The sequence below is a fragment of the Mus musculus genome, chromosome X, assembly GCF_000001635.26.
Source record: "Mus musculus strain C57BL/6J chromosome X, GRCm38.p6 C57BL/6J".
Taxonomy (NCBI): Eukaryota; Metazoa; Chordata; class Mammalia; order Rodentia; family Muridae; genus Mus; species Mus musculus.
This window is the reverse complement of record NC_000086.7, coordinates 26,516,706-26,588,794: the sequence shown is the minus strand read 5'-3', so window position 1 is coordinate 26,588,794 and position 72,089 is coordinate 26,516,706. Positions and strand designations below refer to the sequence as shown.

General features: G+C 38.0%; 1 protein-coding gene across 1 annotated transcript; it reads left to right on the top strand.

Annotated features, from left to right (window-relative positions):
* The first annotated feature begins 43,229 nt into the window (after window positions 1–43,229).
* On the top strand, window positions 43,230–66,138 carry Slx (Sycp3 like X-linked). Its single transcript, NM_001136476.1, has 9 exons — window positions 43,230–43,366; window positions 44,820–44,942; window positions 50,549–50,615; window positions 51,155–51,189; window positions 54,275–54,400; window positions 54,710–54,773; window positions 63,019–63,100; window positions 65,530–65,628; window positions 65,948–66,138. The coding sequence occupies exons 2-9, from the start codon at window positions 44,846–44,848 to the stop codon at window positions 66,014–66,016; spliced, it is 639 nt and encodes a 212-aa protein (NP_001129948.1). The 5' UTR covers window positions 43,230–43,366; window positions 44,820–44,845; the 3' UTR covers window positions 66,017–66,138.
* The last annotated feature ends 5,951 nt before the right edge of the window (window positions 66,139–72,089 follow it).

Below are 72,089 nucleotides of genomic sequence, written 5' to 3'. Positions count from 1 at the left end.
CAATGAGAAGACCAAACCTATGGATAATAGTAGACGAGAATGAAGATTCTCAACTTAAAGGGCCAGCAAATATCTTCAACAAAGCTATAGAAGAAAACTTCCAATACCTAAAGAAAGAGATTCCCATGAACATACAAGAAGCCTACAGAATTCCAAATAGGCTGAACCAGAAAAGAAATTTCTACTAACACATAATAATCAGAACAACAAATGAACTAAATAAAGATAGAATATTAAAAGCAATAAGGGAAAACACTCAAGTAACATATAAAGGCAGACCTATTAAAATTACACCACACTTATCAGTAGAGACTATGAAAGCCAGCAGATCCTGGACGGATGTTATACAGTACCTAAGAGAGCACAAATGCCAGCCCAGGCTAATATACACCAGCAAAAATCTCAATTACCATAGATGGAGAAACCAAAGTATTCCATGATAAAAACAAATTCACACAATATCTTTCCATGAATCTAGCCCTTCAAAGGATAATAAAGGGAAAACACCAACACAGAGATGGAAAATACACCCGAGAAAAATCAAGAAAGTAATCCTTCAACAAACCTAAAATAAGACAACCACAAGAACAGAATCCCAACTTTAACAAGAAAAATAACAGGAAGCAACAACTACTTTTCTTTAGTTTCTCTTAACATCAATGGACTAAATTCCCCAATAAAAAGACATAGACTAATAGACTGACTACACAAACAGGACCCAACATTTTGCTGCTTGCAGATAACCCACCTCTAGAAGAAAGACAGATTCTATATCAGAGTAAAAGGCTGAAAAACAATTTTCCAAGCAAATGATCTAAAGAAACAAGTGGGAGTAGCCATTCTAATATCAAATAAAATTGACTTCCAACCCAAAGTTATCAAAAAAGACAGGGAGGCGTGTTTCATACTCATAAAGGTAAAATCCTCCAAAAGGAACTATCAGTGAGACTTCAACACCTCACTCTCACCAATGGACAGATCCTAGAAACATAAACTAAACAGAGACTCATGGACACTAACAGAAGTTATGATACACATGGATTTAACAGACATCTACAGAACATTTTATCCTAAAACAAAAGGATATAACTTCTTCTCAGCACCTCATGGTACCTCCTCCAAAATTGACCATATAATGGGTCCCAAAACAGGCCTCAATAGATACAAAAATATTGAAATTATCCCATTCAACCTATCAGATCACCATGGACTAAGGCTGATCTTCAATAACAACATAAATAAGAGTACACCAACATTCATGTGGAGAATAAACAACAATATACTCAATTATATCTTGGTCAAGGAAGAAATAAAGAAAGAGATTAAAGACTTTTTAACATTTAATGAAAATGAAGCCACAACATACCCAAATTTATGGGACACAATGAAAGCAGTCCTAAGAGGAAAATTTACAGCCCTGAGTGCCTCCAAAAAGAAACTAGATTGAGCACACACTAGCAGCCTGAGAACAGACCTAGAAGCTCTAGAACTAAAGGAAGCAAGTCCTCCCAAGAGGAGTAGACAGTAGGAAATAATCAAACTTAGAGCAGAAATCAACCAATTGGAAACAAAAAGATCTATTCAAAGAATCAAGAAAACCGGGAGCTGTTTCTTTGCGAAAATCAACAAGTTAGATAAACCCTTAACCAGACTAAGGTGAGGGCACAGGGACAGTATCCTAATTAACAAAATCAAAAATTAAAAGTGAGATATAACAACAGAACCTGAGGAAATCCAAAACATCATCAGATCCTACTACAAAAGGTTATATTCAACAAAACTAGAAAACCTGGATGAAATGGACAACTTCCCAGACAGATACCAGAGACATAACAACAAAACCTGAAGAAATCCAAAACAACATCAGATCCTACTACAAAAGGCTATATTCAACAAAACTAAAAAACCTGGATGAAATGGATACTTCCCAGACAGATACCAGTTGCCAAAGTTAAATCAGGATCAAATTAAAGACCTGAACAGTCCCATTTTCCCTAAAGAAATAGAAGCACTCATTAATAGTCTCCCAACCAAAAAAAAAAAAAAAAGCCCAGGACCAGATGCATTTAGGTTCTATCAGACCTTCAAAGAAGACATAATTCCAACTGTCCTCATACTAGTCCACAAAATAGAATCAGAAGGTACTCTACCCAATTCATTATATGAAGCCACAAATACTCTAATACCTAAACCACACAAAAATCCATCAAAGAAAGAATTCTTCAGACCAATTTCCCTTACGGATATTGATGAAAAAATTCTCAATAAAATCCTTGAAAACCAAACCCAAGAACACATCAAAACAATCATCCATCAAGACCAAGTAGGCTTCATCCCAGGGATACAGGGATGGTTTAATATTCGGAAAGCTATCAATGTTATCTGAAAAAAATATTCTAACAATTGTTCTTCAATCCCTACTCTGATAGCCTGAAGCAGCTCTTGAAGATTGCAGACAAATGCCTGTTTAGAATTTTCTAATCCCAGTTTCCTCAGTCAACCCCTAGTGGAATCAGCGCCAGGTCAACACTATCACAATTTAGCCCGTATCATATCACACCTACAGCAACAATTTAAAAAATAAACCACTACATAAACAAACTCCAAAACAAAAATCACATGATAATATCATTAGTTGCTGAGAAAGCGTTTGACAAAATCCAACAACCCTTCATGATAAAAGGCATAGAAAGATCAGGAATTGAAGGCCCATACCTAAACAAAATAAAAGCAATATACAGCAAACCAGTAGCCGATATCAAACCAAATGGAGTGAAACTGGAAGTAATCCCACTAAAATCAGGAAATAGAAAAGGCTGCCCTCGTTCTCCCTACCTATTCAATATAGTACTTGAAGTCCTAGCCAGAGCAATACTACAACAAAATGAGATCAAGGGGATAAAAATTGGAAAGAAGTCAAAATATCACTATTTGCAGATGATATGATTGTATATATAAGTGACCCTAAAAATTCCACCAGAGAATTCCTGAACCTGATAAATGGCTTCAGTACAGTAGCTGGATATAAAATTAACTCAAACAAATCAGTGTTCTTTCTCTACTCAAAGGATAAACAGGCTGAGAAAGAAATTAGTGAAACAAAACCCTTCACAATAGTTACAAAAAATACAAAATACATTGGTGTGACTCTAAGGAAGTGAAAGATCTGTATGACAAGAATTTCAAGTCTCTGACGAAAGCAATTGAAGATCTCAGAAGAAGGAAAGATATCCCATGCTCATGGATTGGCAGGATTAAAATAGAAAAATGGCTATCCTGCCAACAGAAATCTACAGATTCAATGCAATTCCCATCAATAATCCAAATCAATTCTTCACTGAGTTAGAAAGGTCAATTTGCATATTCATCTGGATGACAAAAAAACTGAGATAGCAAAAACTATTCTCAAAAATAAAAGAAACTCTGGTTGAATCACCATGCCTGATCTCAAGCTGTACTACAGAGCAATTTTGATAAAAACTGCATGGTACTAGTACAGTGACAGACAGGGAGATCAATGAAATAGAATTGAAGACCCAGCAATGAACTCACACACCTATGGTCACTTGACCTTTGACAAGGGAGCTAAAACCATCCATTGGAAAAAAAGCATTTTCAACAAATGGTGCTGGCACAATGGGAGGTTATCATTTAGAAGAATGCAAATTGATCCATTCTTATCTTCTTGTACAAAGTCCAAGTCTAAGTACATCAAGGAACTCCACATAAAACCAGACTGAATTTTTTAGAGGATAAAGTGGGTAAAAGACTCGAAGTTATAGGCAAAAGGGTACAATTCATGAACAGAACAGCAATGGCTTGTGCAGTAAGATCAAGAATTGACAAATGGGACCTCATAAAATTGCAAAATTTCTTTAAGGCAAAAGACACTGTCAATAAGACAAAAAAGGCCACCAACAGATTGGGAAAGGATTTTTTTAATCCTAAATCTGATAGGAAAATAATATCCAATATATATAAGGAGCTCAAGAAGCTGGACCACAGAAATTCAAGTAACCCCATTAAAAAATGTGGTACAGAGCTAAACAATGAATTCCCAAGTGAGGAATACTGAAGGGCTGAGAAGCACCTGAAAAATGTTCAACATGCTTAATCACCTGGGAAATGCAAATCAAAACAACCGTAAGATTCCACCTCACACCAGTCAGAATGGCTAAGTTTGAAAATTCAGGTGACAGCAGATGCTGGCAAGGATGTGAAGAAAGAGGAACACTCCTCCATTGCTGGTGGCATTGCAACATTGTACAACCACTCTGGAAATCAGTCTGGCGGTTCATCAGAACATTGGACATTATACTACTTGAAGATGCAGCAATACCTCTCCTGGGCATATACCCAGAAGCTGTTCCAATCGGTAAGAAGGACACATGCTCCTCTATGTTCATAGCAGTCTTATTTATAATACCCAAAAGCTGGAAACAACCCAGATGTCCCTCAACAGAGAAATGGATACAGAACTTGTGGTACATTTACACAAGGGAATACTACTCAGCTATTAAAAATAATGGATTTATGAAATTCTTGGGCAAATGGAGGGGTCTGGAGGATATTATCTTAAGTGAGGTAGCCCAATCACAAAAGAAGTCACTTGATATGCACTCACTGATAAGAGGATATTATCCAAGAAACTTAGCATATCCAAGATACAGTTTTCTTTTTTTTTTCTTTTTTTTCCAATTTTTATTAGGTATTTAGCTCATTTACATTTCCAATGCTATACCAAAAGTCCCCCATACCCACCCACCCCCACTGCCCTACCCACCTACTCCCCCTTTTTGGCCCCGGCGTTCCCCTGTACTGGGGCATATAAAGTTTGCAAGTCCAATGGGCCTCTCTTTCCAGTGATGACCGACTAGGCCATCTTTTGATACATATGCAGCTAGAGTCAAGAGCTCTGGGGTACTGGTTAGTTCATAATGTTGTTCCATCTATAGGTTTGCAGATCCCTTTAGCTCCTTGGGTACTTTCTCTAGCTCCTCCATTGGGAGCCCTGTGATCCATCCATTAGCTGACTGTGAGCATCCACTTCTGTGTTTACTAGGCCCCGGCATAGTCTCACAAGACACAGCTACATCTGGGTCCTTTCGATACAATCTTGCTAGTATATGCAATGGTGTCAGCGTTTGGATGCTGATTATGGGGTGGATCCCTGGATATGGCAGTCTCTACATGGTCCATCCTTTCATCTCAGCTCCAAACTTTGTCTTTGTAACTCCTTCCATGGGTGTTTTGTTCCCACTTCTAAGGAGGGGCATAGTGTCCACACTTCAGTCTTCATTCTTCTTGAGTTTCATGTGTTTAGCAAATTGTATCTTATATCTTGGGTATCCTAGGTTTGGGGCTACTATCCACTTATCAGTGAGTACATATTGTGTGAGTTCCTTTGTGAATGTGTTACCTCACTCAGGATGATGCCCTCCAGGTCCATCCATTTGGCTAGGAATTTCATAAATTCATTCTTTTTAATAGCTGAGTAGTACTCCATTGTGTAGATGTACCACATTTTCTGTATCCATTCCTCTGTTGAGGGGCATCTGGGTTCTTTCCAGCTTCTGGCTATTATAAATAAGGCTGCTATGAACATAGTGGAGCATATGTCCTTCTTACCAGTTGGGGCATCTTCTGGATATATGCCCAGGAGAGGTATTGCTGGATCCTACGGTAGTACTATGTCCAATTTTCTGAGGAACCACCAGACTGATTTCCAGAGTGGTTGTACAAGCCTGCAATCCTACCAACAATGGAAGGGTGTTCCTCTTTCTCCACATCCACCTCAGCATCTGCTGTCACCTGAATTTTTGATCTTAGCCATTCTGACTGGTGTGAGGTTGAATCCCAGGGTTGTTTTGATTTGCATTTCCCTGATGATTAAGGATGTTGAACATTTTTTCAGGTGCTTCTCTGCCAATCGGTATTCCTCAGGTGAGAATTCTTTGTTCAGTTCTGAGCCACATTTTTTAATGGGGTTATTTGATTTTCTGAAGTCCACCTTCTTGAGTTCTTTATATATGTTGGATATTAGTCCCCTATCTGATTTAGGATAGGTAAAGATCCTTTCCCAATCTGTTGGTGGTCTTTTTGTCTTATTGACGGTGTCTTTTGCCTTGCAAAAACTTTGGAGTTTCATTAGGTCCCATTTGTCGATTCTTGATCTTACAGCACAAGCCATTGCTGTTCTGTTCAGGAATTTTTCCCCTGTGTCCATATCTTCAAGGCTTTTCCCCACTTTCTCCTCTATAAATTTCAGTGTCTCTGGTTTTATGTGAAGTTCCTTGATCCACTTAGATTTGACCTTAGTACAAGGAGATAAGTATGGATCTATTCGCATTCTTCTACAAGATAACAACCAGTTGTGCCAGCACCAATTGTTGAAAATGCTGTCTTTCTTCCACTGGATGGTTTTAGCTCCCTTGTCGAAGATCAAGTGACCATAGGTGTGTGTGTTCATTTCTGGGTCTTCAATTCTATTCCATTGGTCTACTTGTCTGTCTCTATACCATTACCATGCAGTTTTTATCACAATTGCTCTGTAGTAAAGCTTTAGGTCTGGCATGGTGATTCCACCAGAAGTTCTTTTATCCTTGAGAAGAGTTTTTGCTATCCTAGGTTTTTTGTTATTCCAGACGAATTTGCAAATTGCTCCTTCCAATTCGTTGAAGTATTGAGTTGGAATTTTGATGGGGATTGCATTGAATCTGTAGATTGCTTTTGGCAAGATAGCCATTTTTACAATGTTGATCCTGCCAATCCATGAGCATGGGAGATCTTTCCATCTTCTGAGATCTTCTTTAATTTCTTTCTTCAGAGATTTGAAGTTTTTATCATACAGAGCTTTCACTTCCTTAGTTAGAGTCACACCAAGTTGTTTCATAACTTCTGTTAGTTTCACTGTGTCCCTTTTTAGTTTCTGTTTCCACGATCTGTACATTGAAGAAAGTGGTGTGTTGAAGTCTCCCACTATTATTGTGTGAGGTGCAATGTGTGCTTTGAGCTTTACTAAAGTGTCTTTAATGAATGTGGCTGCCCTTGCATTTGGAGCATAGATATTCAGAATTGAGAGTTCCTCTTGGAGGATTTTACCTTTGATGAGTATGAATTGTCCCTCCTTGTCTTTTTTGATAACTTTGGGTTGGAAGTCGATTTTATCCGATATTAAAATGGCTACTCCAGCTTGTTTCTTCAGTCCATTTGCTTGGAAAATTGTTTTCCAGCCTTTCACTCTGAGGTAGTGTCTGTCTTTTTCCCTGAGATGGGTTTCCTGTAAGCAGCAGAATGTTGGGTCCTGTTTATGTAGCCAGTCTGTTAGTTTATGTCTTTTTATTGGGGAATTGAGTCCATTGATATTAAGAGATATTAAGGAAAAGTACTTGTTGCTTCCTTTTATTTTTGTTGTTAGAGTTGGCATTTTGTTCTTGTGGCTGTCTTCTTTTTGGTTTGTTGAGTGATGACTTTCTTGCTTGTTCTAGGGCATGATTTCTGTCCTTGTATTGCTTCTTTTCTGTTATTATTTTAAGAAGGGCTGGATTCATGGAAAGATAATGTGTGAATTTGGTTTTGTCGTGGAATAGTTTGGTTTCTCCATCTATGGTAATTGAGAGTTTGGCCGGGTATAGTAGCCTGGGCTGGCATTTGTTTTCTCTTAGTGTCTGTATAACATCTGACCAGGCTCTTCTGGCTTTCATAGACTCTGGTGAAAAGTCTGGTGTAATTCTGATAGGCCTTCCTTTATATGTTACTTGACCTTTCTCCCTTACTGCTTTTAATATTCTATCTTTATTTAGTGCATTTGTTGTTCTGATTATTATGTGTCGGGAGGAATTTCTTTTTTGGTCCAGTCTATTTGGAGTTCTGTAGGCTTCTTGTATGATCATGGGCATCTCTTTCTTTATGTTTGGGAAGTTTTCTTCTATTATTATGTTGAAGATATTAGCTGGCCCTTTAAGTTGAAAATCTCATCAATTCCTATTATCCGTAGGTTTGGTCTTCTCATTGTTTCCTGGATTACCTGGATGTTTTGAGTTAGGATCCTTTTGCATTTTGTATTTTCTTTGACTGTTGTGTCGATGTTCTCTATGGAATCTTCTGCACCTGAGATTCTCTCTTACATTTCTTGTATTCTGTTGCTGATGATCGCATCTATGGTTCCAGATCTCTTTCCTAGGGTTTCTAAATCCAGCGTTGCCTCGCTTTGGGTATTCTTTATTGTGTCTACTTCCCTTTTTAGTTCTAGTATGGTTTTGTTCATTTCCATTACCTGTTTGGATGTGTTTTCCTTTTTTTCGTTAATGACTTCTACCTGTTTGGCTGTGTTTTCTTGCTTTTCTTTAAGGGCCTGTAACTCTTTAGCAGTGCTCTCCTGTAATTCTTTAAGTGACTTATGAAAGTCCTTCTTGAAGTCCTCTATCATCATCATGAGAAATGTTTTTAAATCTGTGTCTAGATTTTCGGTTGTGTTGGGGTGCCCAGGACTAGGTGGGGTGGGAGTGCTGCGTTCTGATGATGGTGAGTGTTCTTGATTTCTGTAAGTAGGATTCTTACATTTGCCTTTCGCCATCTGGTAATCTCTGAAGCTAGCTGTTTTAGTTATCACTGTTAAGAGCTTGTTCTTCAGGTGACTCTGTTAGCCTCTATAATCAGACCGGGAGGGTAGCACTCTCCTTAGTTTCAGTTGGCAGAGTATTATCTGCAGGCAAGCTCTCTTCTTGCAGGGAAGGTACCCAGATATCTGGTGTTCGAACCAGACTCCTGGGAGAAGTTGTGTTCCACTCACTAGAGGTCTTAGGATCCCTTGGGGAGTCCTGTGTGGGCCCTTGCGGGTGTTGGGCAAGACTCTGCTGGCAAGGTAGCCTGGGGCTCGAGTGGAGCAGAAGGGGCTTGTGCCCCAGATCAGGCCCGGGCAGCCTGCTTCCCTATGTACCGCAGTCTCAGGTTCCAGGCGATTGGATTGGGGCTGGTGCTGTGTTCCACTCAACAGAGGTCTTAGGATCCCGTGGGGAGTCCTGTGAGGGCCCTTACGCGTGTTGGGCAAGACTCTTCTGGCAAGGTAGACCGGGGCTCGAGTGGAGGGGAAGGGGCTTGTGCCCCAGATCAGGTCCGGGTAGCCTGCTTCCCTATGTACCGCAGTCTCAGGTTCCAGGCGATTGGATTGGGGCAGGCGCTGTGTTCCACTCAACAGAGGTCTTAGGATCCCGTGGGGAGTCCTGTGAGGGCCCTTACGGGTGTTGGGCAAGACTCTTCTGGCAAGGTAGCCCGGGGCTCGAGTGGAGGGGAAGGGGCTTGTGACCCAGATCAGGCCCGGGCAGCCTGCTTCCCTATGTACCGCAGTCTCAGGTTCCAGGCGATTGGATTGGGGCTGGTGCTGTGTTCCACTCACCAGAGGTCTTAGGATCCCGTGGGGAATCCTGTGTGGGCCGTTGCGGGTGTTGGGCGAGACTCTGCTGGCAAGGTAGCCCGGGGCTCAAGTGGAGCAGAAGGCCAAGATACAATTTTCAAAGCACAAGAAAATCAAGAAGCAGGAAGACCAATAGGTGGATACTTCATTTCTCCTTAGAATAGGGAACAAAACACACGTGGAAGGAGTTACAGAGCCAAAGTTTGGAGCTAAGATGAAAGGATGGACCATCTAGAGACTACCCCATCCAGGGATCCATCCTATAATCAGCAACCAAACACAGATACTATTGTACATGCCAGCAAGATTTTGCTGAAAGGACCCTGATATAGCTGTCTCTTGTGAGGATATTCCAGTGCCTGGCAAATACAAAAGTGGATGCTCATAGTCATTTATTGGATAGAACTCAGGGCCCCAATGGAGGAGCTAGAGAATATACCCAAGGAGCTAAATGGGTCTGCAACCCTATAGGTGGAACAAAAATTTAACTAACCAGCTCCCTCAGATCTTCTTTCTCTATCTACATATGTAGCAGAAGATGGCCTAGTCAGCCATCATTGGGAAGAGAGAGGCCCCTTGGTCTTGCAAACTTTATATGCCCCAGTACAGGGGAATGCAGGGCCAAGAAGTGGGAGTGGGTGGGTTGGGGAGCAGTGCACAGGGGAGGGTATAGGAGATTTTCGGGATAGCATTTGAAATGTAAATGAAGAAAATAGCTAATTAAAAATGGAAAAAAATGAAATAAAAACTATTGTCTTGAGTGATGTAACTCAGTCACAAAAGACCATATATGGTATGTACTCACTTATAAGTGAATATTAGTCAAAGAACATAGAATACCCAAGATACAACTCATGGAGCAAATGAAGTTCAAGCAGAAGGAAGACCAGTGTGAATGCTTAAGCCCTACATAGAAAGGGAAACAAAATACTCATGGGAAATAGAGGGTGAAAGGGACTGGTATGTAAGAGAAGAGGGGTAGGTGAAAAAGAGGGAAGAATCATATATCAGAGGAGAAGGAGGAGATGTAATGTGGGTCAGGAACCTGAATAGCAGTGTATAGCAATAGGGGATGGGGAACTGGGTGTAGCAACCAGAAAGTCCCCAATGCCAAAAGCAAGGAACTCACAGGACTCCAACAGGATTACATTAGCCAAAATATACCAGGAAAGGGGAGAGAGAACCTGTAAAGACCATATCCAGAGGTTAGCATGGTTGAGGGATGGGTCCCACACTCAGTTCCAAAATTTTAATTCACAATTACTCCTTTCTATAGGAAATATAGCAAAAAAGAGTGGATCAAAGACTGAAGGAAACGTTATCCAGAGACTACCCTACCTGGGGATCCATCCCAAATGCAGACACCAAACCCAGACACTATAGCTGATTCAAAGAAGTGCTTGCTGACAGGAGCCTGATACAGCTGTCTTCTGAGAGGGTCTTCTACATCCTGACCAATACAGATGTGGATGCTCACAGCCAACCATTGGACTGAGCAAAGGGACGCCAGTGGAGGAGTAAGGGGAAGTACTCAAGAAGCTGAAGGGGCCTTATCTGGCATCAATGGGAGAAGAGGCCCTTGGTCCTGTGAAGGTTTGCTGTCCCAGTGTAGAGGAATGCTAGGGCAGTGAGGCAGGAGTAGATAGGGCAGAGGGGGAGCACCCTAATGGAAGTAGGGTAAAGGGGGTTGGAATAGGGTATTTACAGAGGGAAAACCTGGAAAGGGTATATATATATATATATATATATATATATATATATATATATATATATATATATTGCAATTCAGCATTTGCTTCTGCTCCTGGTCCCCCCCTTCACAGTTCCTCATCACATTCCTCCTCCCCCCTGCCCCTCTTCCAAGAAGATACTCTCACACATATACTGGACCTTCACACTCCATGGGGTCTCAAGTCACTTGAAGATTAGGCACATATTCTCCAAGTAAGGCAATACTAGGCAATCCTATGCTATATGTGTGTCAGGGTACTCCAGCCAGCTCTGGCATGCTGCCTTGCTGGTGGCTCAGTGTCTGGGAGTTTCTAGGCATCCATATTAGTTGATCCTACTGGTATTCCTATGGGGTCACTCTTCCCTTCAGCTTCTTTCATCCTTCCTCTAATTCCACCATTGGGGTCTCGACTTCAGTCCAATTTCTAGGTATAAGTATCTGCATCTGAATCATTCAGCTGCTTTTTGGGCTTCTAGGAGGCCAAACAATGCTAGGCTCCTGTCTGTCAGCACACCATTGCATCAGTAATAATGTCAGTTCTTTGAGCCGGCCCTTGAGAGGAATTCCAAGTTGGGTCTTTACTGGACCACCTTTCCCTTCATCTCTTCTCCATTTTTGTACTGTTACACAGGAACGATTCTGGGTCAGAAATTTTAACTGTGTTTTGGTAACCCCATCCCTCTACCTGAAGCCCTGTCTATCTACTGGAGGTGGACGCTTTTTAAGTTCCCTTTCCCCACTGTTGAGCATATCACTAAGTCCTGAGAGTCTTAACTCCAAGGTCCATGGCACTTTCTAGAGGTCCATGGTACCTCGACCCCACCCTGAAACCTGCATATTTCCACTCATTCTTCTACCACTCTGGACTTCTTTCCTGTCCCACCTAACTGATCCTGTTACCATTTCTGTTCCATCTCCCTACTCACACCCAGGTTGCTCCTTCCCCCTGACTCCTATGATTATTTTCTTCACCCTCAAATGTTACTGAAGTATCCTCACTTGAGCCTTTCTGTTGTTAAATTTCTTAAGTTCAGTAGGTTGTATCATAGGTATCCTGTACTTTTTTGGCTAATATCCACTTACTAGTGAGTATATACTATGAATGTCCTTTTGGGTCTGAGATACTTAACTCATGATGATAATTTCCAGTTCTAACCATTTGCCTGAAAAACTCATGATTTCCTCATTCTTAATAGCTGAATAATATTCCATTATGTAAAGAAACCACATTTTCTGTCTCTACTCTTCTATTGAGGGACATCTGGGTTGTTTCCAGCTATTACACGTAAGGCTACTATGAACTAGTGGAGCACATGGCCCTGTGGAATGGTGGGGCATATTTTGGATATATGCCCAAATTAGTCGAACTGGTTCTTCAGGTAGAACTATTTCCAATTTTCTGAAGAATAGCCAGATTGTTTCCCATAGTGGTTGTACCAACTTGCAATCCCACCAGCAATAAGGGAGTGTTCCTCGGGTTCTACATTCTCACCAGCATATGCTGTCACATGAGCTCTTGTTCTTAGGCATTCTTTTTGGTTTAGGGTGGAATCGCAGGGTTTTTTGATTTGCAGTCCCATATAAATAAGAACTTTGAACATTTCTTTAAGTGCGACTTTGACCCCATTCAGAAATACATCAAGAATATCATCCATGATGATCAAGTAGGCTTCATCCCAGGGATGTGGGGATGGCTCAATATCTGAAAACCAATCCACATAATCCACCATATCAACAAATTGAAAGAAAATATTCACATGATCATCTCATAATATGATGAAAAGGCCTTCAACAAAATTCACCACCACTTCATGTCAAAAGTTTGAGATCGGGGATATAAGGCACATACATAAACATAATCAAAGCAGTATATGGAAAGCCAATGGACAACATAAAATTAAATGTAGAGAAACTTAAAACAGTTCCACTAAATTGGAGACAAGTGAATGCACCCCACTCACTCACTATTTATTTAATATAGTATTAAACTTTCTACCCAGAGCAATAAGTTAACTGATGGAGTTCACAGAGACACAAAGTAGAAAGGAAGAGGTCAATGTATCACTATTTGCAGATAATATTATGGTAAACATAAGCAAGCTGATAAACACCTCCAGCAAAACAGCTGAATATAAAGTTATTTCAAAAATAATACATAGCTTGCCCTCCTTTGATAAATGATAAATGGGCCAACAAATAAATTAGGAAAATACAACTCTTTACAATAGACATGAACAATATAAAATATCTTTGTGTAACTCTAATCAAGCATGTATAAGAACTTCAATGAGAAGAACTTCAATTCTCTGAAGAAAGAAACTGATGAACATATCAGAAATGGAAAGATCTTCAATGATCATGGGGCAGTAGGACTAACATATTGAAAATGATCATCTGACCAAAAGCAATTTATAGATTTAATGCAATCCCTATCAAAATTCTAACACAATTCTTTCCAGACATTGAAAGAACAATTCTAAGATTCATACAGATAAAAAACCCACGATAGCTAAAACAATCTTAACCAATAAAAGAACTTCCAAAGGTACCACCATACCTGTCCTTGATTTATAATACAGAGAAATAATATTAAAAGCTGCATTCTATTACTATAGGAACAAACTGTTGGATCAATTAAATTGAATGGACGATCCTGAGATGGCCCCACAAACCTATGGACATTTGATTTTTGAAAAAGAATAAAAAAGAATACATGGAAAAAGGAGGCATCTTCAACAAATACTGCTGGTCTAACTGGATGTCTGCATGTAGAAGAAAGCAAATAGATCCACATATATCATGCACAAAACTGAAGTCCAAATGGACCAAAGACCTCAACATTAATCAGATACACTAAATCTCATAGAAGAGATAGTAGGAAATAGGTTCAACACATTGGTACAGGAAACAAGTTCCTGAACAGAACACCAACACTTCAGGCTCTAAGATCAAGAACTGATAAATAGGACCTCATGAAACTGGAAAGCTTCTGTAAACCAAAGGACATAGCCCATAGTACAAATCAGCAACCTACACATTATGAAAATTTTTCACTTAACGGACATCCCATAGAGGACTAATGTCCAAAATTTACCAAAAACTCAAGAAGTTAACCTCCAAAAAACCAAATAACCTAGGTGAAAAATTAGGTACAGATAATTCACAGCAGAAGAATCTTAAATGGCCAAGAAGCACTTAAAGAAATGTTCAATGTGCTTTGTCATTAGGGAAATGCAAATCAAACCATCTCTGAGATTCTATCATACTATAGTCATATTGACTATCATCACAAATTCAATTGGTAATACATGTTAGTGAGGATGTGGATCAAGGGGAACATACCTCAATTGCTGGTGGAACTGCAAACTTCTGCATAAACATTGGAAATCAATTTGGTGTTTCTTAGAAAACTGTATATATTCTTTTCAAGTTCTATTCAAGAGCCAGCTATACCACTCCTGTGCATATACCCAAAAGATACTCCACTGTCCCCAAAAGGACACTTGCTCAACCATGCTCATAGCTTTATTCATAATAACCAGAAACTGGAAACAGCCTAGATGTCCCTCAACTGACAAATGGATAAAGAAAATGTGACACATCTACACAGTGGAGTACTATAGAGCTATTAAAAACAAACACATCATGGATTTTGTAGGAAAATAGATGGAATGCAGAATATCATACTGAGCTAGTTAACCCAGACCCCCAAAGGACATGTATGGCATGTAGTCACTTATAAGTTTAAATTAGTCTTAAAAGACAGGATAAAGTTGCTGTACTCCACAGACCCAAGGAAGCTAAACAAGAAGAAAGGACAAAGTGAGGATGCTTGAATATCACTTAAAAAAAAACATGGGCAGCAGATGGGCAAAATTAAGTGAGTGAGCGAAAGAATGGGTAATGACATGGCAGTGTTCAGAATCCAGTGTGAGTAGGGGCAGGGTAGATTTCTAGATGACCGTGAGAATGAAGGGAAAACTGAAACTTGCAGGGGTATAGAGTGTAGGGGTGTGGCATGTTGAGGATGAGACTGAGACCTGGGAAAGGGAAGGTACTCAAATATCAAAGGGGATGATCTTAACTGTAACTTACAATATTGTGCTATGGAATCTGAATGGTCCACCTCTTGTGTCTATGTAGGAACTCCAGTGAAGCTATCGTCACACCAACATATTTTCAAACTTTGGACCTAAAATTTATTCTGTCTATGAGAAATACATTGACAAGGGATAGAAAAAACACTAATGCAATGGCAAAGCAATAACTGCCCAAACTAGAGACCCATCCCATGTGCAACAACCAATCCCTGACAGCATTAATGATACAGTGATAGGACTGCAGACAGAAGCATGTTGACCTCTAGGAGGGTCAACTCAGCAGCTGACTCAGACAGACACAGACACCCACAGCCAAATATTGAATGGAGCTTGGGTCTCTTATGGTAGAGTTGGGCAGAAAATTGAGGGCCCCAAGGGGGATAAGAACTCCAGAGGAATACCAACACAATCAAAAAACTTGGATCACTGAGGCTCTCAAATGCTGAACTAGCAACTAAGGAGCATACACAGGCTGAACCTGGGGCTCACACATATATGTTGCAGAGTGCAGGTCCAACATCAGTATAGATTCCATGGTGTTTATTGCAAGAAAAATCAGTGATATTATCGTAGACTCAGAGGGAAGAAGAGATCATGTCAATAAATTTCTTCTCCAATAGCAGGATGGATCATTGACATCAATAGCGATTCTAGTGTTAAAAAGGGTATTTAATTAATATGATCTGCATTGAGGGCTGCATACATGCATCAAGGAATTCACTATAGTTACATGTGGCAGGTAGGATCTCAATAATACCATTGTACACCATCTTTTTTGCTGGTAAAAGCAGGTATTATTGATATCATTATAGCTTCCAGTTGTAAGTAGGATCACACACATCTCTGAAGTGGAACTCAGAACACTCCACATGAAGTAGGTAGCAGTACTGTCCATGAACTTCAAGATAGATTCTTCTGGCAGTAGGGCTCACAGACATCACCAAGCTCTTGAGAGCAAAAACTGACTAGGGATATCAACATGGTTACCCCAGGCAGCAGGATCAAGTGACATCAAGATATGTTCCTATGCAACTGAGATCAATGATATAATCAATAGGGTCCAAACTGACAGCTAGTATCCCTAATCTTCTTGTGGCTAATGGCAGCCATCATCTGAGATGAACCATGTTGTTTGTTGCCAGGAGGTATCATTGGCATGTACACAGTTTCAGAGGACACATAAGACCATAGACAGTAATGTCCACTCTAGTGGCAGGATAGACCTTTGACATCAAATTGGTTAGAGCTGGCAGTACACATCATATATCTAACATGGTGTCAGATGGCAGAAGTGTGGATTGATGATATCTGTATATATTTTGTTGGCATTTGTAGTAGCTTGTATTAATGTTCCAAGTGGCAGCAGAGAACATGGACATCCTGGATGATCCTGGATGATCCTCGTATCAAGGATTTTGGACATACAACAATGGTATCTTTTCCCACATTATAACAATGAAATCAATATAACATATCTTAGAACACTTCACAACATGACCTCAAGCAGCAGTATTGACCTTAAAGTTCAGAATAGACTCTGGTTCCTACAGGGCTCCTTGATATGAACAATTCCATCAAAAGCATCACAGACGATACATTTAAATATGGATGCTAGTGCCATCATTGTTTATGGACATCAAAATACTTTCTAACAGCACTTTGAATTATTGATATTAATATGGTACTGATTTGCAGAAGGGGTCACTGAAATCAAGGTTGCCTGTGGTAGCACAGATCTTGAAGGAAAAAAACATGGTTACTGTTTCCAGGTGTATCTTTGACATCAGCATAGATTCAGAACCTGGGAATAGTATTAACATAAGCGTCTTCTCCATTGCCAGGATGGATGAATGATACTGTGATCAGTTCTTCTGGTTTCAGTAAAGAGCATATAAATTATTAAAAAAAAACCAGGAGGGGCTATATGCATAAATCATGGACATTTCATAGATTCCTGTGCCCCATAATATCTTGAGAGGTACAATAATCACTGTCGTGATTACTGATGTCAGAAGGCAGTCAGGTAACAGGCATGAAAACCATAACTGATTGTAACACAGTACACTTAAGTAAACATGACATAGGCAACAGTATTTACCAAGAAATTCAAGACAGTGTCTTCTAGCAGTAGGGATAATAGATTTTAGCAAGATCTTCATAGGCAGCACAGTCTATAGATATGAACAGAGTTACATGTAGCACTATGGATGGCTATCATCATAATTTTACTATAGGTAGTTGGGTATCACTGATATCATCATGGTCCAAAGTGGCTGCACAAATCTCTACTATGATGTTTGCTATTAGGGGTAAGAATTATAGATATAGTATGGTGTCTGCTGACAAGTGTATCACTGATATTGAAAAGATTCAATTATGGACATAAATATTTTCTCTGGTGGCAGGAGAGATCAATTACATCAAATCTCTTCTTGCAACAGCAAGGATATTACCCAAAACAAGGTCTACAAAAAGAAAATACATTCATGTATCAGATATATCAGCACAGTTGTCAGCAGCAGGTAAGCTCTCAGACATCAAGCTTATCCCCAATGCCAGCTCAGAACATTCACCTCAATATATAACTTTGTACATCAATATGAACCTTGGAATTCAGTCTGTTCTCATGCAGCAAAACAGATCATTGACATCAATAGGGTCTTCCAAGGAATAGAAACTATGGATACCATCATGTTTCCTGTGTTCTGCATATAGCAGTGACAGCAACATAGGTTCAGGTTATAAGTCACATCAGAGGCTTGAAAAAAGTTTCCAATAGGAAAACACAATACTAACCTCATTGGGATCTTTGGCAGAAGTTCTGACCATGCTTTTCATAATTGATGCTTTTGTCCACAGTGATCATAGACATTACCAAGATCTTCAGAATCAGCACATGTGGCTACAAATGGTACAATGGAAGAGTAAAATCGACATATTTATCTTAGCAAATAGGACAATTAGTATTACAATCTGGTCCAAACTGTCAGTAGGTATCATTAACATCCTGGTTGCCTCTGGCATCAAAGTTCTTGGATATACCATGGCGTCTATTAGCAGGAAGAATCAGAACATCGTGATTGTTTCAGAGAGCAGGGAGAACCATGAACAGAAATCACATCTATAGTGTCAGAATGGAGCATTGACTTCAAAATTATCACAGCTAAGAGCATATATATATATCTCATAAATGACATTCACACAGGTGAGAGAAGCATGAATCACTGACATCAGTATAGATTCCAATGACAGTTGGAATCATTCATATTAATGTGACCCTAAATGGGAGAAAGGATCAATGAAAAAATTGTTGCTTGTGGTATCAAAGAGTATAGACAGATCCATTTGTCTTCCAAAGATGTATATATTAGTGAACGCATGGTCCAGAGCAGGGGCTACATGCATACATCAGGGATATCAACAGAATTTCCTGTGGCCAATAGGATCTCAGATATCAATGTGATCTCCAGTGCACCTCAGATCCTGTATCTCAATATGATAACCAGTGTCAGTATGGACCATAAAATATGGAATTACCTTAAACAGCAGCAGAGATCGTCCTTATGATCAGGGTTTCCATCAATTTCAGTAATTGAAACAATGGAATCCATCATGATTGCTGGTCAAAACATTCATTACCCACATCAGCATAGTTTCAGGTTTCAAGTACCATCCCAGGTGTCAAAAGTATCTCCAGTAGCAGCACACTGCACTTAACTCATTATGACATTAGGCAGCAATATTGATCATGAACTTTACAATAGACTCTTTGACTAAAGGATCATAGACAGTACAGAATTCAAAGTCAGACTCTTCAAAGTCAAGACTGTCTATGAATCTCAACATGTTTACCAGATGCTTTATCGATAAGTAATGTCAATACTTTTAACTTGGCATTTGGGAAGTTGGGATCTCTGATGTCATTACCTGTTCCAAAGAGGCAGTAACAATCCCTCAGGACCTGGTTGCCAGTGGCAGCTTAGAACTGGTATATAGCACCTCGTTTGTTGTCAGGAAGTATCAAGGCCATCAAAATATTTAAGAGGACATGAATGACTATGTACATAATCCTCTTCTCTGATGACAGGATGGATCTTTGACATAAAAATTGTTGCAGCTGAAAGCATACGTCTCATAAATAACAGCAGAAAAATTTGGATAGGTGATATCAGTAGAGATTCTATAGGCAGTTGGAGACGCTCATATTTATGTTGCCTCATAAGTTAGCAGAGATTACTGTGATCACAGCTGCTTGAGGCCTGAAATGTCATGAATATAAAAATGGTATCTTTTGTCACTATGTGTCCTCAGTGTAACAGAATATGAAACTGAACATGACATGGAGAAACAGTAAGACCTAAATTTTCACCTTATGTTCAGATGGTCTCAGAGATCCTGGACATTAACAGTCTCATCAGAAGCATCATGGACTGTGGGTTTAAACAAGGCCACTGAAGGCAGCATAATGGATATCATCATATTTTCTGTAGGCACTTTGAATGAGTGACATTAACATAGTTCTCAGTGGTATCAGGGATCACTAATGACAAGGTGGCCAATGACAGCATGTAACGAAGGCCATACCATGGAATCTATTGCCATTTATATGTCAATGGCATTAGCATAGATTAAAAGGGAAGAAAAATTATGATCATACACCTCTTATCAGGTGGCACTATTTATCTTGACAGCGCAATTCCAGGGGCAGTAACAACCATGTATATTACATGGTTGATAGCAGGCAGGAAGATCAACAGAATTTCTTATGGAAGATAGAATCTCAGACATCAATCTGATCTACTGTGTCACCTCAGAACACTTACCTCAACATGACCTCTACCATCAACATGAACATTGTAAGTCAGCAGGTTCTCAAACAATAGGAGAGATTATGGCCATCAACGGGTATTTCATCAGCAATAGAAAAAAGTTATTCCATCATTATTGCTTGTCACAGCATGCAGCAGTCACATCAAGGTATTTTCAGGTTTCAGTTAGGATTACAGGCATCAAACTAGTCTTCAGTAACAGCGATCAGTACTTACCTCGTTATGAACTTAGGCAGCAATACTTACAATGGACTTTACAACAGATTCTTATGGTTGATTTATCATAGACATCATGTAGCTTTTCGATGACCACACAGACTATGGGTGTCAAAATAGTTACCAGTGACAGCATGAATTAGTAACGTCAATATATTTTTCTTGGTAGTCAGGATCACAGATGTCATCAATATTGTCCAGAGTGGGAGTAGAAAACACGCCTAATCTGTTTGTCTATGGCAGCAGGGATCTCTGATATAACATAGTATCCATTGCCAGTAAGTACAAGGGACATAAAAATACTTTCAGAGTGTTTCATGTAAACAAATCTCTTTTCCAATTGCCAGGTGCATTGTTACTTCAAATTGCTTATGGATGGCAAGATACTTCTGAGATTTTATACAGAAGAATAGATAACAGTCATCAGTAGTAATTCCATTTTCAGTTAATGAAAGTCATAATTTGGGCAGAAGAGTCATCAGGGATCACTGACATATTTTCTGCTAGAGGCCTGAAGTATCATGGACATACAGTGGTATCTGATGCCACTACACACACACACACACACACACACACACACACACACACACACACATATATATATATATGTCTCATCATAACATACCTCAGAACATGTAACTCCACATGACCTAAGATAGCATTTTTGACTGAACTTCATTGAAGATTCTGATGGTCTCAGGGATTTTTCACATTTACAATCCCTTCAGGAGCAACACAGACAATGGATTTCAACATGGCTACTAGAGGCAGGATGCATGATTCACATCATCCACATTTCTGTGGCACCTGTGAATTAGTGAAGTCAACATGGTTCCAGTGTCAACTAGGATCACTGACAATAATTTTGCCATTGCCAACAATATTCTCAGACAATACCATGGGGTCTGTTGCCAGGTATATATTAGTGACATCAGCATTGATTCAGAGGGCATAAAAAAATTAGGGTCATAAAACGCTTTTCCAGGAACAAGATAGATCACTGACATCACTATCTCTTTTGGTGGTAGTAAGAATATTGTACATTTCATGGATGATAGCAGGTGCTCCATGAAAGTATCAGTGACATCAACAAAATTACCTGTGGCAGGTTGGATCGCAGGCGTCAATCTGATCTCCAGTGCTACATAAGAGCACTTACCTCAACATGACACCAAGTGTCAGTATGAATTTTGGAATTCAGTATGTTCTCTAGAAAAAGCACAGATCATAGACATCACCAAGGTTTCCAAAATCAATAAGAATTGAGTTCATCATGATTTCTGGTTGCAGAATACAACACTGACCTCAACATAGCTTCAGGTTGCAAATATGTTCAGTGGCATCAAACATGTGTCCAGTAGCAGCACACAGCACTTATATCATTATGACCTTAGGCACCAGTACTGACAATGAACTTCACAACACATTATTCTTGTTGAGTTATCACAGACATCATGACATCTTCAAAGACACTGACTGAGGATCTCAACATGGTTACCAGTGGCAGCATGGATGAGTGACATCAATTTCCCAATTCCCTTGGCCAGTTTCCCTAGCATTTGGGATCACTGATATCAATTTGTTCCAAAGTGTTAGTAGTGATCACTCACTGCCTTGTTGCCTGTGTGAGTAGGAATCAGAAATATACCATTGTATCAGTTTCCAGGGATATCAAGAGAGTTTCAAATGTAGATATGAACATGTAAAAAACTCCCCTAGTGGCACTTTGAATCATGATATCAAAATGTTTACAGGTAGCAGGATACTTGACATAAATTTGACAGAAGCATTGATAACAGACATCAACAATGATTCCATTGGCAGTAGGAGACAGTGATATTAATGTGGTCCCATAAGGCAGAAGGTATCACTGCCATGGCTGCTGGATGCTTGAAGTATATGTAACAAGCAACAGTGTCCATTGCCACACTATATGTGACCTCCACATAATATATCTCTGAACATGTAATTCAACATGATGTGACACAGCAGAATTTATCTAAAATTTCACCTAAGTCTCTGCTAGCCTCAGGGATCGTTGACATTAACAATAATTCAAGAAGCATCATGGACTTTGGGTTTAAACATGGCTACTTGAGGCAGAATGGATGATTGATATCACCATAGTTTCTACAGGAACTATGTAATAGTGATATTAACATGGTAACCAGGGACAGCAGGGATCACTGGCAACCAGGTTGCAAATGGTAGCATGGACCTAGGGCAATCCCATGGGGTGTGTAGACAGTTATATATTAATGATATCAACATCAAATCACAGAGCAGAATAAATCATTGTCATAATTGCCTCATTTAGTTGCAGGATAAATCACTGATATCCACATTATTTAGGTGGCAGTAAGGATCTTGCACATTACTTAGTCAACATCATGCAATGTATTCATGTATCAGTTACATCATCAGAATTTGTAGTGGCTGTTAGGATCTTAGATATCAATCTGATCTCCATTACTGAAAACACTTACCTCAATATAACCTATCATTTCACTATGGGCCTTTGAATTCATCAGGTTCTCAAGAAACAACACAGATCATAGCCATCACCAGGGTCTCAATTAGCAACAGGAATAAAAGACCCCATCATGATTGCTGGTCATAGCTGCATCACTGACTTCAAAATAGCTTCAGGTTTCCAGCATGATCACAAGTATCAATATTTATCACATGTTAGATATTGTGAACTACACATATACATGAGAAATACCAACTGATGATCCTGTTGCAGGTAGGTTTCCAGATTTTAATCTGATCTCCAGAACCAGATAAGAATACTTCCCTCAAAATAAACTTGGGCTTTATTATGGACCTTGAGGTTCATTATATTTTCAAGCAGTATGACAGATCATAGCCACCACTAGGGTTTCCATTAGCAATGGGAATAAAAGCAAACTTGGACTCCATCAAAATTGCTGATCACAGCATACATCACTGGCATCAACATAGTTTTTTTTTTTTTTTTTTTTTTTACACGTAGAATCATAATAATGAAAATACGATACATGTTTCACAACAGGAGCTACATGAATGCATCAGAGACATCAACAGAACTTCCTGTAGTGAGTAGGATCTCAGACATCAAATTTCTTTTTAGTGTCAGATAACCACACTTACCTGAATATGGCATTGTGTATCAGCATTTACCTTGGCATTCAGCAGTTTCTCCAGAAACAACACTGCTCATAACCATTACCAGGATCTCAATTAGTAATAGGATCTTCATGTAATAGATTCCATTATGCTTGCTTATCACAGGAAACAGCAATGATATCAGCATATCTTCAGCATTCAGATGTGATCACTGACATCAAAGGGAACTTCAATAACAGTACACAGCTCTTTTGTCATTATAAACTTAGGCAGCAGTACTGACAGTGATGTTCACAATAGACATTTATGATTGGGGCATCTCAGATGTCATGGACCTCTTCAAAGGTAACACTTGTTGCTACACCATTCCTGCTACAAACTCTGACTATAAAGCTCAAGATGGTTACCAGTGACAACATGGATTAATGACTGTATGGCCTTTGGGGTCTCTGGTGTCATTAATTAGTCTATAGTGGGAGCCAGATTCACTTTGCTTTGAGGTCTCTGATGTCATAAATTAGTCTAAAGTGGGAGTAAGATTCACCCCTGACCTGGATGCCTATGACAACAGGCATCTGGCATAAAAAAGTGAAGTCTGTTGCCAAGAAGAATCACGGACATCAAGGTAATTCAAGAGGCAGGATGCATAGTGAAATCAAAATTATTATCAATGGTAAGAATCTTCGCACAAATTGAGCAGAAAAATGTATAACATACATCTGTAATAATTCCAATGACTGTTGGACACCCTCATATCAATATTGTCCCAAATGGCATCAGGTATTAATGGCATGAATGCTGGAGGCCTGAAGTAACATGAACATATACCGGTGTCTGGTACCACAATTGATATGTTTTCAACATAACATATGCCAGAATATGTAATTCAACATGAAAATAGGCAACACTATTGAACTTGAACTTCACATTATTCTGATGGTCTCAGGGACCCTTAGCATTAACAATACCTCCAGAAGCAATGTAGGTTATATGTTTCAAGAAAGCTACTGGTGGCCTTGCTGGTCCACTCCAGCACCGGGGTTCCTTGCCCACAGAGTCTCCGGACACCTGCAAGGACCCCCACAGGATCCCACATGGGATCTTAAGACCTCTGGTGAGTGGAACACACCATCTACTCCAATCCAATCACACGGGACCTGAGACTGCCTTAATTAGGGAAGCAGAAAAACCAGCCTGATCAGGGTCACAATTCCCTTCCAGTCCATACCAGCACCAGGGTACCTTGCTCACAGAGTCTCCGGACACCCGCAAGGACCCCCACAGGATCCCCCACGGGATCTTAAGACCTCTGGTGAGTGGAACACAGTGTCTGCTCCAATTTAATCGTGCGGGATCAGAGACTGCCTTAATTAGGGAATCAGAAAAGCCGGCAAATCAGGGTCCCAAGCCCCTTCTGGTCCACACCAGCACTGGGGTTCCTTGTGTGCAGAGTATCTGGAGACCCCCAAGGACCACACAGGACCCTCCATGGGATCTTAAGACCTTTGGTGAGTAGTACACAAATTCTGTCAGGAGGCAGGTTCGAACACCACATACCTGGGCACCTTCGCTGCAAGAAGAGAGCTTGCCTGCAGAGAATACTCTAACCACTGAAACTAAGGAGAGAGCTAGCCTTCCAGGTCTGCTAATAGAGGCTAACAGAGTCACCTGAGGAACAAACTCTACCCAGAGACAACTAAAACAGCTAGCCTCAGAGGTTACCAGATGATGAAAGGCAAAAGTAAGAATCCTACTAACAGAAATCAAGACCACTCACCATCATCAGAAAGCAGCAATCCCACCCCACCTAGTCCTGGGCACCCCAACACAACCAAAAAGCTAGACCCAGATTTAAAAGAGTATCTCATGATGATGGTAGAGGACATCAAGAAGGACTTTAACAACTAACTTAAAGAAATACAGGAGAGCATTGCTAAAGAGTTACAAGTCTTTAAGGAAAAACAGGAAAACACAAACAAACAGGAAGAAGTCCTTATAGAAAAACAGGAAAACACATCCAAAAAGGTGAGAGAAATGAACAAAACCATACTAGACCTGAAAAGGGAGGTAGACACAATAAAGAAAACCCAAAGTGAAGCAGCATTGGAGATAGAAATCCTAGGAAAGAAATCTGAAACCACAGATGTGAGAATCAGCAACAGAATACAAGAGATAGAAGAGAGAATCTCAGGTGCAGAAGATTCCTTACAGAACATCGGCACAACAATCAAAGAAAATAAAAAATGCAAAAGGATCCTAACTCAAAACATCTAGGAAATACAGGACAAAATGAGAAGACCAAACCTATGAATAACAGGATTTGATGAGAATGAAGAATTTCAACTAAAAGGGCCAGAAAATATCTTCAACAAAATAGTAGAAGAAAACTTCCCAAACCTAAAGAAAGAGATACCCATGATCATACAAGAAGCCTACAGAACTCCAAATAAACGGGACCAGAAAAGAAATTCCTCATGACACATAATAATCAGAACAACAAATGCACTAAATAAAGATAGAATATTAAAAGTAGTAAGGGAGAAAGGTCAAGTAACATATAAAGTCAGGCCTATCAGAATTACACCAGACTTTTCACCAGAGTCTATGAAAGCCAGAAGAGCCTGGTCAGATGTTATACAGACACTAAGAGAACACAAATGCCAGCCCAGGCTACTATACCCGGCCAAACTCTCAATTACCATAGATGGAGAAACCAAACTATTCCACGACAAAACCAAATTCACACATTATCTTTCCATGAATCCAGCCCTTCTAAGAATAATAACAGAAAACCACCACAACAACAACAAAATACATGGACAGAAATCACACCCTAGAAAAAGCAAGAAATTAATCCCTCAACAAACCAAAAAGAAGACTGCCACAAGAACAGAATGTCAACTCTAACAACAAAAATAAAAGGAAGCAACAAGTACTTTTCCTTAATATCTCTTAATATCAATGGACTCAATTCCCCAATAAAAAGACATAGACTAACAGACTGGCTACACAAAGAGGACCCAACATTCTGCTGCTTGCATGAAACCCATCTCAGGGAAAAAGACAGACACTACCTCAGAGTGAAAGGCTGGAAAACAATTTCCCAAGCAAATGGCCTGAAGAAACAAACTGGAGTAGCCATTTCGGTATCAAATAAAATCAACTTCCAACCCAAAGTTATCAAAAAAGACAAGGAGGGGCACTTCATACTCATCAAAGGTAAAATCCTCCAAGAGGAACTCTCAATTTTGAATATCTACACTCCAAATGCAAGGGCAGCCACATTCATTAAAGACACTTTAGTAAAGCTCAAAGCACACATTGCACCTCACACTGTAATAATGGGAGACTTCAACACACCACTTTCATCAATGGACAGATCATGGAAACAGAAACTAAAAAGGGACTCAGAGAAAGTAACAGAAGTTATGAAACTAATGGACTTGACAGATATCTACGCAACATTTTATTCTAAAACAAAAGGATATAACTTCTTCTCAGCACCTCACGGGACCTTCTCCAAAATTGACAATTGTCACTGATGAGTGACAACAATATATTTCCCTTGGCAGTTGGGATCAGGTCCAAAGTGGCAGTAAGGTCCAAAGCAAGGGTCACTCATGACCTTGGTGCCTATGGCAGCATTTATCTGGGTATACCATCTTGTCTTTGCCAGGAAATATCATGCACATTCAGACATTTTCAGATACCTAGTTGGACCTTGTAGAGAAACCTCTTCTCTAGTGGTAGGATGCATCATGACATCAAAATGGTTAGGCTGGGAGTACAATTCATCTAAAATAGACAGGAACATGGATAATTGATGTAAGTAAATTTCCATTGATATTCAGATACACTCATATTATTATGGTCCCACATGGGAGCAGGGATAACTGACATCATACCTGCTGGAAACCTGAAGTCTAATGGATATACAATGGTGATAGTTGCCACTATATATGTTACTCAAAATAACATCTCAGACCCCAAAAATAAAAATATTCTGAGAAAACTGTATTGTTAAATTCTCTGTGGAAGTTGCTGGCCTCAGGGATCCTTGACATTAACAATCTCCCCAGAATCATCATGTACTATGGGTTTAAACAGGGCTTCTGGATGATGATTGACATCAACATAGTTTCTGTAGGCACTTTGGATTACTGTTATTAACATGGCTCTCAGTAGCACAGTGATCACTGACAAAGTGGTTGCCAATGAAATCGTTCCATGGTATCTGTTGCCAGGTATACAACACTATGTTTAATATCGATTAAGAGTGCAGAAGATATTATGGCCATGCACATCCAGTGGCAGGAAAGTTTTTTTTTTGTTTGTTTTTTGTTTTTTGTTTTTTGTGTTTTGTTTTTGTTTTTGTTTTTGTTTTGTTTTTGTTTTTGTTTTTGTTTTTGTTTTGTTTTCTTTCTTTTTTGACATCTCTGGCTCTTTTGGTAGTAGTATAGATCTTATAAATTACATGGTTAACTATGGGCCAACATGAATGTATTAGAGTCTTCAACAGAATTTCCTATAGAATGTTTGATCTCAAACATCAATTGGATTGCAAGTGCTAGCTCAGAATACTTACCTCAATATCACCTTGAGAATCAGGATGGACTGTCAAATTCACCAGATCGCACCAACACAGATCACCACCATAAATTAGGTCTCCATCATCAATAGGAATACATTCCCTCATGATTGCCATTCCTATCATGCCACTCTGACATTAATATAGCTTCAGGTTTCAGGTAGTAACATAGACATCACAGTACATTTCATTTTAAACATCTGGGGCTATATCCATTTATCAGTAAACATAAAGAGAATTTCCTATATCAGGTATTATCTCAGACATCAGTCTGATCTTCAGTGCCATCTAGGAAAATTTACCTCAATATGAATTCAAACATCAGTAAGGACTTTGGAATTTATCAGATTCTCAAGCAGCAACACAGATCATAGCCATCATCAGCATCTCCATCAGCAATAGATATAATGGATTCCTGCCCAATTTCTGTTCACAAAATACATCACTGACATCAGTATAGCTGCTTCTCACAGGTAGGACCACAAACATCAAAATATATTGTTTGCTTGAAATTGAGGGTGAAATTGATAAATCAAGAACATCAACAGGATTCCTTATGATATGTAGAATCTCAGCCACTGATCTGTTATCCAGTGCTAGCTCAGAATACTTACCTCATAATGATCTTGGGTATCAGTATGGACCATGGAATTCAGCAGTTTCTCCAGAAGCAGTACAGATCATAGTCATCACCATGATCTCCATCAGAAATATTAAAAATAGACTCTATCTTGTTACTGGTGACAGCATCCCGCTGGTAAGACCATGACTGAAACCTCTTGTCTAGTGAAAGAATGAAAATGGACATAAAAATGTTTATAAATGGCAGAACACTTATCATGAATGTGGCAGAATTATACATAATTGACATCAGTAATTATTCTAATGCAGTACAAGACTGTCATATTAATTTGGTCCCATAATGCAGCAGGGATCACTGACATGATTGCTGCTAAAGGCCTAAAGTATCTTGGCCATACATTGTCTGTTGCCAGTATATATGTGACCTCGACAAAACATATCTCAGAACATTTAACTCAACATGACCTGAGGGAACAGTACTGACTGTGAAGTTCACTGTAAATTCTGATGGTTTCTGGGATCCTTGACATTAACAATATCTTCAGAAGCAACATGAAATGTGGGTTTCAATATGGCTACTGATGGCAGCATGAATAATTGTGATTGTCATAATTTCTGGAGACACTTTGGAGAGTCGGGTTCTAATGAGAAAAATTAATGTAGAAGGAATAGGGAAGAAGGTAAGATAAACTAAGGATATCTGCAAAAGTCATAAGAAATCTCACTACTAACTTCATAAAAACCTATACCTCAAATAAGCTATAAGTAAATGAGCATGTACATTTTAATTAGAACTTTACAGTTTCAATTGACTTATTAAACCAATGTATGCAATTGTTTATGTATCTTTTATTTCAAATTATATAACATTTTCTATTTATATATGTTTTGCTTCAAATAATAAAATTAGTTTCATATTACTGCTAAATATTACCCAAATATGCATGATGCATTTTGATGTGGGGATTTATTGATACTGTATACATATAGGTAAAAATAATAACAGTAGGTTCTCCCCTATGTCCTATCACACCCTGAGCTATTGCTTTTTGATCAATTTTGAATTAATGAGCATGGTTCCTCTCCTGTGTAGTGAGCCTTGAATCTAATAAGAAGCCTAATATCTATTGACTAAAGTTACTTAATTTTCTTATTCTTAGGTCAAGGGTGTTTAGGTTCCACTCCCTGTTTTATCCTTTCTATTCCTTCCATATCCCTGCAGGAGTAAATGTCTCCTTCATATTTTATGTGTTCTTTCTGTTAAACCCAAGTATTTGTTACTTTCCAGCTGCTATGATAAAATAACATGACCAAGGCACCTTACAGAAGGAATAGATTTTGACCATAAACTTTCAGATAGAAAAGACTTCATGATGGTAGGATTGTATGTCAGCAAGTGTCAGGAATAGAATGAGGAGGAAACACTGAGCCCTCTTCTTTAACAAGCACAAAGAATGGGACTAAATTGGAAATCCAGCAGTGTTAAGTATTCTCAACGCCTGCTTCCAGTTACACACTTCTTCAGGCATCACCATAAATAACTGCACCTTCGCAAATACCAGCACCAAAGTAGGATGAAGTATTCAAATGCCTAAGCCTATAGGAGACATTTCTCATTTAACCCACTATATTGAGGTTCTGCTGTCATTAGGTGCATGCTTCATATCCCCCCCCGAAAAAAGCTAAATTCTATCTCCCAATAGTGAACAAAAAAATAAAAAAGTGGTTAAAATTCCTTAGCCAGCAGTGGGATATTCTAAAGATCTCACCCCTAGATGCTGGACTTTGTCTGGCTTGATGTTGAATTTGTCTTCTACATATAATTTTAGTCACTATCATTTCACGTGTACAAATGCCTTATTGTTTCTGGAAAACAGACTTTCTTTGTAGTCATTCACTACATTTGGTTCTTGCAATCTTTCAACTATCTTCTCCATGGTGACCTCTGAACCTTGAGAGAAGAAGATAGTGTTGTGATTTAAGTAAGAAATGTTTCCCATAATCTTTAGAATTTATACAATTGGTCCCAAATGGTTAGTGTTGCTTGCAGGTTTAGATTAGGGGTTAGGAAGGAGTACATTATTACATGCTGAATATCAGGGCAATTATCATCTCAGTACCACGAATGAATTCTCTCTGCTTTCTGCTTTCAGTTCATGATGTGAGCTCTCACTATCCTGATCTAACATGTATAAGCAAATGGACATAAGAAGCAACTTGGTTTATCCATTCTAGTATCAGAGAGAGAGAGAGAGAGAGAGAGAGAGAGAGAGAGAGAGAGAGAGAGAGAGAGAGAGAGAGATTTCAAACCAAAATTAATTGATGCAAACACAAAAAGTCACTTCATATTCATCAAAAAAATGTTTCACCAATGTAATCTTTTAATTTTTAGCATCTATGCCATAAATTCAAGGGTACTGGCATTTGTAAACAAAATGAACAGCATTAAAGCTTAAATTATACAAATTCTTATCAGACTGCTAAAGGACTGATAATGCCAATACTACTGGAATCCATTCACAAAATATAAACAGACAGAATATTTCCAAGTTTATTTTATGAGTCAACATTTATCCTGACACCTAAACCACACAAATATTTAACAAAGAAAGTATATCACAGAACAATTTCCCTCATGAACATTAATGCAAATATACTCATAATAAAATATTCACAAAACAAAAAGACATTATATCACACACCACGATAAGGTACATCTCCTCCCAAAGATGCAGAGGTGGTTCAACATACAACAATCAGAAATGTAATCCATCATATAAAATACTGAAACTGTCATGGTTCCCTGTGAAGCAGAAAAGATTCTGTAAGGCAGAGAAAAACACCGAGTGCCAAAACAGTAACCCACAGAATGGGAAAATATTTTCATCAAGCCCAAATCTGACTGAGAGCTAATGTATAAGAAACTCAAGGAACCAGATATTAAGAAACCTAATAATACAATTAAAAATGGGTTACCTTATCTAAAATGAGAATTCTCAAGAGGATATCAAGTGGCCAAGAAACACTTAAAAATTCTCAATGTCTATAGCCGTCAGGAAAATGCAATTTAGAACTACATTGTGATTCCATCTTACACCTATCAGAATGCCTAAGTTCAAACCACAAGGAATAGCAGATGGTGGCAATCAGTTGGAACAAGGGGAATATGTCTCTATTGCTGATGGAAGAGCAAACTAGTACAGCCACTATGAAAATCAACATAATGGTTCCTCAGACTATTGGAAATTGTTTTGTCTCAAGATCCAGATATACCTATTTTGAGCATACACCCAGAATACTCTCCATATTACCACAAGGACACTTCCTTAATCATCTTCATTGCAGCTATACTCATAGTGGCCAGAAATTGTAAACAACCTAGATGTCCCTCAACTGAATAGTAACTAAAGAAAAAGTGGTGAATATACACAATGGAATACTATTCTGTGAGGAAAAAAAAAAGATACCATCCTTAAATTTGAAGACAAATGGATGGAACTAGAAAAAAATTATACTGAATGAGGTAACCCAGACACAGGAAAACACACATGGAATGTACTCATTTATATTTGAACATTCGTTTTTCTTTAAAGGAAAATAATACTACAATCCTCAGATACAGCGAGCCTAAACAAAACATGAAGAGCTCAAGGAGGGGGAACTTATGGATCTGCTTAGGAAGGGAAACAAATTTTGTAGGTAGATTTGAGTCAGGTGCGGATGAAAACAGGAGGAATGAGTGAGTGCATGAGAAAGATGGAGGAACAGAGTACTAGGAGAGAAACTGATAAAAATACAAGAAAAATGAACACCATTGAAATCATTTGACAGTAATGAAAAATGAAATGTCATTAAGGTACTTTGAAAACCAAAGGATACTTAATACTACTCTTACACTAATAAGCACTGATGGGAAAACAATTGAAGTAATATTTATCTAAATTTAATTTTTAATAAAGATATGTATCTTAAGGTAGCAGGTTCCATGAATATATAATAAAGCTTATATTGGTAAACCCAAACCAACATAACATATATTATTATATTCAACATGTACATTTAAACCACGAAAAGAACTTTTGTTTGGGTTGACCATAACATAAGGAACAGTATTAAAGGATTGCCAGCAATAGGAAGATTGAGGACAACTGCTTTAAATGGTAGAAATAAGCTACCAGATGCAAGGTAATAACAAGTGAGTTTATAGTAATAGTCCTCTGAAAATACTACAGGCCTTGATAGAATTGTCAAGATATGATTACATATTTCCTAATAAACAGACTTGTTTTATCTAGTTGAAGTAAGACTACACACACTAACATTTTCTGTACCTTGCCTTTTGTCTTGTTGACAGTGTCCTTTGCTTTAAAGAAATTTTGCTGTTCCATGAGGTCCCATTTATGGATTGTTGGTCTTAGAGTCTCAGCTATTGGTGTGTTATATTCAGGAAATTTCTCACTATGCCAATGTATTCGAGTTTATTTTCCACTTTCTCTTCTATTAAATTCAGTGTATCTGGTTTCATGTTGAGGTCCTTGATCCACTTGAATGTAAGCTTTGTGCATGGTGATAAATATGAATCAGTTTGCATTCTTCTACAGGCAGACTTCCAGTTAGACAAGCACCATTTGTTGATGCCTTATTTTTTTCCACTGTATGGTTAGCTTTTTTTGTCAAAGATCAAGTGTCCATAGGTGTATGTGTTTATTCCTGGGTTTTCATTTTTTATCTCATTGATCAACCTGTCTGTCTCTGTACCAACTCCATGTGGGTTATTATTATTATTATTATTATTATTATTATTATTATTATTAATTTTGCTTAAGTGATTCTTCTAGATATTCTTTTATTGTTCAGAATTGTTTTGGCTATTCTGGGATTTTTGTTTTCCCATATGAAGTTGAAAATTGTTCTTTCCATGTCTGTGAGGAATTATATTGGAATAGTGATGGAAATTGTATCGAGTCTATACATTTTCAACCTAAAATTGTTCCTATATAAAAGAAATGCAGGGGGAAATGGAGTAATAACTAAAGGAATGGCAGACCAGTGACCAGCCCAACTTGGGATCTATCCCATGGGCAGGTACCAAACCCTGACAGTATTACTGATGCTCTGTTTTACTTTCAGAGAGGAGTCTAGCAAAAATGTCCTCTGAGATGCTATACCAACAACTGAATGAGACAGATGTAGATGCATATATCCAACTACTAGACTGAGGTGAGAGACATGTATGGAAGAGTTAGGGGGAGGAATGAAGGGACTGAAGGGGTTGGCAACATGGAAGACCAACAGTGTCAACTAATGTGTACCACTGGGAGCTCCCAAAGACTAGGTCACCAATCAAAGAGCAAATAAGTCTGGTCTGAGGCCACCAATATGTATGTAGCAGTGGACTGCCTTGACTGGCGTTAGTGGGAGAGGTTCTGCTTAATCCTGTAAAGAGTTGCTGACCCAGGGGAGGGGGATGCCCATGGCGATACCCATCTCAGAGGCAAAGTGAGAGGGAATAAGGTGAAGAACTGCGCAAGGGGGTGAAGGAGCAGGACAATATTTGAGATGTAAATAAAACAATGATAATGGTATTAATAATAATATGCTCTTTAAATAAAGATGAAAAATAACATTTTTCTGACTTCACTGGATCTCAGAACAAAGGAAAAAAAGGACCAATTAAAAAAGAATAAGAAAATATTATGGAAACATAGAAAGACAGACTATGTGTGAAGGAGAACTTGGTTGGCACAGCTGGAGACATTGAAGTCTCAGTATATTTCTACTGTGTCATACTTGATCATTTCTGGGGGAATCTAATCTTCACCTTTATCCAACAGAGTCCTTTGAAAATATAAAAACTATGCTTTTTTTAATAATAGTAATCACATAACATATATGCACAGTGTGTGTATAAATAGAACCAGTTGATGTGAAATAATGATTATTAATTTTTAGGCAGATAAGGTAACAAAAGACCAAACAGTTAAAATAGTGTGTTCCTGGTGACATAAAAGCCTGAGTATCATTGGCCTTAGGAGGATTGCATCATAATTCATTGTGACTGGTGCAAAAGCTAGAAGGGCAATTGGGGTTGTTATAAAATTAAAATAGAAGATAAAAAAATAGTAGGGGATAAAGACGGAGTATCCAAATACCACTCATGCATTTTGCTTACTGAGAGATTAGGCCATGATTGATAGAGGTCACACATGGAATGTCAATCTTCTCCAATTGTTAAAAAGCAACACAGAAAGACATAGGAATCAGTGGACTACTCATTGATAACTTGTGAGTTTGGAGATTTGATGGAATTCACTTTGGGAGTTGAATGTGTAGTGTGTACATGCTAAGTGTATAGTTCCATGAGAGAGAAAAACAAATAATGCAAGAATAAAGCCAAAGCTCCTGAACAACAAACTATATTAACTATTCTGCTTCTAAATAACTAACAAAATACACAGGCTGGATCTAGGCCTCTCAGCTTAAGGGTAGTAGATGTACAGCTTGTTCTTCATGCGGGTCCTGAAGAACTAGAGTGGGGATTATCTCAAAAGAAACAATTTGAAAATTCATTGGGAGTAACAAAAAACCTAGGATAGCGAAAACTATTCTCAACAATAAAAGAACTTCTGGTGGAACCACATTCCCTGACCTCAAGTTGTATTACAGAGCAATTGTAATTAAAAAAAACAAACAAACAAACAAAAAAAACTACATGGTATTGGTACAGAGACAGGAATGTAGATCAGTGGAATGGGATTGAGAACCAGAAATGAATCAACACACATATGGTCTCTTGTTCTTTGACAAGGGAGCTAAAAATAATCCAGTAGAAAAAAGTCAGCATTTTCAACAGATGGTGCTGTTTCAAGTAGAAGTTAGCTTGTAGAAAAGTGCAAATTGATCCATTCTTGCCTCCTCCTACAAAGCTCAATTCCAAATGGATCAAGGACCTCCTCATAAAACCAGATATATTGAAACTAATAGAAAAGTAAGTGGGGAAGAGTCTTGGGCACATGGGCACAGGGGACAATTTCCTGAACAACAAGAGTTAACAAATGGGACCTCATAAAATTGCAAAGCTTCTGTAAGGCAAAGGACACTGTCAATAGGACAAAATGGAAACCAAAAGAATGGGAAAAATTTTTAACAATCCTACATCAACTAGAAACCTAAAATCCAATATATACAAAGAACTCAAGAAGTTAGATGCCAGAGAAAAAATGACCCTATTAAAAATGGGGTACAGAGCTAAACAAAGAATTCTCACCTAGGGAATATCTAGTGGCTGAGAAGCACCTAAAGAAATGTTCAAAATCCTTAGTCATCAAGGAAATGGAAATCAAAACAACCCTGATATTCCACCTCACACCATTCAGAATGGCTAAGATCAAAAACTCATGAGACAGCAGATGCTGGCAAGGATGTGGAAAAAGAGGAATACTCCTCCATTGTTGGTGGGGCTGCAAGCTGGTACAACCACTCTGGGAATCATTTTGGTGGTTCCTCAGAAAATTGGACACAGTACTACCTAAGGACCCAGCTATACCACTCCTAGGCATGAAGCCAGAAGATGTTCCAAGTTGTAATAAGGTCACATGCTCCACTATGTTCATAGCTGTCTTATTTATAATAGCCAGAAACTGGAAAGAACCCAGATGTCCTTCAACACAGGAGTGGATAAAGAAAATGTGGTATATTTATATAATAGAGTACTACTCAACTATTAAAAATTAATGTATTAAATTCTTAGGCAAATGGATGTATCTGGAGGATAACATCTTGAGGGAGGTAACCCAATAACAAAACACATGATATACACTAACTGATGAGTAGATATTAGCCCAGAATTTCGGAATGCCCATGAAAAAATTCACAGACCACATAGGTGTAGATGAGAATGAAGAATTTCAACTTAAAGGTCCAGGAAATATCATCAAAAATATATAAGAAAACTTCCCATACCTTAAGAAAGAGATGGCCATGACCATACAAGAAGCATACAAAACACCAAATAGACTAGACCAGAATAGAAATTCCTCCTGACACATAATAATCAGAACAACAAATGAACTAAATAAAGAAAGAATATCAAAAGCAGTAAGGGGAAAAGCTCAAGTAACATATACAGGCAGAACTATTAGAATTACTCCAGACTTCTCACCAGAGACTGTGAGAGCCAGAAGATCATGGATAGATGTTATACAGACACAAAGAGAACACAAATTTTAGCCTAGGCTACTGTACCCAGCAAAACAATCAATTACCATAGATGGATTAACCCAAGTATTCCATGACAAAAACAATTTCACACAATATCTTTCCACGAATCTAGTCCTTCAAAGGATAATAATGGGAAAACACCAACACAAAGATGGGAACTACATCCTAGAAAAAGCAAGAAAGTAATCCTTTAACAAACCTAAAAGAAGACAGCTGCAAGAACAAAATCGCAACTTTAACAACAATAATAACGGGAAGCAACAATTACTCTTCTTTAATTTCTCTTAGCATCAATGGACTCACTTCCCCAATAAAGGACACAGACTAATAGACTGGCTACAAAAACAGGACCCAACATTTTGCTGCTTGCAGTAAACCCACCTCAGGGACAAAGACAGACAGTAATTCAGTTCAAAAGGCTGGAAAATAATTTTCTAAACAAATGGTCCCAAGAAACAAGATGGAGTAGCCATTCTAATATGGAATAATATTGACTTCCAACCCAAAGTTATCAAAAAAGACAAGGTGGTGGGAATCATACTCATAAAAGATAAAATCTACCAAGATGAAATCTCAATTTTAAACTTCTATGCTCCAAATGCAAAGGCATCCACATTCATAAAAGAAATTTTAGTAAAGCTCAAAACACACATTGCACTGCACACTATAATAGTGGAAGACTTCAACAACCCTCTCTCATCAATGGGCAGATTCTGGAAACAAAACCTAAACAGACACACAATAAAAGTAACAGAAATTATGAAACAAATGGATTTAGTTGATATCTATAGAACATTGTATCCTAAACCAAAAGGATATCCCTTCTTCTCAGCACCTCATGATGCCTTCTCCAAAATTGACCATATAATCAGTCACAAAACATGCATCAACAAATATAAAAATATTGAAATAATCCCATGCATCCTATCAGATCACCACAGACTAAGGCTGATCTTCAATAAAAATATAAATAATAGAAAACCCACATACACGTGGAAGGTGAGCAACAACCTACTCTATGATAACTCTGTCAAGTAAGAAATAAAGAAAGAAATTAAAGACATTTTAGAGTTTAATGAAAATGAAGCTACAACATACCCAAACTTATGGGAAACAATGAAAGCAGTCCTAAGAGGAGAACTTATAGCTTTGAATGCCTCTAAAAAGAAACTGGAGAGAGGATACAGGAGCAGCTTGACAGCACAACTAAAAGCTCTAGAACAAAAGGAAGCAAATTCTCCCAAGAGGAATAGAAGGCAGGAAACAATCAAACTCAGGACTGAAATCAACCAAGTGGAAACAAAGGAACTATACGAAGAATCAACCAAACCAGGAGCTGGTTGATTTGAGAAAATCAACATGATAGACAAACCCTTAGATAGACTAACTACAGGGCACAGGGACAGTATCCAAATTATGAAAACCAGAAATGAAAATGGAGACATAGCAATAGAAACTTAGGAAATCGAAAAAAAATCATCAGATCCTACTACAAAATCCTATACTCAACAAAACTGGAAAATCTGGATGAATTGTACAATTATCTCGACAGATATCAGGTACCTAATTAAAACCAGGATCAGATAAACCATGGAAATACTCCCATAACCCCTAAAGAGATAGAAGCAGTCATTAATAGTCTCCCAAACAGCAACAAAAAAAGCCCAGTATCTGATGGGTTTAGTATAAAATTCTATGAGCTCTTCAAAAAGACCTAATGCCAATACTATTCAAAATATTATGCAAAATCAAAAGAGAAGGACCCATTGAAGAAAGGAAACTTCAGACCAATTTCCCTTATGAATATCAATGCAAAAATACTCAATAAAATTCTTGCAAACTGAATCCAAGAATACATCATGATCAAGTAGTAGTCTTCATCCCTGCGATGCGGGGATAGTTAAGTATACAGAAATCTACCAACTTAATCTACTAGAGAAACAATCTCAAAGACAAAAACCACATGATTATCTCATTAGATGCTGAGAAAGCATTTGACAAAATACTACACCATTTATAGTAAAAGTTGAGGAAAGATCTGGAATTTAAGGCCCATACCTAAATATAATAAAAGCAAGAGACAGCAAACCAGTAGCCAACATCAAACTAAATGGTGAGAAACTTGAAGCAATCCTACTAAAATCAGGGACTAGACAAAGTTGCCCACTTTCTCCCTACCTATTCAACATAGTACTTGAAGTCCTAGCCAGAACAATTCAACAACAAAAGGAGAACAAATGAATACAAATTGGGAAGATGGCAAAATATCACTATTTCCAGAAGATATGATAGCATGTATCAGTGACCCCAAAAATTACACCAGATAAATCCTAAACCTGATACACAACTTCAGTGCAGTAGCTGAATATAAAATTAACTCAAACATGTCAGTGGCCTTTCCCTACACAAAGAATAAAGAGGATGAGAAAGAAATTAGGGATACAACACACTTCACAACAGTCAAAAAATATAAAATACGGTGGTATGACTGTAACTAAGGAAGTGAAAAGTCTGTATGACAAGAACTTCAAGTCTCTGAAGAAAGAAATTGAAGAACTCAGAAGATAAAATGATCTCCCATACTCAAGGATTGGCTGGGTTAATATAGTAAAAATGTCTATTTGCCAAACAAAATCTACATATTCAATGCAATACCCATCAAAATTCTAACTCAATTCTTCACAGCAGATGCTGGCGAGGATGTGGAGAAAGAGGAACACTCCTCCATTGTTGGGTTTGCAAGCTTGTACAACAACTCTGGAAATCAGTCTGGTGGCTCCTCAGAAAATTCTACATAGTACTACCAGAGGATCATGCAATTCCTCTCCTGGGCATATATCCAGAAGATGTTCCAACCAATAAGAAGGACACATGCTCCACTATGTTCACAGAAGCCTTATTTATAATAGCCAGAAACTGGAAAGAACCCAGATGACCCTCAACAGAGGAATGGATAAAGAAAATGTGGCACATTTACAAAATGGAGTACTAATCAGCTATTAAAAAGAATGAATTTATGGAAATCCTAGGCAAATGGATAGACCTGGAGGGCATCATCATGAGTGAGGTAACCCAATCACAAAAGAACTCACACAATATGTACTCACTGATAAGTGGATATTAGCCCAGAAACTTAGAATACCCAAAATATAAGATACAATTTGCGAAACATATGAAACTCAAGAAGAACGAAGACCAAAGTGTGGACACTTTGCCCCTTCTTAGAATTGGGAACAAAACACCCATGGAAGGAGTTACAGACACAAAGTGTGGAGCTGAGATGAAAGGATGGACCATCTAGAGACTGACATACCCGGGGATCCATCCCATAATCAGCCTCCAAACACTGACACCATTGCCTACAACAGCAAGATTTTGCTGAAAGGACCCTGATATAGCTGTCTCTTGTGAGACTATCCCGGGGCCTGGCAAACACATAAGTGGATGCTCACAGTCAACTATTGGATGGATCACAGGGCCACCAATGGAGGAGCTAGAGAAAGTACTCAAGGAGCTGGGGGTATCTGCAACCCTATAAGTGGAACAACAATATGAACTAACCAGTAACCCCTGGAGTTCATGTCTCTATCTACATATGTATCAGAAGATGGCCTATTCGGCCATCAGTGGAAAGAGAGCCCATTGGTCAGGCAAACTTTACATGCCCCAGTACAGGGTAACATCAGGGCCAAGAAGTGGGAGTGGGGGAGGGGAATGTGGGCGATTGGGTCGGGGAGCGTGTGGGGGACTGTTGGGATAGCATTGGAAATGTAAATGAAATAAATACCTAATAAAATAAAATTAAAAAAAAGAAATGAACCCACACACCTATGGTCACTTGATCTTTGACAAGGGAGCTAAGACCATCCAGTGGAAAAAAGACAGCATTTTCAACAAATGGTGTTGGCACAACAGGTGGTTATCATGTAGAAGAATGAGAACTGATCCATTCTTATCTCCTTGTACAAAGCTTAAGTCAAGTGGATCAGAGACCTCCACATAAAATCAGAGACACTGAATTTTATAGAGGAGAAAGTGGGGAAAAGTCTCGAAGATATGGGCATAGTGGAAAAATTCCTGAACAGAACAGCAATGGCTTGTGCTGTAAGATCAAGTATCAACAAATGGGACCAGATAAAATTGCAAAGATTCTGTAAGGTAAAAGACACTGTTAATAGGACAAAAAGGCCACCAACAGATTGGGAAAGGATTTTTACCAATCCTAAATCTGATAGGGGATTAATATACAATATATACAAAGATCTCAAGAAGCTGGACTCCAGAAATTCAAATAACCCAAAAAAATGGGGTACAGAGCTAAAAGAGAATTCTCAACTGAGGAATATCGAAGGTTTGAGATGCACTTGAAAAAATGTTCAGCATCTTTAACCATCAGGGAAATGCAAATAAAAAAAACCCTGAGATTCTACCTCACACCAGTCAGAATGGCTAAGATCAAAAATTCAGGTGACCTCAGATGCTGGCGAGGATGTGGAGAAAGAGGAGCACTCCTCCTTTGCTCGTGGGATTGCAAGCTTGTACAACCACTCTTGAAATCAGTCTGGCAGTTTCTCAAAAAATTTGACATAGTAATATCTGAAGATTCAGTAATTCCTTTCCTGGGCATATACCCAGAGAAGGACACCTGCAGTAGTATCTTCATGGCAGCCTTTTTTATAATGGCCAGAAGCTGGAAAGAATCCAGATGTCCCTCAAAAGGGGAATGGATACAGAAAATGTGGTACATTTACACAATGGAGTACTACTCAGCTATTAAAACAATGGATTTATGAAATTCCTAGGCAGATAGATGTATCTGGAAGATATCATCCTGAGTGAGGTAACCCAATCACAAAGAAGTCACTTGAAATGCACTCACTGATAAGTGGATATTAGCCCAGAAACTTACAATACCCAATATACAATTTGCAAAACACAAGAAAATCAAGAAGGAAAATCAACGTATGGACACTTCATACCTCTTTAGAATAGGGAACAAAATACCCATGGAAGAGTTACAGAGACAAAGTTTGGAGCTAAGTCGAAAGGATGGACCATTCAGAGACTACCCCACCCGGGCATCCATTCTATAATTAGCCACCAAATGCAGACACTATTGCACATTCCAGTAAGATGTTGCTGAACAGACTCTGACATACCTGTCTTGTGTGAGGATATGCCAGTGCCTGGCAAATACAGAAGTGGATGCTCACTGTCATCTATTGGATGGAACACAGGGTCCTAATGGAGGAGCTAGAGAAAGTATTCAAGGAGCAGAAGGGGTCTGCAACCCTATAGGTGGAACAACAATATGAACTAACCAGTATCCCCAGAGCTTGTTTCTCTAGCTTCATATGTAGCAGAAGATGGCCTAGTCAGCCATCACTGGGAAGAGAGGCCCGTTGGTCTTGCCAACTTTATATGCTGCAGTACAGGGGAGTGCCAGAGCCAAGAATTATGAGTGCATGGTTAAGGGAACAGGACGGGGAGGGGGAAGGTATAGGGGACTTTCAGGATAGCATTTGAAATGTAAATGAAAAAAAAATCTAGTAAAAAAATTGAAAAGAAAAAACAAAGAAAAGGAATACACCTCACAAGGGAGTTGTACAAGGCATGAAATAGGACAAAAGAAGTTATAGAGAAATATGCAAATTAAAAAATATCAGTGGATTTGTGTGTGTGTGTGTGTGTGTGTGTGTGTGTGTGTGTTTGTGTGTGTGTGTTAGGTCAACATAAATTTAAACACACCAGATGCATGCCTGGTACCTGAAGAGGCCATAGGTGTGCAAATAAGTGCACAAAACAGTGGTTGGAAAAATGACTCATCTGTTAAAATCACCTGTTCTATGCAGATGACCGGGCACAAAACACCCACAACGTGGCTCACAATTTATGCACAACTAAAGTTTCAGAGAATCAGTGCACACTTCCAGCCTCTGTAGGCAACAGAGGCATAAGTGAGAGAGAGCGCCAGAATGGTCTAGCACGATATTATAATCAAGGTCAGTACTAGGAAGGTGGAGACAGGAGGGTACCAGGGGATATAGGGGATCTGGATGCTCCCTTCTGATCTCTTAGGACAGAATAAACTCTTGTGGTGTGCGTATGTACATTCAGAAAGAGTCCACACACATTCAATGTTACGCACATGAATAAATACAAACCAAAATTGCATGCAAGAGCCTCTACAGTTGAAATAAAGTAGTGCCCTTTGCAGTGTTTCATATGTTTCACGTTTGTTCAAGTTTTTCTAGTATGTAAGGGCTTATAAACCTAGAAATTGTCTTAAAGTCAGTAGTAGCTCATTCCTACCTCCTGAAAACTCCCTTTGAAGCAATGGTGCCTGGTACTCCATGTAAGCATGAGCAGGATATATTCAGCCAACCAGCACAGACCTGATTTCTCCAGCTTGCATCACAAAGGGTCTTCAGAATCCTCAGTCCAGGCATCTCTGCTGACAATGGTTTTTTACCATTGAGGAGCTGAGCACGGAAGGGTGCAGTTGTGAAGGTGTTCACCTCTGAGATAACCTGTAAGTGATAATCGGCTCTGCTCAGGGTTGTTGGACAGTTAATCGAGGTGTGACAGGGTGGGCCATTTCAGGCCCAGGTGGCCACTAGGTGAGGAAATGCCTCATGATCGCCATTTCCTATGGCTTCTGATTGTTAACTGATATGGTGGAGGTCCATATTCATGACAGAGGATTGAACAGGTCAGGGCCTTAGAAGATTATGAACCCTTGGAGGACACAATCATGGGGCCTTGGGATAGGATCAGAGAGCTGGCTGCAGGATTGAGGGTCGGGGGAGCATGGGGCTGTGAGTGAGGAGCCTTGGTGCTTGTCCTGTGTGCTGTAAGGAGCCTTAGGGTCCAACTTGTCGCTTGCCCTGTGTGCTGTCCGGGATCCATTAGAAACACACTGAGGATTCCTCCCTCTTCATTGTCTTCTCTAAGGTGTGTTCCTTTGGTATAGACTGTATGGACACTTTAGAGAGGGGAGTGGCGTAGGAAGAATGAATGAAAAGAAGAAGAGGAGACTTTACAAGAGATTAATAAGTAATCTGGGAAGGAGTCTGAACAGGGATCCTCCTGTCTAATCGCCCATGTATTGGGATTAAAGACTTGGACCACCAAGTTCAGCTTTTTCTCTCAGTTTTAGTTCTGTAGGATGGGATCTTCCTTTGTAGCTCAGACTGGTCTGGCTTGGGCTGGCCTTTAACTTACAATCTTCAGATGTTTGAAATCCTCGGCTTCCCCCAATCCCAAATTTCTCCAATATAAGGATTTTCTGTGTGGGTAGTGGTGGTGAGTGTTTGTTGTAGACTGAGCATTGGGTCTTCTTGACATGAATATATAGTTACCATGTTCATCATCTTTCTGGATAGTACTATGAATTTACTTTAAACCTGATATACTGAAAATCAGAATTGCTGATGTTTTGTTTAAAAAGAATCGTTGGGAGATAGGACCAAAATTCAGATGCCTCAAAGTTTAAATGCAAACACATTTTGCTCATCATTTTCGGTGAGAAAGGGAGGACTCACGTATTAAAGGCTGGCCTGTTTTTTTCCTTTTTTAAACTGAGAAATGACAGATTGTTAACTTGGGTTCTAAAGAAGGATTTAAAATAAGTAAGTTAAAGAAGATTTTAAAACAAAGTTGGGAGGGAGAGGGACATGATAAATGGGATACATGAAGGAAATTGTAAGGGGAAGCATATATATATATATGTGTGTGTGTGTGTGTATGTGTATATATGCATATACATATACACATACAAATACATATACATATACACATACACACACACATACACATATGCATGTGTGACCATATTGAATATATATGCAAAAATATCTGATAAAGACAAATTATTAAAAATATAAGTGTTAAAAAACAAAAGAAATAATATTTCAATGAGCTAAGATAATTATTTGACTTTTTGACATTTTTAACTATTTACATGATACCTTTGGATTTAGATAACTACTTTTTTTTCTTTTTTTCTTTTTCTTTTTCTTTTTTAATTAAGAAAATAACTGAGCGCTTAAGATAAAAATGTCTATTAAGAAACTGTGGGTGATACCAAAGGATGGTTACTTATTACTTCTTGACTTTGATTCAGATGAAGAAGAAGAGCAGGCTCATTCTGAAGGTATCCAGTCTTCAGTATTGATTGTGTCCTGAAGTTCATTAGACTTTTCCCAACTCGCCTGCAATGGAAGAAGTCTTTTCTAAGTTTTCATATACTTCATTTCTAATTTTACCTATATCTATATATTCCTATACCCGAGTTTTAGCAGTGCATATACCTACTCTTGGCACTGTAGACATAATATGTTGAGAAACGATAACTTGCTATGATTTTACCCCAGAAAAAGACATGAACGTTGTTCCTATATGTTAGCAAAACATGAATTTATTTCATAAAACCTGCAAATAAATTATTTCATTCCTTTTTTCTATTGTATATTTTCTTTATTTACATTTCAAATATTATCCCCTTTTCTATTTCCCCTCTGCAAATCCCCTCTCCTCTCACCTCTCCCCCTGCCCCCAACACACCCACCCCCAATTCCTGGCCCAGGCATTCCTTACTACTGGGGCATAGGACCTTTACAGTACCAAGGGTCTCTCCTCCCGTTGATGACATACTAGGCCATCCTCTCCTACATATGCAGGTGGAGCCATAAGTCCCACCATCTGTTTTATTTGATTGGTGATTTAGTCCCAGGGAACTCTGGGGGTACTGGTTAGTTCATATTGTTCATCCTCCTATGGGGCTGCAAACCCCTTATGATCCTTGGGTACTTTCCCTAGCTCCATCATTGGGGACCCTGTGCTCAGTACAATGGATGTCTGTGAGCATTCACTTCTGTATTTGTCAGGCACTGACAGATCCTCTCAGGAGACAGCTATATCAGTCTCCTGTCCCCAAGCTCTTGTTGGCATCTGCCATAAAGTCTGGGTTTGTTGGTTATTTATTGGATTGATCCCTGAGTGAAGCAGTCTCTGGATTCATTCAGTCTCAGCTACAAACTTTGTCTCTATAACTCCTTCCATGGGCATTTTTTTTTCCATTCTAAGAAGGAATGGCGTATCCACACTTTGGTCTTCCTTCTTCTTGAGTTTCATGGGTTTTGCAGATTGTATCTTGGTTATTCTGAGGTTCTGGGATAATATCCACTTATCAGTGAATGCATATCATGTGTGTTCTTTTGTGATTGGGTTATCTCCCTTAGGAAGATTTCATCGAGATCCATCCATTTGTCTAAGAATTTCATGAATTCATTGTTTTTAATAGCTGTGTAGTATTTTATTATGCAAATGTACAACATTTTCTGTATCCATTCCACTGAAGAGGGACATCTGGGTTGTTTTCAGCTTCTTGCTATTATAAATAAGGATGCTATGAACATAGTGAAGCATGTCATTATTACAAGTTGGAATATCTTCTGAGAATATGCCCAGGAGGAGTATTGCTGGATCTTCCAGTAGAACTATGTCCAATTTTCTGAGGAAACACCAGACTGATTTCCAGAGTGGTTTTACCAGCTTGCAATCTCACCAGCAATGGAGGAGTGTTCCTATTTCACCACATTCTCGCCAGCATCTGCTGTCATCTGAGTTTTAGATCTGAGCCATTCTGACTGGTATGAGGTGGAATCTCAGGTATATTTTGACAGCACTTCCCTGATAATTAAGGATGATGAACATTTTTTAGGTGCTTCTCAGCCATTCGGTTTTCCTTAGTTGAGAATTCTTTGTTTATCTCTGTCCCCATTTTTTAATGAGGTTATTTGATTTTGTGGAGTCCAGATTCTTGAGCTCTTTATATATATTCGATATTAGTCCCCATCTGATTTAGGATTGGTAAAGATTTTTTTCCCATGTATTGGTTGCTGTTTTGTCCTATTGACAGTGTCCTTTGACTTATAGAAGCTTTGCAATTTTATAAGGTCACATTTGTCTATTCTTAATCTTACAGCACATGCCATTGCTGTTCTGTTCAGGAATTTTTCCCCGGTGCCCATGTCTTCGAAGCTCTTCCCCACTTCCTCCTCTATAAGTTTCAGTGTCTCTGGTTTTATGTGGAGTTCCTTGATCTACCTAGACTTGAGCATTGTACAAGGAGATGAAAATAGATCAATTTGCATTCTTCTACATGCTAACTGCCAATTGAGCCAGCACCATTTGTTGAAAATGTTGTCTTTTTTTCCACTGGATGGTTTTTGCTCCTTTGTCAATGATCAAGTGACAATAGGTGTGTGGGTTCATTTCTGTGTCTTCAGTTCTATTCCATTTATCTACCTGTCTATCAGTATACCTGTACCATCTAGTTTTTATCAGAATTGCTGTATAGTACAGCTTGAGGTCAGGCACGGTGATTCCAGGAGAGATTCTTTTATTGTTGAGAATAGTTTTTGTATCCTAGGTTTTGTTCTTATTCCAGATGAATTTGCAAATAGCCCTATCTAACTCAGTTAAGAATTGTGTTGGAATTTTCATGGGGATTGCATTAAATCTGTAGATTTCTTTCGGCAAGATAGCCATTTTTACTACATTAATCCTGCCAATCCATGAGCATGGGAGATCTTTCCATCTTCTGAGATTTTCTTTGATTTTTCTTCAGAGACTTGACATTTTTATCATACAGATCCTTCTTTCACTTACTCAGTTAGAGTCACACCAACATATTTTATATTATTTGTGACTATTGTGAAGGGTGTTGTTTCCCTAAGTTCTTTTCCATCCTGTTTATTCTTTTTGTAGAGAAAGGCCACTGCTATGTTTGAGTTAATTTTGTATTCAGCTACTGCACTGAAGCTGTGTATCAGATTGAGGATTTTTCTGGTGTAAATTTTGGGGTCACTTATATATACTATCATATCTTCTGGAAATAGTGATATTTTGCCTTCTTCCTTTCCAATTTGTATTCAATTGTTCTCTTTTTGTTGTCTAATTGCTCTGACTAGGACTTCAAGTACTATGTTGAATAGGTAGGGAGAAAGTGGGCAGCCTTGTTTAGTCCCTGATTTTAGTGGGATTGCCTCCAGTTTCTCACCATTTAGTTTGATGTTGGCTACTGGTTTGCTGTCTATTGTTTTAATTTTGTTTAGGTATGGGCTTTGAATTCTTGATCTATCCTGGACTTTTACTATGAATGGGTGCTGAATTTTGTCAAATGTTTTCTCAGCATCTAATGAAATGATCATGTGATTTTTGTCTTTGAGTTTGTTTCTATAGTGTATTAAGATGATGGATTTATGTATATTAAACCATCCCTCATCACAGGGATCAAGTGTACTTGATCATGATGGATGATCATTTTTATGTATTCTTGGATTCAGTTTTCAAGGCTATTATTGAATATTTTTGCATCAATTTTCATAAGGGAAATTGGTCTGAAATTTCCTTTCTTCATTGGGTCTTTGTATGGTTTGAGTATAATTGTAATTCTGGCTTCATAGAACAAATTGAATAATGTTCCTTTTCTTTAGATTTTTCATAATGGTTTAAAGAGTATTGGTATTAGGTCTTCATGAAGATCTGATAGAATTCTGTACTAAACCCATCAGATCCCGGGCTTTTTTGTTTGGGAGACTATTAGTGACTGCTTCTATTTCTTTAGGTGTTATGGGAGTATTTCTAGGGTTTATCTGAACCTGAATTATATTTGGTACCTGATATCTGTCTAGAAAAGTGTCTATTTCATCCAGATTTTCCAGTTTTGTTGAGTATAGGTTTTTGTAGTAGGATCTGATGATTTTTTGGATTTCCTAAGTTTCTGTTGTTATGTCTCCCTTTTCATTTCTGGTTTTGTTAATTAGGATGATGTCCCTGTGCCCTTTAGTGAGTCTGGCTAAGGGTTTACCTATCATGTTGATTTTCTCAAACAACCAGCTCCTGGTTTGGTTGATTCTTTGTATAGTTCCTTTGTTTCCACTTGGTTTATTTCAGTCCTGAGTTTGATTGTTTCCTGCCTTCTATTCCTCTTGGGAGAATTTGCTTCCTTTTGTTCTAGAGCTTTTAGCTGTGCTGTCAAGCTGCTCCTTCATCCTCTATCCTGTTTCTTTTTAGAGGCATTCAGAGCTGTGAATTTTTCTCTTATTACTGTTTTCATTGTGTACCATATGTCTGGTTATGTTGTAGCTTCATTTTCATTAAACTCTAAAAATTCTTTAATTTCCTTCTTTATTCCTTCCTTGACCAAGTTATCATTGAGTAGGTTGTTGTTCACCTTCCACATATATGTGGATTTTCTATTATTTATATTATTATTGAAGATCAGCATTAGTCTGTGGTGATCTGATAGGATGCATGGGATTATTTCAATATTTTTATATCTGTTGAGGCATGTTTTGTGACTGATTATATGGTCAGTTTTGGAGAAGGCCTCATGAGGTACTGAGAAGAAGGGATATCCTTTTGATTTAGGATACAGTGTTCTATAGATATCAACTAAATCCATTTGTTTCATAAATCCTGCTGGTTTCACTGTGTCTGTTTTTAGTTTTTGTTTCCAGGTTGTGTCCATTGATGAGAGAGGGGTGTTGAAGTCTTCCACTATTATAGTGTGCAGTGCAATGGGTATTTTGAGGTTTACTAAAGTTTCTTTTATGAATGAGGCTGCCCTTGCATTTGGAGCATAGATGTTCAGAATTGGGAGTTCCTCTTGGTAAATTTAATTTTGATGAATATGAAGTGTTCCTCCTTGTCTTTTTTGATGACTTTGGGTTGAAAGTCAATTTTATTTGATATTAGAATGCCTACTCCAGCCTATTTCATGTGACCATCTGCTTGGAAATTGTTTTCTAGCCTTTTACTCTGAGGTAATATCTGTCTTTGTCTGTGAGGTTTGTTTCTTTTATGAAACAAAATGCTGGGTCATGCTTACACATTAAGTCTTTTAGTCTATGTCTTTTTATTGTGTATTTGAGTCCACTGATATTAAGAGATATTAAGGAAAAGTCGTTTTTGGTTCCTGTTATATTTGTTTTTAGAGATGGAATTTTGTTCATGTGGCCATCTTCTTTTGGGTTTGCTGCAAGATTACTTTCTTGCTTTTTCTAGAATGTAATTTCCCTCCTTATTTTGGTGTTTTCCCTTCATTATCCTTTGAAGGGCTGGATTTGTTGGAAGATATTGTGTAATTTTGGTTTTGTCATAGAATACCTTGGTTTCGCCATCTATGGTAAAAGAGTGTTACTGTGTATAGTAGCCTTGGCTGGCATTTGTGCTCTCTTAGGTTCTGTATGACAACTGTCCTGGATCATCTGGCTTTCATAGTCTCTGGGGAGAAGTTAGGTGAAATTCTGATAGGTCTGCCTTTATATGTTACTTGAACTGTTTTCCCTTACTGCTTTTAATATTCTCTTTTTTGTGTGCATCTGGTGTTTTGATTATTATGTGAATGCAGGAATGTCTTTTGTGGTCTAAAGTATTTGGGGATCTGTAGGCTTCTTTTATGTTCATGGGCATCTCTTTCTTTAGGTTAGGGAAGTTTTCTTCTATTATTTTGTTGAAGATATTCACTGGCCCTTTAGGTCTGAAATCTTACTTCTCATCTATACCTATTATCCTTAAGTTTTGTTTTCTCCTTGTATCCTCAATATCCTTGATGTAATTATTTCATTTATAAAAGCTGTTTGAAAAACTCACGTGGGCAGTTTTTCCAGAGAAATGCAAATTGAAAATACTTTATTAACTATTACTTATATATATACTTTCAAATGTTTCCATTTTCTATTGTCAATATAGTAAAGAGGCCAGCATTTGGCAAACATGAGAATATGCCGCCTCACGTAGAAGCAGATGAAGATATAAGGTAATATTTTCAATTTTTCCCAGTTCAATAGAGTACTTCAAAAGTAGTGTTTGTGATCCCTTCACTGGAGGAGTAGATTCAGGAAAATCAACAATTCATGGTCAGATGCAGCTATATATTGAGTTCAAGCCCAGCTTGGGGTCCTTAAGTCCTTGTCATCACAAACACATAGCAACTAGGACAATATACCCACCTGCATGGGATCTTCCCAGATATACACACAAACAAAAGGAGAAACATAATAAAAATAAGAGGGGGACCATCTGGGAAGAAGAAGGGTCTCAGCAAGTGTGGGAGAGTTATGAATAAACTACTGTGTGGTGTAAATGTATGAATTGTTAAAAGTAAATAATTCAGGTTCACTTTGGTTGTCTGCCATGTATTTTATATGCATATGACATTTGTTCCAAACCAAACATTATATATTTATTCTAAATAATTAAAAGAAGTTCCTGTGTAAAGTTTTGTGTGTGCTAGGCAAATGCTCTACCAGTCCACTATATTTCTGACTTTAAAATTTTATTGTCCTTTCTTCACAGAGATGAACAAGACAGTATGTTGGATAAATCTGGAGGTAGGAGTTTTTGGAGATATTTGCCTGTTGCTTGAAGAGGACAGAAGAGGGCACCAGATCTCTATAAACCCTATAGCATAGGAGCATAATTTTAGGTTATACAGTAATTGTAGTTTTCTTTAAAACACGTACAGATGACTACTCACCCAACATTCAGAAACAAAGATTAGCTGAAGGTGTACCTCAGTGGTACAGCACCATGTAAAAGCTATGAGTTTCATCTTCAGTGGTGAAAAAAAAAAAAAACAAAACAAAACAAAACCCACCAACACATGAAATTAACAAAACACCTACCAAACAAACAAAACACAGCAATAAGCCTCGCAAATGAAATGTTAGTTTTTCCAGTTTGCCCAATTAACTGTAAAGTGAGCAAGAAATGCAATTGGCTATTATAAGGAAACTAACAAAACCAGCATTAAGCATTTTAGAAACCTAAATTTAGGCATGATTAGAGAAATACACCCCCCCCCCCAAAAAAAAAAAAAGACAGTGGCTACAGCAACATAACAAATCTTGCAGAGGGGCTAGAATTATGGCTCACTTGGTAAAGTGCTTTCCTTGAAAATATATGGACTTAAGGTGGGGACCTAGAATCCACTTTAAAAATGCAGGCTGCAGTCCAGTCCTGAGTAGGTAGAGATAGCTAGCTGGCTAGCCAGGCTAGTGACGTTGGTGAGCTGCAGATTCAGAGAGACCCTGTCTCTGAAGATTTAAGTTGGATCAGGCAGTGGTGGCGCATGCCTTTAATCCCAGCGTTTGGGAGGCAGAAGCAGGGGGATTTCTATGTTTGAGGCAACCCTGGTCTATAGGTTGAGTTCTTGGACAACCAGGGCTATACAGAGAAACCCTGTCTGGAAAAACAAACAAAAAATGTAAGTTGGAATATGATTGAGAATACAGCCTTCTTCTGCACACATATACTGAAATGTATACACATCATTTTTGCTGAACCTCTTTTTATGATTTACAGAATCCTTTAAAATTATATTTTTTTTCTTTTTCTGGAAATAGACAATATTAGGAAAGTGTCATATTTCTATAATCTCCACTGTATATTAAAAATAAACATCTATCGCGAGAAATGATCCAGCATACCTTAAAACACACACAGGACAGGGATGGAAAGATAGCTTTCAAATTAAGACCACTTGTTGCTCGAAAACCAAGGTTTAGTTCCTAGGACCCATATAATGGCTCACAACCATTTGTAATTCTAGATCCAGGGGAATTGGCATCCTATTCTAGTTTCTATGAGCACCAGACATGCATGTTGAACAAATACAAACATGCAAAACCACGTTAGTTTAATAAATAAAACAAATCCGAAATACACATAACAGCCCCTTCAACTGAAACAAAGTAGAAGAGTCTTCTTTGGGGTTCATTTTATTTTAACTTTCAAGTTAGTATTGCAAACTTGGAAAATGGAAAGCTTCTGGGTAGTAGTGGCAGCTAAAATACTACCTCTTTTTTGCTGCTTGGATGACAGATGACTGATAGAGCCTCTCTCACTTTTGTAAGCATGTGCAAACACGGCCAGTCAGCAAGGGGCTTGGCTGAGATTGTTTTACAGCTGCCCAAACCCTGTTACCCAGTATGCTTTGTGGTGGCCACGAAGCTGAGTTCTTGAGGAAGGGAAGTTTCTTGAGGAAGCATGGTAGGGGGAAGTCTCTGTGGAGGTAGTCAGTGACCTGTTAAAAGATGGTTAATAATGGTTCAGGTGGGGGTCCGGGTGGGGTGAAGGTGGCAGGGCGGAGGTGTTACTTCCAGTGTAAGGAGAGGAGGTGACCCTCCCTGGACTCCGGATAGCACTGCTGCTGGGTTCACAATCAACTTTACCCACTTAGACATCTGCGGTGAAAAACGGAGAACTTCACTAAGGGCAGGAGTTTGAACAGCCTAGCATCTAGCAGAAAGCAGGAAGGCCAGGGAATTGGAGACCCCGAAAGTCTTCCTTGCGCCTGGGGATGTGAAGTGTGAGTAAACTGGAGGTCAGTTAGTGGCAGAAACAGACTAGAACCTTTTCTGTGCTGCTGCTACCCGACAGAAATTCATTAAAAACAAACTGAAGACGAGTCTTCATTTTCTTCTACCTGGTGTTGAAAGGCCAGATTGTCGAAATTTGTATATATAGGATCCAAACGGCCTCAAAATCCCGAGGCTCCTCTCAGCCTCTGAAGTGCTGGGACTTCAGACATACTTCAGGCCAGGCTGTGTTTATTTATGTGTTGTTTTGGTTTAGGAAAGTAAGCTCTAACTCTGTATCTCAGGAGTGTCTGAAACCTCATGTGCAGCTTGAACTGGCCTTGAAACTGAAGTCCTCAGCCTTACAAATGTACTGGGGCCTGAGGAAACATGCTTGTTTTATTTTTTATTTTTAAAATTTGTGGGGTTTTTTCATAGTTGAAGATTGAACCCAGAGCTTCTTGCTGTAGCAGTGAAATATATGTCCAGCCAGACAGAACTTTATAATTTAGATTTGTATTTTGATGAAAAAGATTGAGGAGCTTGGTTGTGATAATAGCAACTATGATTTTATTTGGAGATTGAGATGCAGACACATTTGCTCTAACTCATCAAAAACCTTGCAGGAATGGGACCAACATGCAGATTTTTCCTATGTTTAGATATAAACCCACTTGAAGTCACAGTTAAAGCCATCAGAGTGTGTGTGTGTGTGTGTGTGTGTGTGTGTGTGTGTGTGTGTGTGTGTAAGAGAGAGAGAGAGAGAGAGAGAGAGAGAGAGAGAGAGAGAGAGAGAGTTTTAAACTAAAAAATAACAAACTCTTATTCTTTTATAGTAAGGAAGACCAAGATACTTTATTCAACTTAAATAATTCTTTTTTAAAATGTGTACATATTATATTGTGTTCCATGTTTAAATACTAAAGTCTTTAGTATTAAATCAGAGGGTAATAGAAATATGGTTTTATCTTTAAACCCTTCATGCAATTATGAAGTGCTGTTTTTGTAAAAATCATTCCTTAATGTTATTTTAAATTTCAATTTTATTAGTTTAAGTGATTTTTTTTTTATTCAAATGGCTTGAGAAATTTTCTTTTTTTTTTTTATTTTAAATCAGAAAACGTAAGTTTCTCAGTGGAATGGCAGCGTTTTGCACGTTCTGTAGAGACACCAATGGAAAACTGGAATTTGTTAAGTGGTGAACAGCAAGTTAGGAATGCTTCTGAATTGGACCTTATGGAAGGTACCAGATATTTAATGATGGGCATTGATGTTACACTTCCTTTTTTCTCAGTTGTTCTTCTTAGGCTTGTAAAGGAGATCAAGAATCACATATTGTATCTCTTGTCTTTAATCACAACATATAAATAAATAGCTTAAAACATTTTTAGATGACAATTAGACATTACTTGATTTTGTTTAACTTCTAGACAAATAATAGATCTGCTTTAAAACCTAATGTTGGCACTATGCCTGAATGATCACAAAGTATTTCATTAAAATTTGCAAAATAACATAATTGTTTTAATATCTTGTTTTATTATGAACCCAGTACAGAATCCAGTAACTCATGATGATGGGAATGCAAATCCTGAAGTAGTAGTTGGAGATACACGGTAATATGTTCAAACTTATTATTTCCTTCTTAGTGTAAGTACTTCCAGAAAAGTTTAATTGATTGTATAGCAAGTAATCTATATTAATAATTGGAGTATGATATATACTATAAACAATATTTCTATAAGATTAATACTTAATTTGAATGGTTTTCTTGGAGGCTGTAATGTTGTGGGTCAAACTCTCATCGTCCTGCTTGAAGGACAAAAGCTGAGCCATCAAACTGTATCTCCAGCATCCTTACTTTTTAAAGCTTTAATTACTTCACAGATCTCCAGTACAAAATATACTGGGAAATTTTGAAGGTACATTTTTGGATATATAATTTGTTTAAAACTATATAGTATTAACATAATTTATATATTAGGAAATATTGATTAATATACTATATGACATCTTAATGACCTATTCCTATTTATATGTAGTATTTTGTGAATATGTTTATTTTATTTTAATTTATTTATTATTCGATATTATCTTTATTTTCATTTCAAATAATAGCCCTTTCCTGGTTTCACCCCAGAAACTCCCTATTCCATTACCCCTCCCTGTGCTTCTATGTGCTCCCACTCACTCCCACTTCCCCACCCGGGCATTTGCCTACACTGGAGCATTGAACCTTCACAGGACCAAGCACCTCTCCTCCCACTGATGTCTGACAAGGCCATCCTCTTCTATATATGCACTGGAGCCATGGGACCCCCCCTCTTCTGTTGATGGCTTAGTCCCTGGGTGCTCTGGGAGGTCTGGTTCGTTCATATTGTTGTTCTTCCTATAAGGTTGCAAACCCCTTCAAATCCTTCAGTCCTTCCTCTAACTCCTCCACTGGGAACCCTATGATCAGTCTGATGGTTGGCTGTGAGCATCAACCTCTGTTCTTGCCAAGCTCTGACAGAGCCTCTCAGGAGGAAGTCATATTAGGCTCCTGTCAGCAAGCACTTGTTGGCATCCACAATCGTGACTGGGTTTGGTGTCTGCATATGGGATGGATACACAGTTTGGGCAGACTCTAGATGGTCATTCCTTCAGTCTCTGCTCTGTACTTTGTCTCTATGTTTCCTCCCAGGATTATTTTGTTCCCCATTCTAAGAAGGACTGAAACACCCACACTTTTGTCTTCCTTCTTCTTGAGCTTCACGTGGTCTGTGGATTATATTTTGGGTATTCTGAACTTTTAGACTAATATCCACTTATCAGTGAGTGCATACCATGTTTGTTCTATTGGGATTGGGTTACCTCACACAGGATTATATATTTTAGATCCATCCATTTGCCTGTGAATTTCATGAAGTAATTGTATTTGTACCATTACCATACATTTTTATCATTATTTCTCAATAATACAGCTTGAGTTCGGGAATGATTCCCCCTGAAGTTCTTTTATTGTTGAGAATATTTTTTTGATATACTGGATTTCTGTTATTCCAAATGATTTTTCAAATTGCTCTTTCTATCTCTATGAAGAATTGAGTTTGAATTTTGATGGAGATTGCATTGAATCTGTTGATTGCTTTTGGCAAGATGGCCATTTTTACTAAATTAATTGTGCCAATCTATGAGCATGGGAGATCTTTCCATCTTTTGAGATTTTCAATTTCTTTCTTTAGAGACTTGAAGTTCTTGTCATACAGATCTTTTGCTTGCTTGGTTCGAGTCACACCAAGGTATTATAATTTGTGAGTATTGTGAAGGGTGTTGTATCCAAAGTTTCTTTTTCAGCCTGTTTATCCTTTGAGTAGAGGAAAGCTACTGATTTGCTTGAATTAATTTTATATCCAACCACTTTGCTGAATTTGTTTATCAGGTTTAGGAGTTCTCTGTTGGAATTTTGGGGGTCAGTTACATATACTATCATATCATCTGCAAATAGTGATATTTTGAATTCTTCCTTTCCAATTTTTATCCCTTTGACCTCTTTTTGTTATATAGTTGCTATGGATAGAACTTCTAGTACTATAAAATACTACTATATTATATACTACTGTGAATAGGTAGGAAGAGAGTGGTCTTGTCTTGTCTGATATTAGTGGGATTGCATCAAGTTTCTCTCCATTTATTTTGATGTTGGATACTGGTTTGCTGTATATTGCTTTTACTATGTTTAGGTATAGGCCTTGACTTCTTGATCTTTCCAAGAATTTTATCATGAAGGGTTGTTGAATTTTTGCAAATGATTTCTCAGCATCTAATGAGATAATACTGTTTTTTTTTTCCTCAAGATTGTTTACATAGTGGATTACGCTGATGGATTTCCATATATTGAACCATCCCTGTATCCCTGGGATGAAGAACACTTGATCATGAAGGATGATCATATTAACGTGTTCTTGGATTGGGTTTACCAGAAATTTATTGAGTATTTTTGCATCAATATTCATAAGTGAAACTGGTCTCAAGTTCCCTTTCTTCATTTGGGTCTTTGTATGTTTTGGGTATAAGTGTAATTGTGGCTTCATAGAAAATTGAATAGTGTTCCTTCTCTTTTGATTTTGCATAAAAGTTTGAAGAGTATTGGTATTAGGTCTTCCTTGAAGGTCTGATAGAATTCTGTACTAAACCCATCTGATCCTGGGCTTTTATTTTTTGTGAGGGGGTTGGGAGCCTATTAATGACTGCTTCTATTTCTTTAGGGGTTATAGGAGTGTTTACAGGGTCTATTTGATCCTGATTTAAATTGGTACCTGATATCTGTCTAGACAGTTGTCCATTTCATCCAAATTTTCCAGTTTTGTTAAGTATAGGCTCTTATAGTAGGATCTGATAATTTTTTTTTTGGGGGGGTTTCCTAAGTTTCTGTTGTTATGTCTCTCTTTTCATTTCTGGTTTTGTTAATTTGGATACTGACTCTGTGCGCTCTCTTTAGTCTGGCTAAGGGTTTATCTATTTTGTTGATTTTTTCAAAGAACCAGCTCTTGGTTTGGTTGATTCTTTGTATAGTTCTTTTTGTTTCCACTTCTTTGATTTCAGCCCTGAGTTTGATTATTTCCTGCCTTCTACTCCTCTTGGGTGAATTTGCTTCCTTTTGTTCTAGAGCTTTTAACTGTGCTGCCAGGCTGCTAGTGTATGTTCTCTCCAGTTTCTTTTTTGGAGGCACTCAGAGCTATTAGTTTTTCTCTTAGGAATGCTTTCATTGTGTCCCATAAGTTTGGATATGTTGTAGCTTCATTTTCATTAAACTCTAAAAGTCTTTAATTTCTTCCATGACCGAGTTATCGTTGATTAGACTGTTGTTCAACTACCACGTGTATATATATGGGTTTTGTATTATTTATATCATTATTGTTGTTGTTGTTGTTGTTATTATTATTATTATTATTATTTGCGGGGTTAAGACAGGGTTTTTCTGTGTATCCCTGGCTGTCCTGGAACTCACTTTGTAGAAAAGGCTGGCCTAGAACTCAGAAATCCACCTGCCTCTGTGTCCCGAATGCTGGGATTAAAGGTATGTGCCTCCATGCCTGGCTTATTTATATTATTATTGAAGAGAGCCTTAGTCCGTGGTGACTTGATAGGATGTATGGGATTATTTAAATATTTTATATCTGTTGAAGCCTGTTTTGTGACCCATTATATGGTCAGTATTGGAGAAGGCATCATGAGGTGTTGAGAAGAATGCACATTCTTTTGTTTTATGATAAAATGTTCTATGATATCTATAGATATAGATATCTGTTAAATCCATTTATTTCATAACTTCTGTTAGTTTCACATTGTCTCTGTTTTGTTACTGTTTCCAGGATCTGTCCGTTGCTGAGAGTGGGGTGTTAAAGTTTCCCACTATTATTATGTAGGGTACAATATATACTTTGAGCTTTAGTAAAGTTTCATTTATGAATTTGGTTGCCCTTGCATTTGGAGCATAGATGTTCAGAATTGTGAGTTCATCTTTGTTGATTCACCCTTTGACAAGTATAGTGACAGTCCTTATCTTTAAAAAACAAAAACAAAAACAAAAAAATAATAACAAAAAAAAAAAAAACAATAACAAAAACCTTTTGGTTGTTAAGTTGATTTTATTCCATAGTATAATGGCTATTCCATCTTGTTTCCTGGAAATATTTGCTTGCAAAGTTTTTTCCAGACTTTTCCTCTGAGGTGGTGTCTGTCTTTGTCACTAAGGAGGGTTTCCTGTATGCAGCAAAATCCTGGGTTCTGTTTATATATCCAGTCTATTACTCTATGTCTTTTATTGGGGAATTGAATCCATTACTACTAAGAAATATTAAAGACCAGTGACTGTTGGTTGTTTCCTGTTACTTTTGTTGTTTCAGGTGGAATTATGTTTATATTGCTATCTTCTTTGGGGTTTGTTGAAAGAAGATTTCTTTCTTGATTTTTGTATGGTGTAGTGTTTTCCTCCTTGTGTTGTAGTTTTCCATCGATTTTTTTGAAGGTTTGGATTCGTGGAAAGATATTGTGTGAATTTTGTTTTATCATGGAATACTTTGGTTTCTCCATCTATGGTAATTGAGAGTTTTGCTGGGTATAGTAGCCTGGGCTGGCATTTGTGTTCTCTCAGGTTCTATATAACATCTGTCCAGAATCTTCTGGCTTTTATAGTCTCTGGTGAGAAGTCTGGTGTATTTCTAACAGGTGTGCCTTTTTATGTTATTTGACTTTTTTCCCTTACTGCTTTTAATATTTTATCTTTAGTGCATTTGTTGTTCTGATTATTATGTGTCGGCAGGAATTTCTTTTCTGGTCCAGTTTATTTGGAGTTCTGTAGGCTTCTTGTATGTTCATGTGCATCTTTCTTTAGGTTTGGGAAGTTTTTTTCTATAATTTTGTTGAAGATATTTGCTGGCCCTTTGACTTGGGAATCTTCTCTCTCTTCTATACCTATTTTACTTAGGTTTTGTCTTCTCATTGTGTCCTGGATTTCCTGGATGTTTAGGTTTAGGAGATTTTTGCATTTTGCATTTTCTTTCACTGTTGTGTCAATGTTTTCTATGGTATCTTCTGTACCTGAGATTCTCTATTCTATCTCTTGTATTCTGTTGGAGATGCTTGCATCTATGTCTCCTTGGTTTTCTTTCTCCAGGTTCAACTCTCTTTGTGAGTTTTTATTCTGTATTTCCATTTTTAGATCTAGATGGTATTTGTTCAATTCCTTCACCTGTTTGATTGTGTTTTCTTTAACTCTTTAAGGGATTTTTGTGTTTCCTCTTTAAGGGCTTCTAGCTCTTTTCCTGTATTTCTTTAATGGAACTATTTTTGTTCTTAAAGACCTCTATCATCATCATGAGATGTGATTTTGAATCTGAATCTTTCTTTTCCAATATGTTGGAGGTATTCAAGACTTGCTCTGGTGGCCAAACTGGGTTATGATGATGCCGACTAGTCTTGGTTGCTATTGCTTATATTCTTGCACTTACCTCATGCCATCTCATTTTTTTTTTTGGTGCTACCTTCCCTTGCTGTCTCTGTCTGGAGCCTGTCCCTCCTGTAATCCTAGTTGTGTCAGAACTCATAGGAGTCCAGCTGTCTCTGAGATCCTGGGATCCTGGGATCCTGATATTTTGGGTGTGTCTGAGCTCCTGGAAGTCATGCTGCCTCTTGGAATTTGAAATCCTGGTGTGACCAATCTCCTGAGATCCTGCTGTGTCAGAGCTCCTGGGGGTTAAACGTTTTCTTGGTGTTGCAAGATTTGGTGGGGTGCCAGAGCCCTAGGTTTTCTCTAGACACAGTTGCATACTGCAAGGAACCTGTGCTTCTGGCCGGGAGGATGATTTTGTTTCCCTGGTTCTTGTGGGGGTCCCAGATACACAGGGTGTTGGGAAAGATGTTGTACCCTCTCCTGTGCTCTTTTGTCAGAACTCCAGTGTTCCTGGGTGTGTCTGATCTCCTGGGAGTTGAGCTTCCTCTGTGATCCTGTGATCTTGGGCATTTCAGAATACCTGGGAGTCGTGCTCCCTCTGGGTGTTTTAAGAGTGGGTGCAGAGCCAGTACCCCAGGTCTGATCCAGGTGCAGTTTCAGACCAGAAGGAATCCATGCCACTGGAAAGGCAGGAGTTCCTGTGTCCCTGGATCCTTAGGGACTCAGTTACTCCTGATGTTGGGGCCATTCCTGTGATCCTGGTAGTGTTAGAGCACCTGGGATTTGAGCTTACTCTGGGTATTGTGGGACTAGGTCAGCACCCAAGATCTACTCATGACACGGACTCTTGCAAATATTTTTGATTTAGCATCATGGACTTATTTTTGCCTTTGGTACAGAAGTGAAAATGGTGCTTTTTCAACAGGTGTGACATTAATTAAAATTAATTTTTATTTTTTCGTATGTTTGTGTCTGTGGTGCATATATACACATGTGGAGGGCAGAGGAGGATGTTGGGTTTTGCTCTATTTCTTTCCACCTTATTCCCTTAAGACCTGCTCTTTCACTGAACATGCAGCTAGATAAGCAGCCAGCAACTCCTAGCAATTCTCACTCTGCCTACCACAGTGCTGCTATTGTAGAAGCAACCATCCATGGTTAGTTTTCTAAATGGGTACTAGAATCAAACTTGCGAACCTCCTCCTTTCACAGTAAACCCTATTTATTACTGAGGCATCTTCGTAACTGCACTGAAGGGATTTTTAGAGGAAAAAAAAAATGATGTAAACTTTTCTACATTCCATGTATTCAAAACTAAGTGATATGTATACAAAATTCTGTACATGCAACAGTTTTTTGTTTACCCTGTATTAATTTTATATTAAGTCAGTTTCTTTTCTAAAACTCCTCTGTGCTTTTCTTTATATGACACAATGGAAAAATGAATTCTTTAATATAACCCTTATTACTTATTTTTTTTAATTTTATTTTATGGGTATGTTTGTTTTGCTTGATTGTGTGTATGTACACAGCTTGTATGTCTTGTACCTGAGGAGGCCAGATGAAGGCATTGAATTCCCTGGAACTGGAGTTATAGGTTGTGAGCAACCTTGTGGATGCTGGGAATCCATTCTCATATCTCTGGAAGGGAACCAGTGCTCTTAACTGATGAATCATCTCACCAATCCCCTCACTGATTTTTATAAAATGAATTATGTAACTGAAAGTGAAAGACAAATTTACTAACCAGTGAGGGAATGAAACTCAGATCCCAAAGAATCTATTTTAAATTATATGTAATTGAATGTTGCATGAGCTTTCTTAGAGGACAATAATTTGTCTTTGATATATAGTCTCACTATGTATGTCAGGCTGGGTGGAATTTTCCTATGTAACCTATGTTGTCCTTTACACTGGAAATCTCCTGCTAAGCTTCCTAGACTAGGATCATAGACCCAAAACGTCTTACATGGCTTAAGAAACAATGCTCTTAATACCTATTTTTCAGACATATTTGTGTATTAGTGTTAGTGTTTTGCTTACAGGTATATATGTGCACCACATATGTGCCTGTTGCCCATAGATATAAGATGATTATTTCAGAAACCTTGGACCTGGAGTCACATAAAGAGAAAACACATGGAAACTTATATCAAAGATTCTTTCAAAAAAAAAAAAAAAAAAGCAACCAGAAATTAGAATGACTTTGGCAAACGAACAAATGGGAGAGGTAGAGTTGTTAGTTTGGTAGGGTCATAATTGTATCATTTAAAAAATTATATGTGGCTGAAGTTTAAAAAAAAATCCATTACTGAGCTTTTAGTAAAAATGTGTGTCTTTGATTTTGTCTAAGCAGTTAACCCTATAACTTCATGCCTTCAAGGAAACTAAATCTAATTCTTAGAAATCTGTGAAAATTTTTATTTTCTACTTTAAGTACCTGTTAATGAGATTTTAAAATTTGATTTACATTCATTGTGGAAACACAGAAGTCTTGCACAAAATCTTAGAAATGTAATTTGTTGTTTTTTATGTTTAACAATATGGAAAAATCAATTACATATGCAGACAATTTGTATATTTTAATTGACTTATGTTTTGCACTAAGTCTTAACTGAATCAATATAGGAAAATAAATTAGATGTTATATTTGATAGAAAATAATGAAAAAATACTTCGAAATACAATTAATTTTCTAAAATATGATATATATGTATTAAAACTTCTTTAATTTTTGAAAAGCTAAAACATAAAAGAAGACTTCTCTGATAATCTTTCAGGGAAAAAAAACTATAATGATTTCCCATTAGATAATATTTTACTGCTGTTTTTCTTTTTATAGTATGAAATGGTCAATTTAATTTGTTTTGAGTGTTCTTTTTCATATTGGTATGAAATGTGACTGCTTTTATTACTGTGCTTTACAGAAAGAAGATCAACAACAAATTGTGTGAGCAGAAGTTTGATATGGATATACAGAAATTCAATGAAGAACAAGAAAAATCAGTGGTTAGTATCATAACTAACTTTATAATTAACCTAGTATAACTAAGTATCAAGTAGGAATGGAGAAACTAGCCTTGTGTTGGGCACATGAAACTAAATTAAGTTTCATTATCTATTTATCCTTGGTTCTGTTCTAGTCCTACTGAATTGTAAAGCAGAGAAGTATGATCACATAGTATATCAATGAAAACCACTAGGTATTTTCTGGTAGACCAGATTATAAATTTTCAAGAGGCAGACATTTGCTGAAAGATGAAGAGAGGATTACTAGTTTCTACAAAAGGAAGCACACTATGTCAGCCTCAGGTACAGTTGAAAGGAGAGAGAAAGCTTACTTACTGGTGTCATCTGGACTCTCTTGTTAATATTCGAAAGCCAACTCAAACTGGCAAATCAGTTCTTACAATCCTAAACGTAGTACAAATTTAGTAACAACAGTGGATGGAAACAACCTTTCTCAACAGCCCTGGCAGAATATTCCTGTGGAAGAATATCACCAAACTATTTTAGATCATCTCTCCATTACTGTACCAATGACTGTAGTCATCACATAGTTTCCAAGTAAGATCTGAGATGATGACCATATTAACTATTTTTTATTTGATTGGTTAATAGTTTGAGAAGTATTCAATTTGAAATGAACAGGAGATCCATTCCTGCCTGGGAAGGCATTGAGGAAGCCGCCATTATGAGTCAATTCTGGAAAGAGATAGGGACTAAAGATAAAAAGTAAATAAATACTCCAATTGAAGGCAATTTTTAAACCTTGAACCCTGGATGAAATTTCAAGGGGGAGTGATCATCCATGTAAATGACGAGTCTAAAGACAGACTCCCAGAGTTCTTCAATATTTGTAATTCTGCATGAGGTGGGGGTGGGGGGTGAGAGGGAACCAGTAAGGGAAGAGAACAATTGGTACAAAGAAAACTACCATGAGTGAAGGAAAACATTTAAGGAAGAAAAGTTCACTAACTGTGTCATATGCTGCTAATGGGCCAAATAAAATAGATTTGCAGGGCTAGAAGATGGTTTATTTGGTAATCTTTCTCACTGTAGGCATGGAGACTCGAGATTATATTCCCTGAGTAAGCATGCACGCACTCCACCAACAACAACACCAACAACAAAACAAACTAGCAAAACTAAAAACAAACCACCACAACAATAAAAGTTGGTGTGGTGGTGAGCATTTTAGAACCACCAAACTCAGATTTAGTTCAGAGATAAGAAGATTCCCAGAGCTTCCTAGCCACCAGTTGTAGCCTAATGGATGAGCTCTAGGTTCATTGAGACCCTGTCTCCCAAACAGTGGGATGCAACCAAAGAAGACACCCAATATTAATCCTTTGTCTCCATATGTATGCACGTGTACATTTTTAAAGGGAAACTTCACAAAGTGGAGGTCATTGTACTTAATCAGGATGATTTGAGTGGAAATGTGAGGTACAAAACTGATCACAGTGAATAAAGGACAAAATAGGAATGTAGTAGCCCAAGGAGAAAAGGTATAAAGGGCTTGTCTTAATTTTTTTAAATGCAAATTACCATGGTTGTCTGCCAACATGAAGAATACAAAGAGAAATTTATATTATTACTTCCATGTGTTACTTGAGATTGGAACCTAGAGAAAACAAATCTACCACTAAACTTTGTCCCCAGACATCTTTTTACACTTTATTTTGAGGCAGGGTATCTTTAAGTGATCAAGACTATTCATGATCTTGTGATCATTCTAACTCAAACTTTATAAAAGTTAGTTTTATAGGCATTACACTGAGGACCAGCTAAAGTCATAAATTTAAAATAACAGTTACAAATGCTGAAACTCTTGACAATAGTTGAGAAAAGTGAAGATGTTGGACTTAGTAAAGAATAAGTATAAGGCATCCTTAAGAAAGGAAGAGAAAGTAGATGACATGGCACATACACCTTATGTGGGGGCTAGATACAGAGATGAGGTAGTGAACCACCTTCTGGGATTACTTCTGCTGGTTAGAAAAAGGAGGCCACCATATGGTAAAAGCATTAACACTAGCTAGAGTTAAGCTTCCAGGGCTAGGATTTTACCAAGTTCATGTTTACATGGTGCATGCCTATAAACTTAAGAACTTGAGAGGCTAAGGCCAGTCTCTGCAGCATAGCAAACACTTTCTCATAAAAAAAAGTTTTATTAACCCACAATTGGTAGTATAATTGTATTTCATGTCACTTAAAAATATAAGTATATTTAGTCATAATAGTTGTTAAAATGTTAAATCACTTGGAAAACTATTCCTTTTACCTTTCATATGGAATTATTTTTGCTCACGTAAACATTTTAGTATTGGAAATACATTAAGTGGTTGGTTGTTAGCCTAGCATTCATGCTGCATGGCAGTAACAACAAAAATGAACAGAATTGTTACAGTAATGTTTTCATTTTACATTTGTAGAACAATTATCAAAAAGAACAACAAGCATTAAAACTGTTCGAATGTAGTCAGAGTCAGACCCTGGAAGCAATTGAAGACATGCATGAGAAGTCCATGGAGGTATGTTGCACATGGTCCATAAAATGTCTTTAGGAAACTAAATATGTTTTCGGAATCAAAAAGTTTAACTACTTGTTATTTTGAATTATTTCTTACTGAAGTGACTGATATTATCTATAAAATCCTAATGACTTTGTAGGAATTATTCAAGACATGAAATGATAAATTGGGAATTTGACCTCAGATGTACCTCATAGTTTATTAACACTATAATTATCCTGCTTAACTAAATATAGCACATATATACATCATTTGCACCGAATCTTCCATATTTGTATCCTTGGGAGTTTGTTTAGTAAGAAGTGCTGTTCTGTTTTAGGGTTTGATGAACATGGAGACCAACAACTACGATATGCTTTTTGATGTTGATGGTGAAGAGACATTATGAAGCATACTCTGAAGTACTCTTCTCCTTTCCCATCTTCAGACTAATGAAGCATTCATATTTCTCACTTGCTGGTACATTTGTAACCAAATAAAAAATTCACTAACATTTTTGTCTCCTATGAAACAGAGTTTGAAAGGCTCTTTAATCCTTGTAATTCTGATGATTCTAAGAATGAAGTTAATCCCCGTGAAGTGATTACAAAGTTAACTAGGAGGTATACCTTTAGAGTCAAAATAGAACTCCTTTATTTTTAAACATCTTTAATCATTTTCTTGTTTAAGTGTAAGAGCCTCTTTATATTAACTTCCAAACAAAATCTAAATGAATAAGTGAGTGGCAAATAGTCCTTTGTACCGAACTTCCACACACTAATGTAGTGAATTATTTAAAATTTATTCCTTAATCTTTTTTTAAAGTCCAGACTTTATCCCCCTCCTTGTCCACACTCTGATTGTTCCACATCCCATACCTCCTTGCCTCATGCTCCCACACCCCCACTCCCCATCTCTAAGAGGATGTCCCCACCATCCTACCCCCACCCCACCAGACCTCCCTACTCCCTGTGGCCTCAAGTCTCTTGAGAGTTAAATGCAGCTTCTCTAACTGAGTCCAGACCTGGCAGTCCTCTGCTGTATATGTGTTGGGGGCTTCATATCAGCTGGTGTATGCTGCCTGGTTGGTGGCTCAGTGTCTGAGAGATCCTGGGAGTTCCAGGTTATTTGAGACTGTTGGTCCTCCTCCTTCAACTCCTCTTCCTCAGCTTCTTCTAGCTTTTCCCTAATTCAACCACAGGGGTTCTCAGCTTCTGTCCATTGGTTGCATGTAAATTTCTGCAACTGACTTTTTCACCTGCTGGTTCGGTCTTTAAGAGGGCAGTCATGATAGGCCCATTTTTGTGATCACACCATAGCATCAGTAATAGTGTCAGGCCTTGATGCCTCTCCTTGAGCTGGATCCCAATTTGGGCCTGTCACTGGATCTCCTTTTCCTTAGGCTTTTCTCCATTTTTTCCCTGTAGTTCTTTCAGACAGAAACAATTCTGGGTTAGAGCTTTTGACTGTGGGATGGCAACCCCATCTTTCCACTTGATGTCCTGTCTCTCCTCTGGAGGAGGACTCTACACGTTCCCTTTCCCCACTGCAGGGCATTTCATCTAAGGTCCCTCCCTTTGAGTCCTGAGATTCTCTCACCTCCCAGGTCTGTTGTACATTCTAGAGGGTTTTCTAACCTCCTACATATCAAAGATGCCTGTTTCCATTCTTTTTGCTGGTCCTCAGTGCTTCAGTCCTTTTCCCCACCCCCACAATACCTGATCATGTTCCTCTCCTCTTCTCCTTGTCTGCTTTCCCACCCAGGAACCCTCTCCCCTCCCTGTAATGATTTTTTTAACCTTCTTAACATTTTTAAATATTTTTATTCATAAAGATTATTGAAATTTATTTTTGATTCATTATCTTATTAGTTCAAGAAGGTACAAGATACAAATATAGAAGGCACTTTGGTTTGGTTTTATTTCATTTATTTTATTTTTGAGATAGGCACTTAGTATGTTTTGTATGTCTAGTAAGGTCTAGAATGTTTAGGTTCAGCCTTCCCTGTAGGTGCTATACAGGTATGTGACAACATACCTGGCTTACACTGTTCTTAAGAAAATAGTCCCAAAAAATCTCCTATAAACACTATAAAATTAACACTGTCAGCTCCGAGAGATGAAAATATTTCCTGTTCACTTACAAAATTCATTGACAGAAAGTATATTTGTTTCTTGAAACAAACTAAACTGCTAACTGTGAGGCAGGATAAAAGAACTGATTAGCCCCATCTCACTGTTCCAGGCCCAGCCCCTTCTCTCTATTCCCATTGTTCTTGTTTCTGAGCTCTCTGTCTCTGTTTTTGTTCTCAGCTTCCCCTCTATCTGTTCTCTGCCCTACTTTTTCTGACCTAATGACTTTGCTTCTTCTGTCTGTCTGCCTCTATCCTTTCGCAGTTCCTCACTCTTCTCCCCTCCCCCAATAAATCCATTTTATACCAGGTCTGTTGCATGGTATAATTCTCAGGGGCACACCTTGCATGAGCCCACCAAAGGTACTCCCTTGCCATGTTATATTTCATAGCACTAACACATTAAATGCAAATGACAAAATTTATAAATATTAGTTTGAGACATGGATTTTTGTATTCTCATCAAGTCATCAAAACATCATTTCATTGTGCTTGGCCTTCAGATAAATGACACATAACTTTAGCTAATGCTTAAGAATGCTTCACATGTGTCTTCAAACATAAGTAATCAAGAATGCCTTCTATTTTCATGTTCAGCAAACATATAGAAGTTTGATTTTAGATTCATTCTTTTTTTTAGTATTAGTATTTTATTTATTCAGGCAGATTCAACATCTTGCAAAGTTTATATGTTTCAGTATGGGGGACCGCCAGGGCCAAGAAGTGGGAGTAGGTGGGTAGGGGAGTAGGGGTAGGGTCTAGGGGATTTTGGGGATAGCATTTGAAATGTAAATGAAGAAAATACCTAATTTAAAAGAAGAAATAATTCTGATAGGCCTGACATTATATGTTACTTGACATTTCTCCCTTACATCTTTTAATATTCTATCTTTATTTAGTGCATTTGTTTTTCTGATTATTATGTGTCGGGAGTAATTTCTTTTCTGGTCTAGTCTATTTGGAGTTCTGTAGGCTTCTTGTATGATCATGGGCATCTCTTTCTATAGGTTTGGGAAGTTTTCTTCTATAATTTTGTTGAAGATATTTGCTGGCTCTTTATGTTGAAAATCTTCATTCTCATCAACTCCTATTATCCATAGGTTTGGTCTTCTCATTTTGTCCTGTATTTCCTGGGTGTTTTGAGTTAGGATCCTTTTGCATTTTGTATTTTCTTTGATTGTTGTGCCGATGTTCTCTAAGGAATCTTCTGCACCTGAGTTTCTCTCTTCCATCTCTTGTATTCTGTTGCTGATGCTCACATCTATGGTTTCAGATTTCTTTCCTAGGGTTTCTATCTCCAACGTTGCCTCACTTTGGTTTTTTTTTTTTTTTTTTTTTTTTTATTGTGTCTACCTCCCTTTTTAGGTCTCGTATAGTTTTGTTCATTTCCATCACCTTTTTGGATGTGTTTTCCTGTTTTTCTATAAGGAGTTCTACCTGTTTTTTTTTTTTGTGTTTTTCTTTTTTTTCTTTAAGGACTTGTAACTCTTTAGCAGTGCTCTCCTGTATTTCTTTAAATGAGTTATTGAAGTCCTTCTTGATGTCCTCTACCATCATCATGAGATATGCTTTGAAATCTGGGTCTAGCTTTTCGGTTGTGTTGGGGTGCCCAGGACCAGTTAGGGTGGGAGTGCTGTGTTCTGATGATGGTGAGTGATCTTGATTTCTGTTAGTAGGATTCTTTTTTTTTAATTAGGTATTTTCCTCGTTTACATTTTCAATGCTATCCTAAAGGTCCCCCATACCCACCAGGAACCGCCAGACTGATTTCCAAAGTGGTTGTACAAGCCTGCACTCCCACCAACAATGGAGGAGTGTTCCTCTTTCTCCACATCCACGCCAGCATCTGCTGTCACCTGAATTTTTGATCTTAGCCATTCTGACTGGTGTGAGGTGGAATCTCAGGGTTGTTTTGAATTGCATTTCCCTGATGATTAAGGATGTTGAACATTTTTTCAGGTGCTTCTCTGCCATTCGGTATTCCTCAGGTGAGAATTCTTTGTCCAGTTCTGAGCCCCATTTTTTAATGGGGTTATTAGATTTTCTGAAGTCCACCTTCTTGAATTCTTTATATATATCGGATATTAGTCCCCTATCCGATTTGGGATAGGTAAAGATCCTTTCCCAATCTGTTGGTGGACTTTTTGTCTTATTGACGGTGTCTTTTGCTTTGCAGAATCTTTGCAATTTTATGAGGTCCCATTTATCAATTCTTGATCTTATAGCACAATCCATTGCTGTTCTATTCAGGAATTTTTCCCCTGTACCCATATCTTTGAGGCTTTTCCCTACTTTCTCCTCTATAAGTTTCAGTGTCTCTGGTTTTATGTGGAGTTCCTTAATCCACTTAGATTTGACCTTAGTACAAGGAGATAGAAATGGATCAATTCACATTCTTCTACATGATAACAGCCAGTTGTGCCAGCACCATTTGTTGAAAATGCTGTCTTTTTTCCACTGGATGGTTTTAGCTCCCTTGTCAAAGATCAAGTGACCTTAGGTGTGTGGGTTCATCTCTGGGTCTTTAATTCTGTTCCATTGGTCTACTTGTCTGTCACTATACCAGTACCATGCAGTTTTTATCACAATTGCTCTGTAGTACAGTTTTAGGTCCGGCATGGTGATTCCACCAGAGGTTCTTTCATCCTTGAGAAGAGTTTTTGCTATCCTCGGTTTTTTGTTATTCCAGATGAATCTGCCGATTGCCCTTTCTAATTCGTTGAAGAATTGAGTTGGAATTTTGATGGGGATTGCATTGAATCTGTAGAATGCTTTTGGCAAGATAGCCATTTTTACAATATTGATCCTGCCAATCCATGAGCATGGGGGATCTTCCATCTTCTGAGATCTTCTTTAATTTCTTTCTTTAGAGACTTGAAGTTCTTATCATACAGGTCTTTCACTTCCTTAGTTAGAGTCATGACAAGGTATTTTATATTATTTGTGATTATTGAGAAGGGTGTTGTTTCCCTAATTTCTTTTTCAGCCTGTTTATTCTTTGTTTACAGAAAGGCCATTGACTTGTTTGAGTTAATTTTATATCCATCTACTTCATTGAAGCTGTTTATCAGGCTTAGGAGTTCTCTGGTGAAATTTTTAGGGTCACACATATATACTATCATATCATCTGCAAAAAGTGATATTTTGACTTCTTCCTTTCCAATTTGTATCCCCTTGATCTCCTTTTGTTGTCTAATTGCTCTGGCTAGGACTTCAAGTACAATGTTCAATAGGTAGGGCGAGAGTGGACAGCCTTGTCTAGTCCTTGATTTTAGTGGGATTGCTTCCAGCTTCTCACCATTTACTTTGATGTTGGCTATTGGTTTGCTGTAGATTGCTTTTATCATGTTTAGGTATGGGCCTTGAATTCCTGATCTTTCCAAAACTTTTATCATGAATGGGTGTTGGATTTTGTCGAATGCTTTCTCAGCATCTAACGAGATGATCATGTGGTTTTTGTCTTTGAGTTTGTTTATATACTGGATTACATTGATGGATTTCCATATATTAAACCATCCCTGCATCCCTGGGATGAAACCTACTTGGTCAAGATGGATGATTGTTTTGATGTGTTCTTGGATTCGGTTAGCAAGAACTTTATTGAGGATTTTTGCATCGATATTCATAAGAGAAATTGGTCTGAAGTTCTCTATCTTTGTTGGGTCTTTTTGTGGTCTAGGTATCAGAGTAATTGTGGCTTCATAGAATGAGTTGGGTAGAGTACCTTCCGTTTCTATTTTGTGGAATAGTTTGTGAAGAACTGGAATTAGGTCTTCTTTGAAGGTCTGATAGAAGTCTGCATTAAACCCGTCTGGTCCTGGGCTTTTTTTTTTGGCTGGGAGACTATTAATAACTGCTTCTATTTCTTTAGGGGATATGGGACTGTTTAGATGGTCAACTTGATCCTGATTCAACTTTGGTACCTGGTATCTGTCCAGAAATTTGTCCATTTCGTCCAGGTTTTCCAGTTTTGTTGAGTATAGCCTTTTGTAGAAGGATCTGATGGTGTTTTGGATTTCTTCAGGATCTGTTGTTATTTCTCCTTTTTCATTTCTGATTTTGTTAATTAGGATTTTGTCCCTGTGCCCTCTAGTGTGTCTAGCTAAGGGTTTATCTATCTTGTTGATTTTCCTAAAGAACCAACTCCTCGTTTGGTTAGTTCATTGAATAGTTCTTCTTGTTTCCACTTGGTTGATTTCACCCCTGAGTTTGATTATTTCCTGCCTTCTACTCCTCTTGGGTGAATTTGCTTCCTTTTCTTCTAGACCTTTTAGGTGTGTTGTCAAGCTGAAATCAAGTGTGCTCTCTCTAGTTTCGTTTTGGAGGCACTCAGAGGTATGAGTTTTCCTCT

Bases quoted from the DNA above. Each gene is read 5' to 3' on its own strand.
- Slx (NM_001136476.1), top strand. From the start codon at position 44,846: ATGTCTATTAAGAAACTGTGGGTGATACCAAAGGATGGTTACTTATTA. The intron at 54,401-54,709 runs GTACCAGATATT...TTATGAACCCAG, and splicing joins TGAATTGGACCTTATGGAAG to TACAGAATCCAGTAACTCAT. The intron at 63,101-65,529 runs GTTAGTATCATA...TTACATTTGTAG, and splicing joins AAGAACAAGAAAAATCAGTG to AACAATTATCAAAAAGAACA.